Here is a 72,089-nt window from a genome sequence, read left to right on the forward strand (position 1 = left end):
AAAAACTTAAAATGTGTATAATGGTTGCAAATGTTCATGACAAGCATGCGAACTACCCTGTTATTTACAACAGCTGTTTACTTTTTGAATTAGAAACATAACAACGCTTCTGTAGCTAACTAACTACATCATCAACCAACGTCCATGGTTGCTATGGGTTACTAGACGCGGGCGCTGACCCGCTGTCTGCGTGCTTTAACTGTATGTGCTGTAACGTAGTCAGAATGCTGAAATGCATGCTTATGAAATGATTACATTTGTGCACACAGTATAACGACTGCAGTAACAAAAATAAGTAAGCAAGTAGATTAAATCATGATTGAGAAATAACCAACTATTGGCACAAGTTGGATACCAAATTATGCAGCGTTGAGCTCCGCTGCTCCAAATTAAGCACAAGCCTCAGCTTGGGAGCTCATGACAGAGCGACATGCACTCCTGACACAGACAAAGAACTGACTGACTGACTGATTTCAACTAATATTCAAACTTTCAAATGTTTTCTTTCCGGATGGCACAGGCACATTACAGGGCTAAATTTGGTTGCATAGAATTATAAATGCATGACTTTGTGTACACTGCCCTGATGTGGATGACAAAGTACACATCTCTGATTATATACTAAATGTCACAAGGTGCTATTGTTACTTAGCATGAAAAGGAAGTAAAACTGGAAAACAATATTTTGTTGAATAAAAAACATATTTCAATGGGAAAAAATTACACCATATGAAATAACTCAGATGATTTTGTTTATTTAAACCCTAAAATGTGTTAAAATCCCTCATTTACAAATAGAAAGAGTTACAAAAACAGAACATGGCAATAATAACACAAGAAAAGGAAGAAACTGTAATAGGCATCAGAAAATGAGTTGTTGAAACGTTTAAAGATAAAACGTAAAAGATATGTGGGTCACTCCTTGAAAACCACAGCCATATAAATGTATATAATTTTTTGTCAATAAAATTCAATATCGCAGCTAATACTGATTATAAAATAATGATTAATGTAAAGTGTTGCACCTTGTGATATACAGAAGATAATTTTAGTACCATCCTGTTTCTAATTACCAGAAAAGCATTTTCTAAACTCTTTCATCAATTAATGTTGGAAATGGTAACATTCCACATGGTACTTAATAAAATCCTTATTCTTGTTTTAATTTCTATTCCTTCTTCTAATAAGTTTTCTTATTTTATTATAGAGGCTAATTAATAGTTTTTTTTTTGGAGTAACAGTCTGTTTTGGGTGCCAGTCATTGTGGATGTCACCGCAGATGTGTGCATGGGTTACGTTTAAACCATGTTTTGATAAAAACAAGGTTTCCATTAGTAACAACTTTGTTAGCCATTCAGTCAAATAAACACAATTTAATACAACAGTTAGTTCCAACTGAGTAATCTGACTGGATAAAAGTCATCCCAGGAGTAGTGATAATGAACGTTAGCAGCACTGGGACATTAAACTATATAGTATCTACACTGACTGTCGTTCGCAGCATGGGTGAAAGAAATGATTTCATCATTTCCTTAATTCTAATAATAATTTCCATTTCCTTACTTTAGTGTGTATTTCTCAAGAGATCTTATCGCCCTCTTGTAATAAACATTCCAAATGGTAGGCTTTTAACAATGTTTAAGTAAGTTAGCTCATACTGTTACTTGGGTATGTTGAAGTAAATAAGAATTGAGACTCAAGCGTGAAATCAGGAAATTAATAGAAGCGTTCGGGTGACTGGAGACATAAAATCCTGCTTACTTTCAAAAAGTCCTGGTATAAATTAAGTACTGCAAACATATGCAGGGCTAATAAAAAAATTCTACACTGATCAGGAAAAAAAGGCCCATGATGCACACAAGCATGACACACAGCCCAGTCTGGCGATTTCAATTGTTCCCACTGATATGCCTAGTAAGATGAGGGAGAGCTATTTCAATAGACTGTGTTTAGCTTTAGTCACTATTGAAAGGTTTTGGGCTAATTCATGTGTGAAAATGATTCTTCGTACTCCCAGAACTACAATTTGAGTGCTGGAATATCCCATCTGAGAAGAAAGGGAAAAAAAAATCAATTGATACCTGGTTAACCTGGTCATTTAGCATATTTAGCCAGTCATCTGACTTCTGAATTTTATTGCCACATAACCTTGTTGACCCTAAACTCTATCCAATAAACTACAATCTTTATGCTTATGTGTTTTTTTTTTTTTTTTTTAGATTAGCCTCATTAATTAGTGGTTTTCTTATTAACTGTTTATTCCCAAACCTGAGAGTTATCATTGCACTGTATGTGAAAACGCTCTTACTTCACTATTAAACATTTCTGTAATTGCTGTAATGCATCAAATTTCCACTTACAGTACGATCATTCATGATTTTTTAAAGTTCTTAAAACATTTCATTTTCCTTGCATAAAACATTCTTTAAAGGTAGTTGAACCATTTAACAAGGTTGTACATTCAAATAAAAAAAGAAAATAGGTTGGTGTTAAAAACAAAGAAACAAAAAAATCCTTCATGCTTAAAAAGTAGTTAGAATTAATTAGCCCAACAAGCTGTATTATAATTTAAAGCAAGAATATACATTCCTCAGTCGTTAGTCGCAAGATGGCAATATTCTTCTTTACATTTACACAAACACAATACGATAACAAATTTATGTCTCGTCAAGTGAAATAAAAAAAGAGATTTAATGTACAGTAAAACAAGCCAGTGCTAGTGGTTCTTTATGCATTAACCACTTAAATGATTCATGTCCTGTAAAAGATTGCAAACTACTGGCCACACTGCTTTTATGTTGAGGCTGCCTTTGTGGGAATGATCTCATCTATAACCTGAGTGAGAATCTCATCGATGACCTCGCAATCGTAATTCACCTGCTGCAGGTCCAGGGCAGGGATGAAGGTAAGCAGGAGTTGCGCCACTCTTTGTCGGAGTTCTCTTAATCTAGACCTAAAAGGAAGAGAAACGTTGAGTTACTGTATTACATGTCAGTACCATGACTATCAGTACGATAATTTACAGGTTTAGATCAATCGGAATTCCACAAACAAATTACAAAAATACTGAACCTGTTCTACAACAAAGATCTTACTTGTCTGTCTCCAAGTTGTTGTTTTCTTGTCCATTCTCTGGTCTGTCCTGTGTCTCATGCTGCTGTGAATGTGAGTCTCTTCCTCTTCCTGAATTTGGGGCTTCTGCTGAAGTTGCTGTACTTTCTTCATAGGAGGAGGGAAAATCTGTCTGGACCTCTCGATCTTCTACACTAACATTCACCTTTTCAATTTCACTCTTTATCTCCTCCAACTCTTTCCGTAGGCTCTCACAGCAGGTCAACAAAGTGCTCTTCTCATTTTCTAGACTACCTACCTGTGTGTGCAAGCAGAGAACACAATATATTAAATGTTAATTTACTAGTTTATTTTGACATATACAAGTGGACAAAAGAAATGTTGCATATGACATGTCTTGGTATCAAAATTAAAGGAAACATTTTGATTTTTAGATGCAAAGCAAGCAGAGGTCACCAGATGGTTTGGAGTTGCCAGAAATACCATTTACAGATTATGGAACAGATTCGAAGCACTGATTCCACTGCTGATCACCCTACTGGAAGGCTAAGAGTGTCAATTCCAATACAAGACAGAATAATTTGATGTTGTCACTTGTGAAATCGTACAAAGACTCCTGCCACTACTGCCGCTGGTATTCCAAGGTTGCACATGATAAATAGATGGATTATTTAACAACATTAATCTGCAGCTGGACTTGCAGGACATGCAGCATAGTGGGTTGGTTGTCGGTTGGTTTTTGTATTTTAAACGTTGTCAGGTACTTCACTTCCTACAGTGCACCTCCATCACGTGGTCTGATTGTCATCACCTGTAGCTTGTTTAGCCGTGGGCTAAACGTGCGAAACGTTCGTTAGCAATGTTTATTAGTCAAGTCTTTGCTAGTTAAAGTATTTTTTTTTGTCATGTTATAGTTTTTGTTTTGGTTTGTTTGTTGAACCGTGGTTCTTAAAGTGTGGGGCGCGCCCCACTAGTGGGGAATACAAACATGACAGGTGGGGCGCAATGAACAGGAGGAAATTAGTGGAAAATAATAGGAAAGTACCTATTCTAATTCATGCTTTTCTTTATTGACAATGAAGATAGGACACTCGAAACCAAACAATTAAAATAACATCAGAGAAAAAGTGGAACCATAGTGCAGCAAGAACGGTTTAACGTCGGCATGTTAATTGCAGAGGAACAATATATGAGGAAACATTTGGTATTATATATGTAATTTAGTTTATTCCAATGTGTATGCTGATGTTTCTATATTTTTGTTAAAAATACAGTAATGCAGTACTAGTCTGGCATTTCTAGTTTCCAGTGTGGCAACAAAGTTGCTTTTTAATCCTTCAGGCGCTGAACAAAAGGAAAGATCCATATCGTTCTACGCTATTTGTTGCTGTGCGGCATTTTGCGATGATCCCTTAATCATTTGTTGCGCCGTAGAGAATAATGGTGTTTATGCGTTTAAACATGTATAATTTAAGGTGGATGTAGCTGAAAGACAATGTAGAGTGGAAATATACACACACGTAAAGGATCATTAGGAACACCTGTTCAATTTCTCATTAATGCAATTATCTAATCAATCAATCACATGGCAGTTGCATCAATGCATGTAGGGGTGTGGTCCTGGTCAAGACAATCTCCTAAACTACAAACTGAATGTCAGAATGGGAAAGTAAGGTGATTTAAGCAATTTTAAGCGTGGCATGGTTGTTGGTGCCAGACGGGCCGGTCTGAGTATTTCACAATCTGCTCAGTTAGGCCTTGTTCACACGGGCGTTAAGTTTTTGGATAAACGAGCTTGCTCTAAACGTCCTAGACGTTTATGTTGCATTTTGTAGTGACGCTTGATTGACTTCTACACCGGCGTTCGTTTGTCTCTGTCTAACGTCAGCCTGCAGCCCAGATTGTAGTTTATGTGTTAACCTGTGGGGGGCAGTGTGTCGGGAATTGGATATGAAAGCCCGCCGCTACTGGGTTCACTCTCTGACTGCACAACGTCAGATTAAAGGAAGTCTTTTTTGTGGTTTATGAAGAAATGAAAATCTCTGCGTAAGTTTTTCAACAATAAATTTTTTTTATTTTGCCTTTTTTCCGCATTTCCCTCTATATAGCATGTAGGATCAAGGGATATATCCGGTCCTCCGAAGCGTAAAATGAACGCGCAGAAAACGAACTAGAAACGGTTTTCTTGCGTTCGTTGGGTTTTGAACGCCAAGAAAAAGCTGCATGCAACGTTTTTTTAATGCCGTATAAACGTGCAGCCGGACAAACGCACGTCACCAAAGCCCGTGTGAACACTCTCATTGACTCCTATGTGTAGAAAACACTCGCCGCTTGATCCGCGATTACCGGACGCTACAAATGCAAAAAAAACGCTCGATTTTAACGCCCGTGTGAACAAGGCCTTACTGGGATTTTTACGCACAACCATTTCTAGGGTTTACAGTACAAAGAATGGTGTGAAAAGGGAAAAACATCCAGTATGCGGCAGTCCTGTGGGCGAAAATGCCTTGTTGATGCTAGAGGTCAGAGGAGAATGGGCCGACTGATTTAAGCTGATAGAAGAGCAACTTTGACTGAAATAACCACCCAAGGTATGCAGAAAAGCATTTGTGAGGCCACAACATGCACAACCTTGAGGCGGATGGGCTACAACAGCAGAAGTACCACTCATCTCCACATTCAGCTGATTCAGCACTATCAACCTAATCAACCAAAAAGCCAGTCTAAGGAAAACATGATGAAGCCTGTGTTGTGCTTGGATTTATGGTGGGGATGGTGGGGGCAGAGGAGAGACCCGTGTGTGTTTTGTGTCTTAAACCGCTGGCAGCAGACAGCATGAGACCCAACAAAGTAAGAAGACACTTAGAGACAACACACCCCAGTCACGTTAATAAGCCTCTCGACTTCTTTGAAAGAAAGCTCTAGATAAGTGACAATGTAAGCCTGTTATAACAATTGCACGTGTATTTTATCTGTTTTGAACTTGGTGTTATTTGATCTTATTGGTTTAGAAATTGATATTTCAATAAATAGTAAACTTGGTCGATTTCGTCATCATTTTGTTGGGCTTGAAAAGTGGGGAATAAAAGAAAATGTTTGAGAACCACTGGTTTAAAATGAATTAAAGTCTTCACATCTGCAAATATGCCAAGCCATAATCCCTTATACAGCTAAATAAGCTACAGATGAAGACAATCAGGCCATGTGACAGAGATGCACACTGGGAAATTAAGTCACTGACATACTCCCTTGGCACAAAAAGTACTTTCCAGGGGTTTTCCCTGACATAATATCAATACATTTTGATTTTCTGAAGCTGATGGACACACAATTTGTAAGAAATGTATATGTGCAAGGTAACTTGCATTAGTGCATGAGAATATTTGGTTTAATCATGTTGCCAATTCACTGAGCCTAGAATAGAAAACAATTTCTTACTTCTTTTATCCACCCACCTTTTCCTTCAGCTCTTCTTGCTCCTTGTTTCTCTGGTCCAGTTCTCTTAACAGACTGTCAATCTGACAAGCTAACTCATCGTCACACTCTAATGAAGCCTCCTGGCCTTTTCTCTCCCACACTGCTTTCTCCACCTTCAGCTCACTGAGCTGATCTTTGAGCTGTTTTATCTCCTCTTTGGCCTGCAAGTATAGCACTTTGTAGTCTTCTGCCTCCTCGGGGTTGGTCTGTGTGCTGTGGTGGCTGTGCTCCTTTTTCAGTGTGCTTTGTTTAAGCTCCTGCAATTGGCTCCTCAGCTCCTCCACTTGTGAGCTGAGAAGAAGCTGCTGAGAGCGGCTCTCATCTCGCTCCTTTGTTGCCACCTCCAGCAGTTCCAGCAGCCTGTCCTGTTGCTGCTGGGCTTCTAATACATTAAGAACAGAGTCTTCCAGTTTTGCTGAAGACTGATAACCTGGGTTAATTTCATCTGAGATGTCCCAATGGCTTAGCTCTTCTTCTGATTTTAGTGCACTTATAGTCTTGTTTTTGTCTTGGTTTTCGACCTCTGGACTTTGTACATTCTTTTGATGGAGTCTTGTTTCTGCATTAATAGAATTCTGTTCTTTGCGTGTACTGCTATGAATGCTATTGCTTTCTCCATCTTGGCCTGTTTCTGAATACTCCTCTTCCTGTTTCACGATTGGGTTTTGATGGGTCTGGGTTCCGATGCTGCTGTTGGAGGACAAAGCTGCTGCTGTTGTCTCCATGGACACAGCACTATTACTGTCAGCTCGCGCCATTTGTTTTCCCAACTCCTCCTTACTCTCCACACACTCTGACTTTACCTTATTAATGTCAAATATTTCTGTTGCTGACTTAGGTGCGTTGAGGACCTTAACGAACATAATGTCATCATCCTCAATTGGTGCTGGATCACCACCACCCTCAGGCCTGAATATGACTGGTGAGGAACAGACCTCAGGTGAGTTTGTGGATGATGATGGACTGCCTTGTGTGTTGCTTCCAAATATGTCTCTTGTTCTGGCTCGTTTTATCTCTCCATTCTCTTGGATTGGCCCCAGAGATCTCTTCCTGAAATAAGAGAGGAATTTAATTATTCAGGTGCTTTTAATGTCATGTTACTGTAAATAGAGATAGGCAGCTGAAACAGAGAGGACAATTACCCTGTTGAAGTAGTAGCTAGAGATCTGACATGACTAATAACTGGAACATCAGGAGATCTGGAGCCTGTAGAGGTAAGGATAGATTGACACAAGTAACAACAATACCCAATAAATTAAGACACATACTGTATGAACACACGCAGGAAAATAAGTCTCCTACCTGCACGTCTGTGAAGATTGGAATTGTGGGGGGAGCCAGGTGTTCCTTGGGCGGGGCTCTGTTCAGACATTGTGTTAGATTTTATCAGCAGTTTCTATACTTTTAAGCACATACCTTATTGTGGGTGAGGTAATTCAGTTTTAGTATATCTCCTCCCAACATCTAGCATTGTCTCAGACTTTTACTTGTCTCTCTATATACTTGAAACTTTTGGCAACCTAAAGGCTGCCTTCCCACAGCTTTGCATAATGTTTAACTGTAAGTCTCTTAAAATGTTTAGCTGTAAGTCCATAATGTTTGTAAACACATAAACATTGTAAATGCTTTGTAATTTCACTTGGACTCTCCCTTTTAAAGTTATAAGAGTTCTCACTGCATTTTGGTGCAACTACCATGGAGTGTGCTAAAAGGTTTCTAAAATGTGGGTTATTGGGTAATGCAAATGTTCTCTTACACTACACTTGCGCGCTAGGTCCTCTTTCAATTTCGCGTTTTCTTTGGCCAGAGCTAAGATAACCTCCTTCCCTGCCCCTTTCTCCTCCTGCTCCTTCTGAAACAGACACAGCACAACTCAGATTGATGTACAATCACCACAGTCAATATAAAATAAAAAAAAATCAGTAATAATGTGTAGAAAACATATTAATGTACTGACATACAGCATATGATTATTACATAATTTATTATAATGACCAGTAGCAAGCAAGGGAAAAATTCGGTAACATATACATTTTTGTGTGCAATTCTTGGTTCATCACACTAACTTCAAAATCAATTAAAAATTAATTTTAAATGTATATACTGTTTAATTGCATTTCATGTGATAAAATGTTGAAGTTCCTCTATCCAAGATATGCAATGATTTCCTTTAAGCAGTTGATATTGAGATGTGTCTGCTACTTTAAAGTCTTCATAACAACTCTAATCTGAGGTGCTGTTAATAGGTGTTTTTGAGGCTGGTAACTTTAAATGAACTTCTCCTCTGCAGCAGAGGTAAGTTTTGATCTTGCTTTCCTAGAAGGGTCTTCAAAAGACAGTTTCATCATGGTGCTAAAAGAGATTTGCAAATACACTTGACAATACCACTCTTGCAAGAACTATTCCAGAACCGCTGACCTTAATGTCTTAAAATAACTGACTGCTGTTGTTGTTAACATAGAGGTGCTATCAATACGCAGGAGGATCCTGGATCTTCTGTGAGACATGAGATGTACAAAATGCCTTTAAAGCAGACTTCAAGCACAGTACGCTGATAAGACTTTTAGTCAGAGTAAAAAGTAAAAACATTTGAATGGTGCAAACATTTTAAAGAAGGCTGTACGCCTCAAAAGTCAGATACCAATTAAGTGTTTTTCTGGATCTCTACTGGAAGAGAATTAACAATTTAGCCAGAATGGACATTACCTGTCTGTTCCTCTCCATCTGCAACTTCTGATTTCGCTCACTGTTTCAAAACACATATATAAGATTATATATAAAATATCACTTTTTTATCATTTAAAGAAACATTTTGTGTAAATAATGATTTAGTACTCACTGCTGTTTGTAGGTTTTCTGGTATCTGGGTTCTTCATCATCAGAATCCTCAGGCTCTTCCTCAACTAAACAACTCCTGAGAAAATTAAATTCTAACATGAGTCAACTGACACCAGAGTTTGGAGGAGAGCTATGGAGATTTAAGCTCATTCAGCCACAAGAACCCAAAGATGTTTAGTATGATTGGGTCAAGGCTTGCTGCAGGCCAACCATGTCTTTATGGACCTTGATTTGCGCATGGGGGAACAGGTTACATTTACATCTCATCCAGGGCAACTTACATTTTTTTAAATCTCATTATACTTGGTGATTGTGGGATTTGAACCTGGAACCTTCCAAACCGTAGTCCAATGCCTTAATCACTGAGCTAGGTCTAGAATTCTTAGCTCCAGATGAGACAAATCCTAATTCTACAGTATACAAAGACATTTTAGACAACTCTCTAATTCTATCTTTGTGCCAATATTTTGAACAACATCCATGTACAGTTACAATTTTTGGAACAAATTTTTTTTTTTGGCATTTGGGCCCACCACACTGAATCTGAGGTCTATGCAAGTGAGAAAAACCGTCATTAGGCTTAATTAAAATAAATAAATAAATAAATAAATAAATAAATAAATAAACAAACATGAGGGACATAGCATTGGGGGCGTCCAAAACACCAGTTTGAAACATTCTTAAAAAAGAATGAATTAGCTGCAACAGCAAAAGGCCTGGAGGACCATGGAAGAAAACTAAAGTAGATGACAGCAGAATTTTGTACTTGTTGAAAAATAACCCTTTCACAACAGCCAAGGCAAGAACACTCTTGAAGAGGTATGTGTGTCATTGTCAAGGTAAACAGTTAAGAGACAACTTAATGAAGTATATACAGACGCTTCACAACAAACACCTGCAGTACATGCGTGGCAAAGCTTGAGGAAGGAGACGCAGCATTTAGTCATGTCTATGGGTTTCAGACTTCAGACAGTGATTGACTGCAAAGGATTTTCATCCAAATATCAAAGGCAATCCTTGTGTTTGTAATTGTTAGCTTGTTCCGTATTTATGAGCCCCCACAAAATGAGGGGTGTGTGTATGAAAATCTTTGTATGAAAAGGACATTTTTGAATGGTTAATGCTATGCTTTGGTCAAACCCCTTGAATTAAACTAAACATGGTGGTACACAGTAAGCAAACGGCAAAAAACATTAGTTTGTTCCAAAATATATGAGCCTGACTGTGTGACTGTGACAGCCAGGTGTCCAAACAGACACAGACACAAAGGAATACTCTGATTGACACAGAAATCCACAAATACACATACAGACTTAAGCACACCTGAACTGCGGGTCAGGGTTCAAATTGCACTGCCACTTATCCGGAAGCATTGCAGTATCGATGCCATCAGGAAGTTTTCGCCACTTTAGACAATCGTCACACTGCACCCAGTTTTGATCTGGTCGCTTCCTGCAAGAGTGTGCACACACACACACACACACACACACACACACACACACACACACACACACACACACAAATGTTAGGATTTAACTCGCACCTCATCAATGTTTTCTTCAGTCTTTTACTGCCATGTTTAAATGAGACTGTGCTTAAGGTTACAAAGCTGTTACTCGTTGACAGGAGTCGTCCTTATTATGGTCTTTTACTGATGTAATGTACCTCATAGTTTGATACAGTATGTTGTGCATTCTGAGACATTTTCTGTTCAACAAGATTGTAAGAAGTTGTTATTTGAGTTACTGTAGACTATCTGTAAGCTCAGACCTGTTCAGAACATCTTGTTTCTCCTCTCTTACCAGCAAGGTATTTTCACATAGTAGTTATTAGTAATCATATAATAATACAATAATCAGTACAATTAAAGACGACTGAATTGTTTATTTCATTATAGTAGAACTAAACACATGAAACAATGAAATGCTTACACTTGATCAACTAAACAAACCAATAGAAATATTTTGATAATCTGATCATTGATTGAGCATTCTGTAAGTTAAATTTCTTTGGCACAATTAATGACACTTAAGATTATTTAAATATATTCCAAATAATAAAAAATCTTTGACAACAATTTTTTCTATATATATATATATATATATATATATGGAGAGAGAGAGAGAGAGAGAGACAAAAATTTTTTTTTATTAATTATACACACTTCGGGAAAAGAAAACATGTATAAATATTAATGGTTATTGTTATATATTGATATATATGATAATATCCTAATAATATACAAAAACTATTAATACTGCATTAATATGATATACATCATACTAGTTTTCTTTTGTGAATACATTAATTATATATGGGCTACCAAAGTACAATTGTGTTTGTGAATGTCGGTTTTACTCACACAATATCTTCAACAGGTAGACTGCTACTCTTGTTTTTTCTAAAGCGCATTTCCTTCCAATATTCCTCCAGCTTAATACTTACATTTTGTATGGTTTTTCTGCACAAACATACAAAATACACAAACCGTTAATATAAACTTCAACATAGGCAGGTACATCTCAATAAAATAGAATTAGAATAGAAAAAGTTGATTTATTTCAGTAAATCAATTACAAAAGTGAAACTCGTATATTATATACATACATTGCACACAGATTGATACATTTCAAGTATATACAGTATTTCTTTGAATTTTGATGATTATGGCTTACAGATAATGAAAACCCAAAATTTAGTATCTCAGTATGTTGTGAAAAAGTTCACTCTAATTAGCTAATTAACGCTAAACACTTGCAAATGTCTCTTAGACTGGTTTAGTAGGCTGGCTGTTCACAGAGTGCTGAATAGGAGGAAAAATTGTTGTAGAAAAAGGTGCACAAGCAACAGGGTAAACCGCAGCCTTGAGAGGATTGTGAAATGAAGTCCGTTCAAGAATTTGGGGGATATTCACAAGTCAGTGCTTCAAGAGCCACCAGCATAAGGGCTACAACTGTCTAGCCACTCCTGGAAATGAAGGTCAGTGAGCCATCTACCAGGACGTTTTAGAGCACTTTATGCTTCCCTTTGCTAACCAGCTTCATGGAAATGATGATTTCATTTTCCATAAGGATTTGGCACCTGCCAAAAATACTAATACCTGGTTTAAGTACCATAATTTCCCCTTTGCTTGATTGGCCAGCGAACTCGCCCGACCCAAATGCCATACAGAATCGATGGGGTATGGTGAAGAGGAAGGTGCGAGACCAGACCTAACAATGCAGAAGAGTTAAAGGCTGCTATCAGAGCAAGCTGGGCTTCCGTAACACCTCAGCAGTGCCACAGACTGATTGCCTCCATGCCACGCAACACTGCTGAAGTTATTAATGCAAAGTGAGACCCAACCAAATATTGAGTACTGTACATGTTCATACTTTTCAGTAGTCCAACATTTCTGTGTTAAAAATCTTTTTTTTTATTGATCTTAAGTATTATTAAAATTTATCATTAGCTGAAAGGCAATCACCAAAATTAAAAGAAATAAACACTTAAAATATAGTAGTCTGTGTCTAATGAATGTATATATGAGTTTCACATTATTAATCGAATTACTGAAATAAATCAACTTTTAGATGATATTCTAATTTTAATCCATCAGGTCATGTGGCCAATATGCCACCAAAAGATTTGCCTGTGTATTCCAATACCACGAAGAGCCACTGTAGCACAAATTGCTAAAAAAGTTAAGGCTGGCTCTGACAGAAAGGTATTATGGTCCATTACAGCTGCGTACAGGGCTAGATAGCTGCAGACCAGTCACGGTACCCATACTAACCCCTGTATACCACCAAAAGCATATACAATAGGCAGGTGAGCATCATAACTGGACCACAGAGAATTGGAAGAAGGTGGTCTGGTCTGATGGATCACGCTTTCTTTTACATTATTTGGATGGCCGCCTGCGTGTGTGTATATACAGTGTGTGTATATATATATATATATATATATATTTACACACACACATATATATGAAACTTATGTTCATTTTACTTTACCCACATATCACTCCAAACAGGGTAATACACCCTACCACAAAGTAAACATTTCCCAGGTAAGGATTAAGGAGAATGATACAATTCACAATGTTGATGCCCAGATTTCCCTAGATCACAATGTTATTAAGCATCTTTAAGATGTGCTAGACAAAAGAGTCAGATCCAAAAAGGACCCATTTCAAAACGGGTCTCAAAAAAGTTGGGTCGGGGGCAACAAAGGGCTGAAAGTGCAAGACATTTTAAAAAGATTTAGGTGGGAGAACATCTAGCATTGGGTCTGTAACATGATAGTTATAAATGGTCACTCACAAGTAAAGATGGGCAGAGCCTTTGAATCTGTGAAAGTGTGCGGTAAAAGATTGTGGAATACTTTAAAAACAATGTTCTGAATTGGCCTGCTGGCAGTCAGGATCTTTCACCAATGTAGAACATCTGGCGCATCATTAAAAGAAAAATACATCAAAAATGACCACAAACAAGGCTGGAAACATTATTAGGCAAGAATGGGACCAAATTCCAACACCAAAACTCCAGAAACTCATAACCTCAATGCCCAGACCTCTTCAAACTGTTTTAAAAAGAAGAGGACCTGGTACACCATGAGAAAAAAAATAAAAAATCTAAATTTTTTCCATTTAAACATTTGTTATGTTCTTTATGTTTTATTGTGAATAAAATATTGTCTTATGTATAGTTCTTATTTTATTTAAATTGAAATTATGTCCCAACGTTTCCGGAATTCAGGTTGTATTTTAGCAACACGAAATGCAATATGTAGGCAATTAATTGTGGAGAATGACAATGGATGAAAAGGTCAAATCAGTGCACTTTTTTACATGTTCTGATATTTGCACTTTTTCATAATGCTTCATACAATACTGACCATGATACTATTCTATCCACTAACTTTGTAATTCACCTGGCATCACTACAAAAGCAAATGAGATCCATAAATCATCTAAAAAATGCAATCTCATCTCACTAAAACACAGCGTTCCATATTGCTATGATATTGTAAGGTACAAAATAGTTTGCTATGGTTTGACCAAATTAAATTTCAGAGCCTAGAGAATCTTACAAAATCTTTTTATTTTTTTGTGCCTTATGTCTTACTCATGACGAGTAATTTCCCCAAGCACCAACGTGAGTGAGTTTACTTCCATATGTGAAAAGCTGTTAGTTATCGCTTGTATAGAATCTAATTCCGTCTTTTTCCACACTATGGTGGTGTCATATTCTGGAATCTGGAAATTATTAGTCTTTCCTCTGTGTACATAAATAACTGATACATAAATATTGTTGCCCTTTTCACATGGAACAAGATATTCAATTTGATAGTGGTATTATTACGAGACACACCTGTACTCCTCTGTGTTATCAAAGTCCTGCTTGTTGTGCATTGGACTGAGGTAGTTGCATTCTATTACCCCGATAACTCCCACTCCTGTGTCGTTGCCCTGGTAACAGAAAAAAACAATAACTATAACTCTTTTGTGCCTAAGCAAATACAGTAGATTTTGCTTAGTTTTAGTCCAAATTTAAAAGTTTCTTTCATGAAATAACCCTAGAACCTAGACTGACCTATGCATAATGGGCAGCATTGGGTATCATAACAGTGACCCTGGGCTTCTGGCTGGTTCCTTAGCTTGGGAAACTATCATATTTCAATGTTCCGTATTTCATGTCATGACGCATGCCCCTTGCGTCCTTGTTGATGTCTTCCAGGTTCTACAGTTAAATGTGCTAAAACACAGGCTTAAGCAGCAGTCACAAAAACCTATACGAATGGCTGCTAACACAATACGAAAGATTTTTTAAGAATTTCCTACAGTCTTTTTAAGTCGACCTTATAAGAATCCAGTGTTTACAGCCTGGTCGTGGCCAGGTTAATGGTCTTGTCCAAGATTTTCTCAGAACATGGCATGAAATCCAGCCAGCTTAGGAGTGCCTTCTGAACAACCTGACAACAATGTATGATGTTCATGGATCAATTTAATTCAGAAGACATTTCCAGAACCATTTTTCTACTTGTGGCTGTAGGTATGCCGCAAGGACACTTTAAGTTGTTTATATAAGTATCTTACGGCGTTCCTGTGAATATGGTATAAATGGATATTTGTTCGGCATTCATAGGGCATTTTTAAGGAAAAAGTAAGGAGTTCACGAGGCGGCAGTACATCATTTATGTGGTGTTTGTGACGTTCTTAAGAGGTCCCGGACGTTTCCTCATTTTCTGCTAAGAAGTTTTAAAAGATAACAGCTGATTTGTTCATTAATTTTGTATTGTTACATCTAGGGTTCTAATTGCAGTCTTCTCTAGGGTACTACCATCTCAAAATTCATTATTTTCACAAACTTTCTAGCACCAGAGATAGCCGCTACTTTATATACCACAACAAAATTTGCTGACAGACAGGAGATGTTCCTACCAACTACTTACATCTACATTTAGGCATTTGGCAGACGCTCTTATTCAGAGCGACTTACTTTTTTTTTTTTAAATCTCATTATACATCTGAGCAGTTGGGGGTTAAGGGCCTTGCTCAAGGGCCCAACAGTGGCAACTTGGTGGTTGTGGGGTTTGAACCTGGCACCTTCCGAACCATAGTCCAATGCCTTAACCACTGAGCTACCACTGGCCCCTACTTGAGAGTAAGATCGACTTATGTAGGCTGTAGGAAGGTCCTACAGCAACCGTAATGCTGTAAGAACTCTACGGCCACTGCACGATAGAAAAGCCAACTTTTTTTCCCTCAAAAAATGCCTAAAAATTGTTCTTAAGAACTACTGGCAGCCGCACCAACTTCTTAAGGAGACTGTAGAAAACTATGATCTCTGCCACGAATGTCTGAATTCATAGGAACGGAGAGATTCGTGTGAATTTGTCATTTGTAAGGATATTTGTGACTGAGATTTTAGAAAAGTCCCTAAATGTCAATGTGTGTGAATGGTACGTTGCAACTTTTAAACTATACATACAGTGCAACCAATAAGACGTTTTCACCCCAGTTCATGTTCGTTTCTTTAAGAACGTACTACAGATGTTTATTTGAACAAAAGCTTTAATTCTCACCTTGCACTGACAGGCGACACGTTCGTAGGCTTTGATGAGGCGGTTCTTGTGGTACATCATCAATCCATACTGCTCCTGGCTTTTTGTATTGTAGCCAAATATGATTTTAATTGCTTTTTTCTGAGGCAGAGACTTAAGGATCATGGCATAAACAACACTGTGCAGTAATAATCTTACTTACTCAAAAGCCATTGAGTAAAAGCCACAACATGCTATATACTACAGCCATTTTTTTTTTTTTAAAAGGATACGCTAAGAAATGCAGGCTTGTATGAGTCCTTAAAGACGTTTGCCAGGCTTTTGGAGACCAGCTGGGTTTTCACCTTCTGCCCTCGGATAATAATCTGCATTCTAGGTTTCAGGTACAAGATACTGCTGTATGCCTTAAGTTAAACAAAAATAAACACACATGCGATCATGTGCTTTTTAACACCGTTGTTTAGTGAGCAGACATACTATAAAAAATAACGATTTAAATATTTGTTAGTTTATATCTCACCCGCAGCGAATATTTACACTCTGGTTCATGCTCTGGCTTCATGTTTGGATCGCTCGAGCTCTCACTATTGTCGACAGGGATCCGAATGTCATAACGATCTTTTGTGATGTCAAACTCCAATTCATTTGATGACATTCTGCAGCAGAACATAGATTATTATAAAGAGTCCAGTAAAGATATTTGTATTTAATACAAGCACTCTCAGTATTATGCACAAATCAGCCATACCATTAAGACACCAGTCTGATATGGTGTCCCACTTGAGCCATCAAAAAGCTCTGACTTATCAAGGCAGGGAATCCACTACATATGCACTTGTGTCTGGAACCAATATATAAACTGCAGATCTCTGTAAGTCATGAGTTGAGGCCACCATGGATCGGACTTGTTTGTCCAGCACTTCCTACAGATTCCCACTGACTTTTGATTTTACAGTCTTAAACTCTTTGACATGCTTCTGAATTTTTTTATTTTTCCTCTAGTGTGGCAGAGCACAGTATCATGCTGAAATAAGTCATTTCATTAGATATAATTGTTTTAGATACGATTTTTTTAGACACAATTTCTATGAAGAAAATACTTGATCAGCAACACTGTTTAGGTATGTGGTACATGTCAAAGTAATATTCAAATCATTGCCAGGGCTTAATGTTCCCAGCAGAGCATCACACTGAGTCCATCGGCATGCCTTCTTACCATAATGTATCCGAGTAACATCTCTATCCCAGGAAAGCAATGTATGTGCACCTGACCATCCAAATGATGTAAAAGAAAAAAAAAATAATGCTTCAGGACACTTTTTTCCATTTCTCTGAGCTTCAGTTCTGATGGTCACATGCCCATTGTGGGTGTCTTTAGCGGTAAACAGGCAACAGCATGGGCATTCTTACCAGTCTGTGGCTACACAGCTCTATACACAACAAACTGTGATGCACTGTGGGTTCTGACACCTTTCTATTAAGTTTCTATCTAGAACTTTTTTAGCAATTTATGCTACTGTAGCCCTTTTTTGGAATTGGAACAGATATTCTAGTCTTTATTCCCCACAAGCATCATTGAGCCTTGGGCACCCATGACCCTGTCAATAGTTCCTCCAGATGTTCTTTTTTGGACAATTTTTGATAGGTACTAACCACTGCATAAAGGGAACACCCCACTAACAGCTCTGACTTATCAAGGCAGGGAATCCACTATGTAGACACTTGTGTCTGGAAACAAGATATAAACTGCAGATCTCTGTAAGTCATGAGTTGGGGCCACCATGGATCGGACTTGTTTGTCGAGCACTTCCTAAAGATTTCCACTGACTTTTGATTTCACAGTCTTAAACTGTGAGCAGAGTATCATGCTGAAAGAAGTCACTTCATTAGATATAATTGTTTTAGATACAATTTTTTAGGCACAATTTCTATAAAGAAAATACTTGATCAGCAACACTGTTTAGGTATGTGGTACATGTTAAAGTAATATTCAAATCATAAAGGGAAAACCCCACTAACCTGCTGTTCTGGGGTTGCTCTGACCCAGTCATCTAGTCATCATAATTTCTGTGTCAGAATCACTCATTTTTCCTGCTTCCAACACAACTTAACTTTAAGTACCTTCTGTTCACTTGTTGCCTATCATATGCCTCCCCTTCGACAGGTACTATTGTTACAAGATATGTTATTCACCTGTGGAGATTCCAGATGATGATGCGGGTTCCGTTGGAGTTTTTGCCATATGGACCATCAATGGCTTTAAACTCTGATAGCAGTTCCTCCTTTGTGTTAAACAGAGAATATTTCAAGATATCATCAAGACTCTCTTTATGTTCCTGTTCGACACTGAGTGAGCAGCAAAGTTAAGGAACAAACTGCACATAAGAACCTTTAAAATTAAGAAACCTTTAAACTCTCAACTCATTTTGGAATTTTTATCCTTGGGATTTTATCCTTTGGGACCTTGATACCAGTGTACAGAATGATAACTTTGTGTAGGCAGTTGCTGCTTTCAATATCCAACCTTCTTACTTCTGTAGTAGTAAACGTTTCCTGCTCTGTTTCTCTAATTTATAGTATATTTAGTCTCTCTACATAAAGGATATCAAGCTCTCCGGTTTTGGTGAACACGACAATAGGTACTATGACATTCTGTGCTTCAGTCTTCTCAAGGTAAGTCTGAGACAGAAGACCCACACACATGATGTTGTTTTTCTTTGAGAACACGATGGCATCCTTCCCCAAGCGCATGGAACCTGATTTAAAACCATTGCCATAAAGACCCACTGGGACATGGCCTTTTATCGTCTGCTTATCACTGAAGCCAAAACTGAGAAAAAGCAAGAGAGAGAAATAAAAATATAGATATCATACTCAATTATATAAAAATATTATAAATAAAAGAAAGTACTTTATGAATTTGGAGTTTAAGTGAATTTATGATTTGCATGATCTTAGTTGACCTCTGATGCATAATTCTGGCTTCATGAATACACCCCTACCTGAGCATTTTGTGCATCTTGTCATAGTCCATGCCGTTTCCATTGTCTGTGAAGGTAAGGCAGTCCTGCCCTTTGACTGCTGTTTTATCAATCCAAAATTGCTTTGCACTGACATCTGGGTCATAAGCATTATCTGTCAAAAAGAAAATACAGAAAGGATCTGATTATCACTGATACTACTTTCCTATCCCCCATTTCTTTGGATTCCTAGTTACATCTATCTAAATGCAGATAAATGCAAACCCACCCCAAAACAAAATAATCCTGTTACAGTACTTCCTAAGCCATGATTAGATGTTCGCGTACTAAAAGGTGTTGCTTTTAATTTGCATAAGGTTGAATTCAGCTGAACTTTTTTTTTTTTTGGTGCAAATCAGGCTCGTGATGCTCACCATCCCACATCCTTTGCATATTTTTGACTACTAATTAATGGAAAATAAAAATGGATGGCAAATATTGAATGCACAAATTCATATTTAGTGTAGGCTATCTGAACAGGCAATGCTGCAAAAATGTCCAGAATCACAAATTTAAAAAAAGAAAAATAATAATAAAGAAACAGAATTTTCCAAGGGTCCTGATGTTGGCTTTATTTTACTGCCAAATGAGAGTTTCGATTTCAACCAAACTCGAATGTACCCATGCTCTCTTTGTACTTGTTCTTCTGTTGGTAATACTTGTTTGAATAGAGGTGGAAAGAGAAGTGTCTGTTTTAAACAATGGAGACCTCCCTGAACACCAAGCTATAACAAAGTGGTGAGTGTGGAATGTTTGGTTGCTACAAAAACTAGCAAACTAGGATCATATTAATCCAATCTGACTTTCCAGTGTATTGGAAAAGCAGTCAGCTGTGACAGTATTCTTTAAAAACTTCACAAACATTTCGAAGGGTTTCGGATATCATGTCCTGAAAGCCCTGTAGCTGTTATAGATCTGAAGCAGCATATGTTTCCCAGAAACTACAATATTTTTAAAACTTTGTACTCTGAACTCCATCTACAAGCAACCCAAGAAACAATGTGGGCAAATCCACTGCTAAGAACTGTTCTGGGAAAACAACAACACAAAACCACTGATTATGTGTCCTGAGAAAAACGATAGGAAATAAAACATCTGTAGAGATTAAAAAAAAAAATAAATAGGTGCAGTGCAATAAAACAATGAAACTGAAACAATCTTATGAAATGCAATCCCGTCTATAAAATAATAGCATAGCATTTATACCAATACAACTTCTCGGGGGACTCAGGACACAAGGCAGGGGACTGCCAACCCACTGAGTAATTTAGAAATGCCAAATGCCTTTGGAATATGGAATAAACCAAGATATTATCCAGAGGAAACTCAAAAATAATGGGGAGAACATGAACGTTCACATACACCGAAAATGAGATTTGACCCTCCCCCCCTCCCCCAAACCTGGTGGTGTGAGGCAAGCATGTATTTTGGGGTCTACAGAGTATCATCCATAAGCCTCAGCAACACTGGCAGCTCAGCAACACCATAGCCATCAAGCGACCCCCCACCCTCGCCGCTATCTTAATGGCTAATTAAAATACATTTTTGAAAAATTGTAAAAAAACATACCAGCAACATATCTGCTGAAACATTAAAATTACACCTAAAGTAGGAGGTGTATTATTGAAGAAAAACGAAGCAATCTGGAACAAAGTTGGGACTATTGGCTATTAATATTCATATTATCAGCTGGCAATAAAGCAGGCCCTAAATTCCCCTCCTTCAGAAACCACAACTTTTATACTAGTCATTATTATATAGGGCAATAAAGATGTGTAAGAAACCACCGACAAAGGCATATAAGGAGTAATAAAACATGTGGAATTAATGGTGACTCACCAATCAGTTCTGCAATAGCGCTGAATGGCCCAGTGTGGCTTGTAGAGTTTGTATGCAGGAAACGTGGACTAACCTTTAAACAGGAAAATGTCACATGACAACAAATCAGTATAAATTTATGTCTTTAAAATATAATGTTAAATAATGGACAAATAAAAAAAATGAAGGAAACACGTTGAGCCTGGTGCAATGCTTTGATGGTTCGAAAGTAAAATCAACTGTTTAAATGAGATTCCTGTATATTTTGGATGCCTTCAGCATTGTTTTACAAAGTACAAAGTCCACTAAATTAAAAGGTATAGCCAAATCTGTGACTGGTACTGTGTGTTTACACTACCACTCAAAAGCTTGGACGCACCTTCTCCTTCAGTTTTTTTTCATTGCATATTATTACTGAAAACATCCAAACAATGAGCGAAAATATATGGATTTATATAGTAAATAAAAAATATGTTAAACAACCCAGAATATGTTTTATATTTTAGATTATCCAAAGTAGCTACATTTAGCTTTGATGACAGCTTGGCACACTCATGGCATCCTCTCATCAGAGTTACGAGGGAGCCACCTGGACTGGTTTTCAATTCACAGTTGCGCCTCGCCAAGAGTTAAATTGAGTAAACCAAGGGTAACTCAAAAGTAAACTTGCCTTCTTAATGTGGTTTTGACCATTTGTTTTGTGTAAAGAAGAGCGGTCACAGACTCAATAGCCCTATTAGTGCTACTACAACCACTGTCCATATTATGGCAAGAAACACTCAGAGCAAAGAGAACGACAGTTAATCATTCATCAGTCCAAATAATCTCAAAACTTTTGCAGTTGACAAAACTCTATCAAACGCTATGAAACTGGCTCTCACAAGGACCGCCCCAGGAAGGAAGACCAAAAGCTACCTCTGCTGCAGTAAATATTTGCAAGTACAAAGTACAATTTAAAAGCTACCAAAAGGTAAATGACTCTGTAATTGTTACATGATATTTATACTAACATGTCATAGAAATATATTTTTTTATTAAACAGGTAGATGCTTATAAATAAGTAATAAGTAAATGAGTGATAATAATTTATGGTGCTGTTGTTCCTCAAGGTGGAATATGACATGTTTCTTTTAAGATGCTTCGTAATTTTAGTGAGACGTGCATATATAGATCAATACTACCATGGTTTCAAGGGTAAAGCTGTTTAGTTCTCATGAAACATCCTGACAGGGGGCGGTTTCATTACCAACAAAACGAAACTGACATTACTGAAGTTGACTTTCAGATTCAGTGAAATTTTCTGGTCCACCTTAAAACAATGTCGCCATTAGGTGGAGATGTCAAAGCAATAGCTGGATCTGTTGGATATAGGCATTCTTATACCTCATGCTTCTTATTTATTTTAACAGAAATGCTCATATTAGTTTATTAATTAATATAAAAAAATATTATATTAATATTTGTATATTAAGTTGAACACTAACATTTCTTAACAAACACCGCTACACCATTAATATTAAAGACAGAGCAGATTCATTCTTTAAGACCTGATAAACATTCTGTCTCTACATTTTTATGGCTAAAACTGAGAGCAGGCTGAGACTATACTGTGTATAAATTATTACAGAACTAAAATGTGAATAAAAGTAATTAATAATGCAATAATTCCCTAATATTTACACATTTAGTCGGGCACTTTGTAAGGCAGTTTTAAAACAAGAAATGTTCTGTTTTGGTTAATAAAGTCACCTTTGTTCACAAAACATTCTGTTTTATGTATTTTGTAACTATAAACTAACCAGCTTTAAAAAAAGTTTTTGGTAAATTCTGTTTTTCATAAAGAAATCTGGAAAAGCAAGCGGGAACTGAAACATATGTTTTATACACCAATGAAAAGTGATTAGATTGGTAATGACTGAAAAACTGCACATACAATATAGTAGGTCTTATTTTACGTAGAAATTAGTGCAGGGTAAAATCACCTTAAATCAATACAATGATTAATTAAACATTTCACATCGATCATGATTAATGACTGTTTTGTGTTTTTTGTTGTGTACTGTAAATATGCTCAACCCTCTAAAGCTGCGATATTTTTCATTTAATTATAGAGTTTTTCATGTTCCTTCCATGTTGCTGACTAGACGAGGTAGAGTCATGTGACTACACACACAATATATGTGTTTAAGGGGACTAAACATGAACACACACATTGGGGAAAGTATTAACATTTTTTTTTATTATTAGAAAAAAATTTTACTTGGGCAAGATTACATTGCTTAGAGGTTCTGAGTTTCATTAATGTGTTATTTCTTTTTATCAATTGCCTTTGTAGAACTATAGTAATAAATTAATTTTTAATTCTATTCTTGCTTAACAATAAGTGAAGGTTTTTTTAAATACTTTTTGGCAAATAAAATAAATAATAAGCATTCAAAGAAGCTCTCAATTGTGTTAGGTTTTTAGTAAATATACTATAATTTATGTAGCTACTTTATGCATCTTTAGTTAATAACAAAGTATTCATAATCCAATCTACTGCCTCAAGCCAACAAAACTTCAATTGATAGTCGTCTCTTAAAGAAAAATTGGAATTTATTTTGCGGCGTAAACAAATAATGTTCATATGTGTCTTAAACATACTTCTCTGTGCATGTGTGAACCATGCTAAGCCAAATTCCAGTTATGTGTGCTGGCTCCACAAAGACATAAATCTATACAATATTTTATTTATAAACATTTTGAAAGGCAGTAATAAGGAACATAGTGTTCTACACTTTTGTGACAATGCCTTCAAGTAATTTATTGTCTTTTAAAACTAAACAAACCTTTTATTTTATTGTCTATTTTTTGTGGCTACATAATCCATACCCCTTGGCCTTCTGCAACTTTTTTTGCTTCTTCAAGGACAAATGGAACAGAATTTTTCTACCACCCAAAAGCAGACTATTTGTTATACTTGTTCTACAATTTTTATGTAACATTTGTATTTTTATGTCAATAGTTTATTCTAACGTGCTTTTTAAACAGACTATGCACAAATGTAGATGGTTTTGCAAGGTTAGAAGAAAGACTCAGCTCTCCACAATTCTAATTTAGATGACCCAATGTCAAATATTTTCCTAGAATTCAAAATTTATTTACGTGAAGATTTAGCCTAATATGAAAACAGACAAGTAGAAGCATGAAATGAACCATCATGGTAAAAGCAGAATTAAAGTTGTTTAATCTTGAAATGAAAGATGAGAGGAAGTGCTTCTTCCTTTTCTGTTTAACCATGTCTACATGAATTGGTGAGGTCATATCCTCTTATTGGTTTTCATTCAACTGCTAACTAGATGGCGGCACGTTTCATAATGGTTAGCACCGTGGCCTTGGACCTCCAGGGTCGAGGGGCCTTCGGGAGCTTGCATGTTCTTCCCGTGCTTGGTGATTTCCCGCGGGTACTCTAGTTTTCTTTCCACAGTCCAAAGTCATGCAGACTGGGCTAACTGGCATATCCAAATTGCCTGTAGTGTGTGTGTGAGGGAGACTGAGATGGATTGGCACCCTGTCCAGGGTGTAGCCTGCCTCGTGCCTTAAGTCTCCTGGGTAGGCTCCAGGTTTCTGCAACCCTGGGTACAGGATAAAGCGGTATAGAAGATGAGTAAGTGAGTGTGTGGGAGAGTTTGTTTGTGTGTGCTTGTGCCCTGCAATGGATTGGCACACCATTCAGGATGGGCTGTACCCTATGTGTAGTGCACTGCAGCTCAAAGCTTCCTGTTACCCTGTACAGAATAAGCGGTATTGAGAATAAGTGAATAAGTGAGTAAGTGCTACAGTATGTAAATGACACTCAACATGACTGAGTACAGGAGTGTGGTCGACAGCTTTGTGGAGTGGTGTGGACTAAATCACCTGCAGCTCAATGTTTCAAAAACTAAAGATTTTAGGTGGTAGATTTTAGGAAGCAGAAGACTATCCCTAACCCCATAAACATCATGGGCAGTTAGGTGGACATTGTGGACAGCTACAAATACCTGGGTGTTCACATTGACAATAAACTGGACTGGTCAAAGAATACTGATGCTGTGCACTAAAAAGGGCAGAGTCGGTACTTTTTCAGGAGACTTAGGTCCTTTAATGTATGCAGAACCATGCTTCAGATGTTCTACCATTTTCCAAAATTGTATTCTCTGCTGTAGTCTGCTGGGGTAGCAAATTAAAATTTGATTAAAATCAGCTGATACCAACAGATTTAACAAGCTCATCAGAATTGCGGGCTCTGTCATTGAAGTGGAGCTGGAGTCTCTAGTTGAGGTATCCGAGAGGAGGACGCTGAAAAATTCTCAGTATCATGGACAATACTCAGATCTCAGACAGAACTTTTAGCTAACCATGGTCAATTAACTGCATTTCTCCTCTCACATTACTAAACTAAATGCTTACGCATATTTTATCTTTACAACATCTAAAGAATTTGTCAATTTCTATCCACACAGGCCACATAAGTGTTCAGTTGTTATTTTAAGACTGGACTACCGCACTGTACGTCAAGTACTGTACAAAATTTTTCTTAGGCACATGCAAATGAATGCATATATAGTAAAAATACTATATATAATAATTAATAAAGCAATAACAGGTGTGACAGCCTTTGTTTAAAACATAATTTCCTGTACTGTGCAGTTTTATAAGTAAATTTGCTGCAGTTTTACTGACCATCCTGCAGAAACTGCTTCTTTTTTCATTTTGTCTGAAAATGGTTTTTAGGTAATATGCTTCTTTTTTTCTAGCCCACATATATTTTCCTGTAAGATTTTTGTTTATTTATATTTGCTGAAATGCTAATGTTTGGAAATCAGAAATGTTTATAGTACTGACTTAATAATGAAGTTATAAAATAAAAACTTTATTTAAAAATAAGACTTTTGCACAATAATGTATGCCTCTGTATACCATTTAACCTCTGCAATGGATCCAGAAAGTATCTGCATGCCAAGATCTCCCACACCACCCCACTGCTATGGTCCATTCATTAGCTTTGTGTAATTTCAAACACTAATACTTGCGTACACATGGCACAAATATACTTTCTTTAGTAGAGTTAATGTCCTTATGTCTCACACTTCCCCCAGCTTAGCCTCAATCCACACTTTCTTGCTCCCATGTCCTCCCCTACACAGAAAACTTTCACTTCCCTTAATCAATATCTCAGCCTCACAAAAGCTGTACCTCTTCAGCCTGAGCAACACACCTGTGACTTCTATATCTGACAAGGGGGAGATAGTGGACATGGTCTCAGAATACAAATATCTGGGAGTTCATCTTGATAACAAACTTGACTGGTCACTCAACACAACGGCACTCTACAAGAAAGGACAGAGTTGGTTGTACTTTTTTTGAAGGCTCCAGTCTTTTAAGGTCTATAACACCATTCTACAGATGTTTTATAAAACCGTTGTGGCGAGTGTTATTTTTTATGCTGTGGTCTGTTGGGTCTGTAACATGAAGATTTCTGATCGGAACAGACTGGACAAAGCAATTAAAAAGGCCGGATCTGTGCTAGGCATTAAGCTTGACTGCGGATGTAGTAGCAAAGAAGAGCATTCTGTCCAAAGTACAATCTAATTTGAACAATCCTTCTCACTTGCTTTACAGTGTTTTCGCTGACCAGAGAAGCAATTTCAGCCAGAGACTGATTACCATCAAGTGTTCCACAGAGCGCTACAGGAGATCTTTTCTCCCAACGACCATAAAATTATACAACTCTTCTCTGTAACTCATACACTACTATGTGGATATTCATTGACAGTAACACAATAGGACAAAAATCACTCTCACCCACTCACTCATCATCTATACCACTTAATTCTGTATTCAGGGTCACGGGGGACCTGGAGCCTATCCCAGGAGACTTACGACTCAAGGCGGAGTACACCCTAGACAGGGTGCCAATCCATCGCAGGGCACACACATACACGCATTCATTCACGCAAATATGGCCAATTTGGGAACGCCAATTAACCTAACCTACATATCTTTGGACTGTAAAAGGAAACCGGAGTACCCGGAGGAAACCCACCAAGCATGAGGAGAACATGCAAACTCCATGCACACAGAGACAGGAATCGAACCTGGCCGGGAATCGAACCCGGACCCTGGAGGTGCAAGGCAACAGTGCTTACATGTAATAATACAATATTACACACAGTGGAACCCTGGATTACGATAATAATTCGTTCCAGACTTGTATTGCAAAACACTCGTAAACCAAAATAAATTTTCCCATAAGAAATAATAGAAACTCATATTATTTATTCCCCAGCCCAAAGAAAATACATAAAAATAATTAACACAAAATATTAACTAAAAATAAAAAACAAATTAACCTGCACTTTACCTTTAAAAAAAGGAAAAATAAATGCCGACAGATAAGTGTTTCCGTTGTGTGTATGTGTGTGAATCTTAAGTAAGCTCCCCTCTCCCCCTTCCCTACCCTTCCTCCACTCTTTTCCCACATGCCAGCGCACACAACGTTTTATCGAAAAAATTAACAAGAAATCTCTCTAATGACACTCGATTGAGCAAAACACTAACGAAATCACTGCTGTAAGGTAATAATAAAACACATTAACCTGCACTTTACCTTTGAAAGCATCGCAACAAAGCAGTGTTGCCGTGAAGAGCAGAGAGAAAGAGTGCGTGTGTGTCTGTGAGGGCGAAAGTAGAAGGGGTCTGTGTGTGTGTGGCACTGTGTCCAATGATGCGCCCTACATAGACACAAAGAGCAGGCTGAGCCTTGAGCAGAGAGAGAAAATGAATTTTTAACCTCTCTAATGAGACTTTTTGCTTCACACGTGTGCTGTACACACACACATACAAACACAAAATAAAACGTTTTTATTTTTCAGTGTTATAGTAAACAGTACAATTACACAGTGTGCTAGTGATTCGCGGGTCCCGCTTTAATTAAATTATTTGGCCCGCCCCAGCCCGCCCCGCCCCAGCCCGCCCCGCGACCATTAAATAGACATTGAAATTTAGCGGCATGACCTTTTTTTCTTTTAATGATGTCAATTCCCGACCTTAATTTCTCCTGCACCTCGTCTTCCATTGTTCCATTGTTCATTGTGGCATTTGTTCAGTTAATAAGCTATACATAAACACCAGCGTGTTTATATGGCAGCAGCTATTTTATTTATGTCTTAATTAATGAGCCCAAGTTAACTCACCTTCCTTATAGTTTATATTACAATACATACAGACCTCATTAAGTATTATGTAAATATATGATTAAGTAGCAAATGGAAGTTATTTAGTAAAATGTTTAAAGATGTTTTTAAAAATCTTTAAAGTTTTAGATGCATTATTTGCTGATTAAATTGTTCTCCAACATCAATGTAATCTGTGAACACTATATGAGGAATAACTCATTTAATGTCTTTGTCCTTACTTACTCATCGTCTATACCGCTTTACTCTGTATTCAGGGTCACAGGGGGCCTGGAGCCAATCCCCGGAGGCTTTGAGCATGAGGCAGGGTACCCACACTCACAATACGGGCAATTTGGGAATGCCAATTAGCCTAATCAACAGGTCTTTGGACGGTGGAAAGAAACCGGAGAACCCAGAGGAAACCAGCCAAGCACGGAGAGAACATGCAAACTCCATGCACACAGAGACAGGAATCAAACCCGGACCATAGAAGTGCACGGCAAAAGTTCTAACCACTACACCACCAGGCTGCTAGTCTTTATTTCTACCATAATGCTTATTTATATAAATGGTGATAAATATAAAAATGCACATAATATACTGTACCTCCACATTTAATAAACATATGCCGTACAAAAATATCACTTATCGTGTAAAATATTGTTACAAACACAGAGCTGTTTTTTTATTTAAATTCTGAACTGTCTTGGGAAGAATGTGTAATAAATATAGAAAACGGGAATCATTTGGGCAGTGAAAGTGGTCATACATTGATAAGACACAACCAAGCAAAATTCTCCTCTAACAGAGTCAATCCTGTCTGCACAAAAGATCAAAGTAAACGCGAGATTTCTTGTGCTGTGACTACACCCGGAAGGGTCAAGCTCGTGACTCTCAGGAGAGAACATGCAAACTCCATGTACACAGACACGAGGCAGGAATCGCACCCTCGAACCTGGAGGGCGACGGTGCTAAACACTAAACCACCGTGTCGCATCCTCCTGTACTCGAGTATCGATTGGCCATCAGTACATAATACGAAATCGAAACAAAAATTTGGCGCATAGCAAGAAGTTGTTTATGGTGTACACATGCTCACGGCGTCTCCTAAATAATCAGTGTCGTCATCTAGCGGCGACATACTGCAGCTTAGGCAGCGTTTTAAGGTGGACTGGAAATGTTTCCATAATAAACCAGCGAACTTCGTGATAGTTCTGTTATGACCATATATTTTTTTTACAGTCTTTAAATAACTGCATTGTTTTACTTGAATTACTCAGTGTCTGTCGGTTAACAAATAACAACTGTGTACGTAACACTGAACAAACTAGTTATCACACAAACATGTGGGCAGAAATGCGTATATTTATTTTCACAAGGACTGAACATTGATCTGATACGGCTTTAAGCTCTACTGTTCGCTGGTTATAGTTCAATTTATAACATGTAGCTTACTTACTGCGCTTATAGGAATGCCTCGGTCTGTCTGCGCCGCCATGTTTGTAAAGAGTAAAGCGCAGCGTGCAGCAGCAAAGAGTGGGCGGTGCAGCTCTGAATGGGCGTGTCCAGGAGTCACGTACCTACCAGTCACGTAGTGATTACACAGGGAGACCCAGGATGTTGTCTGTTATCATTCAGATGTCAATTATATTGTACCGAGGAGCATTAAGAAGGTTCTTTTATCTAAGATAAGAGTAGAAATTCAGAATTTAAAGTCAGAATTCTGAGAAAAATTTCAGAAATCAAATAAATAGCTTTTAGTGGACCATATGTAGTTCTGTACAATAAGGCATAGGTATACAGTAAGAGCAGTCACTCCCAAACATAAAACTTTAATTAATAAGACTTTTGAGCAGCCATTTATCAACTTAAGAATCTTGTGCGCCAGTTGGAAATCTAAAGATCTTCTGCAGCCCACCCAAATCATTAATCACGACTCTGATCAAGACGATGCAGGCTACATTTTCCCCCTATATACACTTATGGGGAGAAGGGTCACTTACTTTTTCCACTACCATTTTACATGTTAAAAGAGTGTGTTTAAAAACAGACATGAAAGATCAAAATTCTTTTTTTCATTATAATTTTCAAATTATATTTGCCATTATCCTTGATGAAGATCAGGTCACATGACACAACAACTTAATGCAGAAAACCTTGAAATTCCAAAAGGTTCACATATGCCACTGTATACGTTTATCATGTCTGCATTATTTAGTACAAAACTATTTACTATTTCAAAAAAGAACATTAACTGATACAACCTAATAAATAACATTATAGAGGACTATTTGCATGCCAGTGAAGAGAGTAACATATTACATAACTGTGATGGAAATGCTATTTATTATAAACAGTCAGTCATCAGAGTCATCTCTGAGTAAAAACTAAGGTTTTATTTATATGTAACTGTTGCAATAGATCTCCCTAAAGAGCATCGTCTCTTTTTTACTGGTGCATTATATATGGTGAAGCATTGTTTTGTGCTCTCTTTTACCTCTAAGGCAGATAATCTTCATAAACCCTCTTTGTCATGCATAAACACACTCATATACAGTACTTGACCTTGGAACTAAATAACCTCATCATACACAAAGAAAAAATTAAACTTTTTCATCACATAACAGACCAGTTTTCAGATTGGACTCAGCACTCCTGGGTTTTGCATGAAAATTGAAAGAAGCAAGTGTGAAAAAGTTACCAGAAGAACTTACATTCTAGAGCAGAATCAGTAAAACCTAACGGCTGTTTTACTTATGAAACCGAACAAATATCCAAAATTACTAATAATCTCCAAGCAAAGAGTTTTACTGAGATTACTTTTATGTAGAAATGTTTTCAGAAGCATTTTTGCATATGGCTTTTGTATTTTATGTGCATTGTATTGTATTTGCCCAAGTATGAGCATGCTGGAGAATGAGTTCTTCTTGGTAACTTTACTTTAAAATGACATTAAAAACAAAAAAACTTTTTTAAATATTATTGATTAAATGTGGGGTGAAAAACTGTTGTGCTCAAACATTTAAGAGATGAATACTTATGTCCATCAATCTAATCTATAGTATGCTGGAGAGAGGTGGTGAAGAACGTGAGAGAACACTGCTTTGTGTAGTTGACATCAAAGATAAAAAAAAAACTTAAAAACAAACATCAACAACCTCCACCAAAGAGTCTGTATCAATTGCATTGCCTCCAACAATGGGAAAGGTCTGTCAGTTTCCTCTTGTCTCATTCCCGAGGCACAAAACATGGAACAATGCTCTAGACATCTCCATATTTTGCAGATATCATTCTGACCATGTTGGTCCGCACCTGTGGATTACACACCATCACTTAGTATTGCAACACAACTAACATTTACGTCAAGCATTTTTGTTAAGGACATAGCTACAAATGTATTTAATGAAAAACACTTTTTCTCTTGTCAATACATAAAAATACATAATGTGAACATAAATTTAGTGTAAATTTCTGACTTATTTACCTCACTATTTAACATGTGAGAAACAACAGGATACGGCACTCCATCTGGATTTAATACAAAACATTCACCCCTTTTCAAATTCTCAACAAATCCTAGATGAATACGATATTTAAGTGATGAATTTACAACTTACAATAAACATTTCATAAGGCTTGTTTTAAACGATGACGCATTCTCATTTTTTAAATAATTAAAAACAGAATAAAACTAAATATATTTATATAACCCCATATCAAAGCATTTAATTTGAACAATAAAATATGCTTGCTAACATCAATGACATCAAACTTAGTAAAAAAAAAGTAAAAATGTACATTAACTTACCATAAAATACTGAGTGCTCTTAATGATCCAGTCAGAAGTGAAGAATTCAGGATGTTCGACAAAGGATAAACCAACTGCTGGGTGAAAATAACATACAGAAACAAAACATATTGAGACTGTCATTAAACATAATTGCTTTTCCTTGCTTTTTTACTATAAAATATTATAAAATATGCCACACGCAGCTTTAGTAAAGATTTCTAGTAATTTACCTAAAATTACATTTAAGATTACATTTAGTAAATTTTTTTTATTATTATTTGTGTGTGCTACAAACGCACTTTTCCAATAAAATACAATATAGCCAACTATCGGCACAGAATATAAAAACATGAACTCTCCACAGCTCCATATCAAAGTGCGACTAAAAAGGTGGGGAAATTAATAAACATGAAAATGAGCTTGCTCCTACCAAAACATTTAAAATGAAGGTAAAAATCCCCTTGCGGGGATGTCGGTGTGTTCACCATGATGGGGAAAGGTGTTTGGGTTTATGGCAAGCCGTTTTAACATTTAATGGCTAAATTTGACTATCCGGAATGAACATTACAGATATCAACAACATATTTTTGACTAGTTGTAATTACATTCTTACGAGTCAAAATGACAGTTAGAGATATCTGTAATTCAGTTTCGGATAGTCACAATGAAAGTTAGGGATATCTGCAATTAAGTTTTAAAGAGTCAAAACTGAATTACGGATATCAGCAAAGACGTCACTAAAACTGATATTCGACTCGTCGCACATTCTAAATTACAATTACAGATATCTATAACTGAGTTTTGCCTAGGCAGAATTAAAGTTAAAGATATCTTAAACGTCATTTTGACTCGTCAGCATTGTTGTGTCCGACGTTGCTCGTGAAAGGCTTCCCATTGGATATTTGCCCAGCAGACAAATTATTTGAACAGGTATCAGAAGAAATGGCGGTCGCTGTTGTAGATAAAATAATTAGAAAATGTCATGAAATAGAACGCGTACACAACCAAGGCATTTGTGGGGAACGAGAGCTTCGTTCACTCCAGAGTTGTGGGAGAAATTTACGTCGCATTGAACATTTATTGTCTCCAGACACATTTGATGACCTACAACGGAGTCTGGATGGTCTCAGGACACTGATGTCTGAAGTTTTCTTAGCTAAAAATGGAAGGTTTTCAGCCCCTCGAATTCTTTCAGGTGAGTTTATTGTGCTTTGTAAAACACGATTTAATAATTAATATTAATAATTTAGCAATTGATATAAATAATTAGCATAGTAACTACGGAAAAGGAATAACAGACGTTACGGAGCGCTCAGTTCGCGTGTAGTGTCTTTTTTTCTTACTGTGAATGAAGCGTGTATTAAAATTGACCCAAACAAATGAGAATGTGGATGTAAAAGAACTTGATAAAAAAAAAAAACGGACAGCTATGAATTCTGTCGCTAGGAGTACATGAATGCCGTGGCGGAATGATAAATGCAAATAAGCAGTTAAGTATAAGAGGCTGTTGTGGATCAGGGTTACATGTTCTTATGAGTCCAAGTATATGGAAATTCATGTGAAATTCACTTTAATGCTTGCTTCTATTTAAAACAGTGGTTTACAGTGAAAAGTGTAATTTTTGATAAACCATGAATATTTAAAAAAGTCTATTTTGTTTCAGGACGAAAAGGGCGACCAGCCATTCAGGTAACCAGGGACCAAATAGATTTTCTTATGAAGCAAGGTAACACAGTTAAGCGAATTGCAAAAATTTTGGGATGCTCCTCCTCATTTTTATATAAGAGGGCGAAGTTGCTTGGTATACCAGTGAGGAGCAGATTTTCAGCAATAGAAAATGAAGAACTCGAACACCATGTGCGAAGACTTCAAGACCAGCACCCAAATTCCGGATATGAGGTAAGCAAACACTTACTGCATTGGGGTTTATTTTTTACTGCTAAGCAGATTAAATTGTATTATTAGCAACTGACATTATTATTATTATTCTAGATGATGAGAGCATTGCTACATGCGGATGGACACCTGGTTCCGCGACGTAGGGTGCGGGAGATGTTGGCTCAGGTAAACCCAGCAGCTACTGCTAGGAGATGGAGCAGCACTGTGGCAAGACGGGTGTATCATGCACCATACCCCAACAGCCTGTGGCATATAGATGGAAATATGCGCCTCATAAGGTGAATTCATCCTGACAAACAATCCATGACCTCTGTACTGTAATAATATAGTCAAGGCTATACTGTCAGGCTTTCAAGACTTTGCCATGCAGTAGACACTAAATCAGTTCTACTGACAATTATTTGGCAATGCAGTCGGATAAAAATTAACCTATGCAGTGGACGTCTTTATTGGCCATTAACTATTTCATTAGTGTGCTTGAGTGTAAACCTAATGTACAACCTTGGCAGCCTGTTTGGTTTGTCTAGATTATGAATTAGATTATGTAGGTTGCAACTCAAATATTTCTTGTGGTAGAGTACTAAAAAACACAGTGATGACATCTAACACAGTATTGTCATAACACCTTGTAACTGATTGTTGCCTTTATTTATTTGTTGTTTCACACTTTAAATAGTTACTTGTCCAATAACTGCAAGTATGTGTTCTGTCTTTGTATTCACCATTTTAGATGGGGTTTCGTAGTTCATGGAGCCATAGATGGACATTCTCGGCTGATCACTTTTCTGAATTGCAACACTGACAACCGTGCCAACACTGTGCTGTCTCAGTTTCTTAAAGCCACGTGCCTGTATGGACTACCATCCAGAGTCCGATCAGATCATGGTGTTGAGAACTTTCAGGTGGCCTTATTTATGAATCTTCTGCAGGGTATTGAGCACCGCAGTTTTATTACAGGGGAATCAGTCCACAACCAGAGAATCGAACGTCTTTGGAGGGATGTGTTTTTGCATGTGCTGCAATCCTTTTACAGCATGTTCTACTCGCTTGAAGACTCACAGCTTCTGGATCTCAATAATGACATCCACAAACTTTCTCTTCACATAGTTTTTCTTCCAGAGATTCAAAAATGCCTTGACCGCTTTAGGGAGGCCTGGAACAACCATGCTTTGCGTACAGAAAACAACCGGACACCCACTCAAATCTGGACGGAAAGCATGCTCTTAAATATGGCAGTGGACAGTGCAGCAATCAACAATGTGTTTGGGGGAAATCCCTACAGACCACAAAATTTGGAGGCAGTTCTAACACAGCATGGAATTGACTCTTTACCCACTAATAATGATGCTGATCTCCCTGCTTTAATGCTAGGGCAATCTCAAATTAGTCTCAGTCAACACCAACAGGAGTCAATCTCTCATGCTATTGATCACATTTCAGATTTAAAGATAAAGTATCTAACATGCTGTGCAGAAATTTCAAATGTAATTGAAACCTAAAACATACACAATACAGAACAGAATAAACCAATTTAATGTAATATACATTTGACAGAGTTAAAGAGTTAACATCTAAACAAACAGTTCTTTTACTAATATAAATCTTGTTTTTTTTTCCCCAGGAAGTATGAATACATACATTCCATAGAGTTAAACTCTACAGTGCTTGGTGAAACCTACTGCCTTCCTTTGTTTAACACAGCATCATTAAAAATAGCAGATTACCTTGCTTGATTATATATTTTTTGTGTGTATTTACATGTGTATATTTTTTATTGTTTGGAAAATGTGTAATTGCTATCCTTACTTGTGAACAAATGTGTTTAGGAATCATTATTTGTTTAATATGAAGTAAGAGAACTCATGTTACAATCCTACAGTTGTTTTTTTCTTTCATTTTGGGTTTAAAAGGAATGTCTATGCCACCCGGTGACAGATACTCCCTTTCATGGACATATATCCATCGTTTTTGTGGCAGTTACTTCAGGGGTCGGTTGCAAGCTGAAGGCCCAATTATCATTCATAAACTATGGGTAATTTCAGAATGCCAGTTAGCCTAATCTACAAATTTTTGGACTGTCTATCTATACAGGATAGGGACCTTACAAGGGATCTTTGTACCAAAACAATAAGAAATAACTTAATGGGGGAGTACCCGGTCATTTTTGAAATTTTATGTCAAAAACTATTACATACTAATGGGTAATACTGTCCGATGTATGTTGGCAAAAGAAAACTTGACAGTCAAGCAGTAGACTGTTGAGTTAAACAAACTTCAAAGTCAAGGCTGAAACAATCCATTTATTGAATTCTACACACTCCAGATGAGTACCTCATGTAAACAGTGCAGAATTCTGCAAAATTGTTAACATTATAAAAACATTGTCAAACTCAGCAAAGTGCAAAACACTGATTAACAATTTTCTAAATAAAGTGCTCTATTTCACAAACTTTTGAGGTGACAGTAAAAAGCACAGTTGTGTTGAACTATTACAGTTGTAGACTGTTCACGCAACCCCAAAACCAGGAGCCTGAATAATTCCCTCAATCATATATTTCTTGAAGGTGTCATAATCATTATGTATGGGTAGGCGGAGGATTATGTGGCAGGTATTTGCCTCTGGAAAGATTTTATTGACTTCGTGGAGGAACTGAATTTGGGGACGGTGTGGAAATCCCAGGGGAGGCACTGTTGATGCTCCAGATGTAAACTCCAATACCTGTTCAAGGGTAATTGGACTGCATTCTCCTTCTGCAACACAAGGCACAACGTTGTGAGTATACAAAGCCCAGAAAAGTAATTTATGCCTCTTAAACATTTTAATACGTAGTCTTTTTTTTTTTTTTACAGGTATGATAAATGACAAATATCAAAATAAATCTTGAAATTGTTCCACAAGTATTTCAAAATAAATTAAAAATAAAGTCATTCTTAGTAGGCCTTGTTTCATTCTACCTACACAACTAAAAAGCAGTGATGGCCCTCACTCCTCAATGGAGTAGGAGATGGAAGTGAAACAGTCAATGGATTATTAAATTAATTTCCAAATACTTTGATAATTTAATCCATTGGGCATGAAAGTAAAAAAAAATCTTTGATCTCAGCTTCTTAAAATGTTTTTTGATTTCTTTACTTCTTTATTACAGTAAACTAAATATCTTTGAGTAGTGGCAAAATGACTTTCTTTTTGGACTGAACAACAAAATTACCTCAAAATCACTGTATTTAAGTACATGACATTACTAATACAATAAATAGTATACCTTCAATATCAATTAACCAGTCACGCCAAAAACAAATTGTCATGTTCTCCACAACTCTTCTGCTGCTGCCCTGCACAGAGAAGTCAACTTCAAATAAAGTGCATAGGTCCTTCGCCTGAAGTGGCCTCTCCTCATTTACAAACATGTTGTAGAATATTGCTGGATTCCTTCTCAACTCGTCCAGTAAGCTCAAGGTTCTTAACCCCTCAAGAAACCTGTAAAATGCGTTATGTAATGTGTCAGTTGTCCTGTGGTAATGACCGTTTTATTTATCTGACCAAAGACAAGTGGGTGAAATTGCTTACTGGTCCAGGGCAGTCTGCATCCTTCCATTGACAAAGAAGTCTGCAGCAGACTGGACAAGGGAGTCCTTCTCCTCCAGGCTGGAGACATGTCTCAAGGCACCTATAATGCTGAGACTGTCTGCTGCCTCTGCAATGGCACTGTTCGCCTCCTGGGTGGTCATTGCTTCCTTTATCTGAGAAAGAGAATGAGAGATGCACTTTACAACATTGTGAAGTAGAGCCCAGAAGCCCTGGCTTTTAAGAATCTTGTACAGTATATAGATGAACATAGCTCTCCACAATAAATTGAATGGGTAGATTAAGATGAACAAGAAGTTGTCAACTTCTTATTCATATTAATTTACCCTTTAATTAATTGTGGAGAGCTCTGCTTATGTTTATACAAGATTCTTGCAGCTTGAAGGATGTTCACAGAACAGACTATACATTCAATGTGTAACACCTTTAATCTCCCACTTACTTTGATTAATTGTTCCCTGAAGGTATGGTCACCAACTTCATCTACCATGGTAGGAGGTGTTGGTAATCCACAGATCTTCTGAAAAAGCCTTTCGGAGAAAAAGTGTGGACCAACTCCTCCATGAACAACACACACAGCTATCATTTTTCCCACGACTGTGTACAGTTTTGTCTGCAAAGCTAAAATGAAAAATAATGCAGTAAAACATTTTATTTAAGAATTCTTACAACAATGCATGTTTTAAACAATGTAGTGATGAGTGTTAGCAGTACTACGACTGACAAAAGAATAAAAACAGGTTTAGGTTTTTTAGGTTTTTAAAAACAAGTTTCCAAGAACAACTTACAAGGGAATTCTGCAAGTTGAGAGAAAACAGTCAAGAATGTGGGCTTACTTACCTTGAGTATCAAGGCACAACTGCCGGTTCTTCTCATGGCCCTCAAAGACGTTTGACTCATGGATGGCCCTCATCAACAGCCTTAAGTATTCTCTTGTTGGGCCACCTTCATCAACTGCCCCTTCAGCATTGTCGTCTTCATCCACAAACACAACGTCTAACTTTGCTTCAGGGTTAAAGTGCCTACGTTTGAATGCCCGCAAGCTACCCAGGAAAATGTTATTCCTACATACATTTATTTGGTTGCTTGTTGGGCAGGAGCTTCCATCAACTTTGCTGACTAGTTTTTTCAGTATGGTCTGTAGATCAATCCTGTAATTAAAGACGTTTGCATTTAGTCATGTCAAATGTTCCATATAATCATAGCAAATTTAATCACCTGATTAAAGGGTAACAAATGAGCATCACACCAACAGTGTATACTGACTTTGAGGATAGTGGTACAATCATACAAAAATATATACATAAGGCAAGTTTAATGAGAAAAATCATACTCATTCACAGGTCCTTTGAGGTCATGTAGTGATTGGGGAAACAGATTTTGTGAAACTCGCTCCTCTTCTTCATCAAGAATTATGATTGTAAATGTAAATGTAAATGTAAATGATTGGTTCCTGGGCAGGTGAAGCAGTGAGTGGTTTTTCATCTTGAGAAAACAGGGTTTCTGAACCCTGTGACTGGTGACTGGTGACTGGTGGCTGGCTGGAGTGAACAGGAAGTAATGGCTGGGTGGAGGATTCAGGCAGTGGTGGCAGAATAGAAGGCACAGAGAACCTTGGTTCAGTGGAACACAGTGTGAGCAGTGGCTGGCTGGAGGGAACAGCCATTGGTGGCTGGATGGTGGACTCAGGCAGCAATGGCTGACCAGGAGATGCATGTTGAAGGGCATACATGCCATCACTTTCTTGATGTGAGAGAATTTCCTTATTTGACAACAAACATGCACAATATGTGAGCTTACATGAATCAAACATGCATTCTGTTTTCATGTAACACAGAAAATAAAATACAACATACAGTTACATTTACCTGTACATCCTGATGTGATAACCAAAGTACATATAGAGTTGAAGGTGCCTTTATGCCATGATCCAGTATTGACCCTGAGGAGCTGCTCTTAATTGATTTTGATGAAGTAGCTTCTTGGACCTCAAAAATTTCACTCGCCATGTCTTCTTGTCCAACAAAGTCAAACAAATCCTAAAAACAGACATTTTGTTATACCGGCCAACTTTAACAATCCACTGAATCACCATGAAGACCACTGATATTTTGTCAAGCTGAAAAACTCACCTGAATTGACTCAGACAAGTTGAATTTCCTCATGCTGATGTGTCCATCTGGATATTTAAATTTTAACAATGCCCCATCTGACGGTTCATTACACATAGCCATTCGCTGACGTCTTGTCTCAATAGCCTGAAATGCGATTTGGTTCAGTAAAAAAATTCTACTGTTAGTTCAATAAACTTATATAACAAACAAACCTTTTGACGCTTTTCCTCAGAGGCCTGATAAGCCAGTTTCTTCAGCTCCTGTTGACAGAACAGATGTTAAAAAAAAAAAAAAAAGGGAATTTTTGCTTTTTGTAAGTGCATGGAAAACATACATGAAAAACTTCGAGAATATTACCTTTTCCTCATCCACTAACAAACTTTCTTTATACTCCTGGTCTTGCTGGGCACGTATTGCTCGCCATTCTTGAAGAGCCTTGAGAAGTAAATTGTAAAAAAGAGATTTATCACAAATCATGACAAAATAGTACAGTATAGTTTAATTATTTAATTAAACTTTTCTGTACCATGTCAAAATGAGTTACCTGATCTGAAACCATATTTAGAGCTTGAGTATTCTCAGCCAAAACTGTCACATCTTGTACCGAAGCAACTGAGAAATTCTGGAATGAATTCTGGGATATAGCACAAGATGTGGAGGTCACCTGGTAATATACAAATTATTTTTGCTTCAGTTAATTGGGGTTAAATAGAATTTTTCAAAATAATCTCTTTTGGTGGTAAAAGGACTGTCTACCTTTTTACAGCAGCCAAAACTTACCTGAAAAATGATGCTTACCACTTATCAACATAAAATGCACAATGGACATGTCTAAAATGGGTAGATAGCAATCATTTTAATATTGTTTACCTCAATGGTTCTCAGCTCTGATACTGGAGGACCACTGCACATTTTGGTGCCTTCTCAGCTACCAGCACACCTGATTTAACTAATCAACTAACTAACAGCATTTTCTTAATTGATGCAGGTGTGGTACAGAAGGGAAAACACTAAAATAGCCGAGGCAATCCTCCAGGAATAAGGCTGAGAACCACTGGTTTACCTGATCTGAAACTTCATTTTCCTCAGTCACTTGTGAGATCTCCTCTATAGCTGCAACTGTGGAGAGTGGTGGAAATGAATTCTGCGGTTTGGCAGAGGGTGGTGATGTTATCTGATGGTAAACAGGGACACTTTTTAACTTTAAAAGACATGTGACACAGAGAACAATAACATTAATAAAAATTATATAAATCCCTATGTATATATTTCCATACCTGTAAGACAGTAGCTCGTGGCACAATGTAAAGTCTGCTTTTGCCAACTGATGTTTTTAGCTCTTTTACAGAACTAACTTGTAATTTCTGTAGTTTGCGTCCTTTGCCTGCCCTTGCCAATTCAAAGCCTACCAAATTTAAACTGATATGAGGATAACTTTGGCAAACAAAGTTGTTTAATTCAGATAAACTCCATTTTATGTCAATCTTTGACTTTGTATGTCCAGGCTTCATAGACTCATGCACAGGTTTTCCTAAAAATAGAAATGGAACGCATCAGTATGATGAGTTTCAAATGGCAGAGTAACACATTCCTAGCTTCCAATTATATAGAGACCCACAGAATAGTTGACAAGCCATAAAATAAGTTTATTTTCTTAATAAACTTTCCTCACAATTACCTAATCCATGTTTGGCGAGTTCAGCAAGTCCTGATGTAGCAGGCAGAATCTCACTATCAGGCCCTGGAAGAAGGAAGAGGTTTGCATGCCAAATAGGTTCTTCCCTGCGGCCACCAGACCCGCCTGCAAACAAACGCAAAGCTGTTAATTAGCTAAAATGTTTCCAGCATAAAAAGTATTTGCATTACGTTCGCGTTACTATACCCACCCCTGCAACGAACATAACTTAGTTCATCTTTGCTTAATATCTTTTTTATTTGGTTAAAGCAAGAATATGTACATTAGGCCAGGTCATTAGCCTATTACTTACAAGGATGCAACAACCGTTAAAACAATGGAACTAACCCCGAAGTCGTTGAACTTGACGGCGAAATAGTCGTCTTGTTGAAGTCAGTAAATTCTCATCGTTTCTTGCTGACAGCTCCTGTCTTGCACGGGCTGCAGCGTTAAAAATCCGGTCAAAAACTACACGTTGTTCCTCCTGCTGTTCCGACATGCTTAATGTACAAAAACAAAGTTAGTCTATCTCTGGGTTGAACAGTAGCCGCTCCCGCCAATATCAAACCCGTCCTCCTATTTGCCGTAACTTCTGACACAATTACAGATATCTGCAACGTTATTTTGCCTAGTCAAAACTCTATATTCAAGATATCTGTAATTACAATTTGACTAGGAGGAATGAAAGTTAAAGATATCTCTCATTTGAGATATCTCTAATCAAAATTCATTTAAAGATATCTATAATTTGATAACAGATATCTGATTCTAAATTATGTCTATTCACAATTCCTGTTAGAGATATCTACAATTTCATTCTGACTAGTGACCATACCAGTTCAAGATATCTATAATCCAGTTTTGACTAGTTAAAATAGAATTTAAGATATCTAAAAAGGATATTATAGATATCTTTAATTGAGGGGAGTTGATGATATCTTGAATTGGAATTGTGACTAGTCAGAATTAAATTGTAGATATCTCTAACAGGAATTATGGATAGTCATAATTTACTTGTAGATATCCACATTGTGAAATGTGGATGTCTACAACTGAGTTAAAGATATCTGTAAAGGAAAGCTAGATAGATATGAATGGGAAAAGTGACGTCATTCGTCCTAGGAAGAACGACGTTGTGGATATCTGGAATGGTCGTTGTTGATAGGAGGAATGCCATTGTGGATATCTGAAATTTTCATTTTGCCTAGGAAGAACTGAATTACGGATATCTGTAATACATATCCAGACTTGCCATTAAATGTTAAAACGGCTTGCCATATGGGTTAGTGACTTCTGTTGTGTGTGTGTTGAGGTGTGTGACGTGTGAAATGTGCTCTGGTTCAGGCTGACGCTGAACGGGATGTAGGCTTCTGAGTGAAGATGCTGCTCATGCCATACCTGCTGTGTGCTTAATAAAGTACTCCCAGCCATTGCATTGGGCAGCAAATAAGCTCACTCGTCTCTCCAGCATTCTTTCCGGCGTAAAAACACTACAGTGTCTCTCCCTTCAGAAGTGGGATGGAGAATAACGGGTTCGAGCGCACAACGGAGGACCTTCTGAAAATCCAAGCGGGCCGCCGAGTAGCGGAGCGACTACTTGCGCAGAAGAAGCGCTTTCCTGACGGAGCTAGCGCGAGCACACCACGTCAACCAACGCGGAGCGGGAAGAAGAAAATCCCGCAAGCGCCGGAGCAAGATACAGCTCCGTGCGCCGTTAGCCGGCAAAACGACCTGCCGCTGCGCGAGGCCGAGCGCGCTGAGCCCATACCGGCGGTACATCGCGGCGGAAGAGCCGAGCGACCGCCTGCAGCTCAGTGGCGTTCCGTTCGTGAACCTAGCCGGGGACAGGGCTACCCGTCGCGGCTAGGCAACGAGCAACTCTCCGACGTTTCGCGGCGAGGCTGAGGCACGGGACAGCGTACACCAGCAGCCGCTAGACTAGCGCTGGGAGGACGCGTGGTAAGCCGCGCTGGGCTTTACATCGACTGTGTGCTGGACGGCGTCTTACTGCGAGCGCTCGTGGACACCGGCCCACTGTTTCGCTGCTGCGCTCTGGAGTACTGGGGCAAAGCAAGCGTGTTCGCCGACGGCCTGACCCTGCCTTCAGCATCCGCACCGTTGCTGGGGGCTACGTCAAGGTACGGGCGTGTCGCACAGCGCGAGTCCAGGTGGGTGGCCGAACTTATTCCCACGGGTTTGTTGTGGGGGATGTCGAGGAGGACTGCGTTTTGGGGTTGGACATTTTGGGTAGATGGGGTGCGGTGCTGAACTTGTCCAGCGGAACTCTGCGTGGTAACTTCGGGGTAGCCAGGTTGCTCGGACCCAAACCACAGCCGGACAGGGGTGCGTTTCCCAAAAGCATCGTTAGCCAACTATGGTCGCAAGTTCCGTTGTTACCAACATAGTTCAACAATTCGGTGTTTCTCGAAACCATAGTTCAAACGAACATTCGCAAACAGCGTTGCAAACTTACGTGGTTGGAACTACAGCCTTCGACCTGTGGTTAGAAGCATAGTTCCCTGCCGCGGCTGGGTGTGTTCTATTCACAGTTCATGACCCTACGCACTATAAGTTTCTAAATATTTTCCCAACCACTTTGAGCGATTTGGAAAACTTAATGTTTTGGTGCTTAGATATTAGGCTATTCATTTTCAGTAATTTTTTGAATTACAAATTCACTTTGAAACGATATAACAGCGATAACATCGCAATTATTCTCCCTTCGAAGTGCCCTACGAAAGCATTATTTATGTTCCGGTTGGAACACAGCCTTGGTTTCGTTTGTGCGAAGAAAAGGTGAGTTTTTAAGTGAGTTTTTTTGTTGTGCTCTCAAAAGTAGAAGTAGAATATGGACTATTCATAGGTTAAAAAAAAAAAAAAAAATATATATATATATATATATATATATATATATATATATCTTCCTCATTCACAGCAGCTCCAGAAAGACCCCCTCTTCCTCATCAAAAAGCGGGACATTTTCCTTGACTGCAATGTTGTGGAGAATTGCAGTAACTACAATTACATAGCAGCTTTTGGAGGGGTTCAGTTTCAGGCCACCACTTGACTTGCATGTTTGGTCACACTTGCAAAGTCCCTCCACTTGTTTCTGACTTCCTCTGGGCTTCTCTCATACTCATTTCCAGAAGCATTGATTTTTTTGTGCGATTTCATTCCATGTTTTTTTTTTTTTTTTCAGAATTTGTAACTGTGTTTTTTAATTTGGAGAAAAGCAAGATTTGATTGTTTCCCACCTCCTCCAAAAGAACTGCAAGCTCTTTTGTAGTAAATGTTGGTTTCCGTGTCATTTTTTCACATCAACTCTCATTAAAACATGGCTTTATGTAAAGGGACTTATATAGGAAATGATCTTGAGCAAAATAGGTAACAGGTGTTCACAACACAATCCCAGCATTTTCAAAACCCATAATTTCTTTTTATTTTAATTGTACTTATGTATCAATACCAAATAAAAATGAGTTCAAATGAAATATAACTAAAAGTGATAGACTTTGTTATCTGAAAAGAGCACATTTAAACTGTGTATGCCTATGTATGTTTTATTGTACAAATAATGAATGTTGCGTTCGTGACATTATTACACCACTTCTACGTTACGTCACTGCGAAAGCGCATTGAATGGGAGCCGAAGAGAGAGAAAAAACACTTAACAGTAGGGGGCGATATGTGCCTATGGCACTATTTCGCCATAGTATCGAAGAAGAAGAAGATTAAAGAAGACAGATTAAACCAACATGGTTTTAACGATGGAAGTGCGATACAGATACTATGGTGTTGGGAAACAGTCGTGACTAGTTAGTTATTTTCTTCAACGTTGCATCGTACAACGGTGGTTAAGCAAAGAGCTACATCGTTGTACGGGAAACGCACCCCAGGTTAGCAGCCCACACCCGGGGGGCGGAACTTCCGGTAGCAGACCGAGCGGGAAATCTGCGCGCTAACACCGGCGCTTTACCTCGCCGGCCGGGCAGCAAAGCGCGTGGCCGGTACTGCGAGCAGGTGGAGCGCCGTGTCGACGTAGACCCCTCGACGCAGGACGTACCCCCCGTGCAGTCCTCCAGGCCCTCCGGTGGTGAACAGCCGTCCGAGCCAGCGTGCAGCCGTGTTACTGCGTCACCCAGAGCGTCACCCGCAGTCGCTCCGCCGGTCTCACAGCTGAACTGTGAACCGCTCATCGCCAGGCAGAAGGGCCCCACCCAGCGCTCGCGGGCACCGCTGCAAGACTTTCAGGTAGGGGCACCTATGGGGCGAATGGGCGTGGACACTCACAGCCAGGGGCGAGATTTTGCTGCTGGCGAGCAGGTGTGGGTGTGTTCCTCCGGAAGGAGGAGGAGGGGACTCTCGGCCGGGCGTGTGTCTCACTGGGTGGGCCCCTGTACGGTAATAGCTCGGCTCTCCGATGTCATCAACCGGGTGCCGTTGGCGGGGCGGGTACGAGTTTTGCTCCACCGGGACCGTCTTGCGCCTTACCAGCCGCACGCCGATGAAACATCGAACTCTGTGAAGGCCGGACCGCCTCAGGACTATGTTCGCGTTTATCCCTCACCTGCCAAAGGACGCCGGCGTTCCCACCGCCAGCGCCGACCGCCTCCACGCCTCCGAAACAAAGTTCGTCGTGGTGACCGGGGACGGTCACAGCTCGGGGGGGCAGTGTGGCGTGGGCGGGGCGGCGGCTGACGACCAGCATGCCTTGCGGGGATGTCGGTGTGTTCACCATGATGGGGAAAGGTGTTTGGGTTAGTGACTTCGGCCCTGTTGTGTGTGTGTTGAGGTGTGTGACATGTGAAATGTGCTCTGGTTCAGGCTGACGCTGAACGGGATGTAGGCTCCTGAGTGAAGATGCTGCTCATGCCATACCTGCTGTGTGCCTAATAAAGTACTCCCAGCCATTGCATTGGGCAGAAAATAAGCTCACTCGTCTCTCCAGCATTCTTTCCGGCGTAAAAACGCTACAATATTATACCATAACCGTATTATACTGTTATCTCTCCTCTTTTGCTCTCCCCTCTCTCTTTCCCTCTCTCTGTCGAGCTACACTGTACATGTCGTTCCTAAGCTGCCAGTGACTTCCTTTGCCCTCTGGACCTGCCTGACTCATCTTGGAGCACTGCTTCTGGTTGGAGACATGGGTGTCTCTTTGGGCTGCGTCCGGTGTTTAGGGATGGTTTCACTTTACCATGAAGACAGTTCTGGCCTCAACTGATGTTGACAGCTGTTTCTCTGAGGACTTGACTTGGCTGCAGTTGCTCGATAGTTCAGGACTGAAATTTTCTATGGGTCTACCTGAGCCTCCAATAACTACCTGGAATCCATATTAACATCAATTAACATCAACTGTGATGCTGAACTGCCTGCCACCTAACACACAGTATGAATGCAGATCAACTCCTGCTCTCCGTTTCACCCAAATGAGGATGGGTTCCCTGTTGAGTCTGGTTCTTCTCAAGGTTTTTTCCTATTGCCACTGTCGCCCTCGCCTTGATCATCAGGGACTATCTGACCATGTTGATTCATATACATTCACATTCCATACAAACGTAAGTAATTATTTTATTGTGTAAAGCTGCTTTGCGACAATGACAATTGTTAAAAACTCTATACAAATAAAAATTGAATAGAATTATACCAAAGATTGGCTTTTAGAAATACACACAATGAGATAAATCCACTGTTTTAACCACTGCAGAGACATCACAGCCAGCGGTAGTTTTCAGAAGTTGTTTCCGAGGTGAAGCAGTGTTGGGTGGCTACATGAGCGCAGGGCACCTGTCTTTCCTGCCTAGAGCACAAATCTCCAAAATTGTTGGGGAAATTTTTTAAATATAAGCCATATTTAATAACCGATTGATGGTTTGAGCTGTAAACACATACATTCTCGCTTAAACTACTCTTAAATCTACACTTTGTGACACAATAACAGTAATATTTCGAACATTTTTAAGCTGCCATTTGGAAACCCCAGAGAATAAAGAATAAACCCAACCAGGTATTCATTTGTAAACGACCCACTAAATTTTATTTGACCCAACATAGAGCAACCCAACAATGTGTTTAAAGTACCCGAAATAACCCAGAATTTTGACCCAGCATAAACAACCCAACAGTGTATTTACAGGAACAACCCAGCATTTTTTAAGAGTGTATAACTGAATTTTATAGAAAGGTAAAGTAATAAGACTGTCCCAGCCTGGAGATTGACTGATGTAAACTAGACCAAGGTCAAAAGACAATGGGTTAGAAAAAGTTCAGGTCTAATAAAAATTTATTACTTTCCCCAGAAGGCAAAAGGGTGATGGAGAAGCAGAAACCCATGCAAGAAGTCTGTATGAAAGATGAACAGAAGGTCTGTATATTACATAATATTTTGCCTATAGTAACTGAGAATCTTGATAATCAATATTATATTCTCATACTACACATTATATTTACTAGCTGTTAATAACATATAGTATACAACAATATCAAGGAACAATATCATAATAGAATAAGGCATGTATGATTCACTCACTCATTCATTGTCTATACCGCTTTATCCTGTACACAGGGTTGCGGGGGCCCTGGAGCATATCCCATGAGACTTTGGGCATAAGGCAGGGTACACCCTGAACAGCAAACACAGGGCAAACATGTGTGGCCAAAAGTGTTGGCACCCCTGAAAAGTTTTTAAAAAATCAAGTATTTCTCACAGAAAAGTATTGCATTAACACGTTTTGCTATACACAGGATTATTCTCTTTGTGTGTATTGGAACAAAACAAAAGGGGGAGGGGAAAAAAAGCTAATTTGACATAATGTCACACAAAACTTCAAAAATGGGCTGGACAAAATTATTGGCACCCTTAACTTAAAATTTGGTTGCACACCTTTTGGAAAAAATAACTGAAATCAGTCACTTCCTATAAAATCAATGAGCTTCTTACACCTCTCATCCGGAATTTTGGACCACTTTTCCTTTGCAAACTGCTCTACAGTAGGTCTCTCATATTGAAAGGGCACTTTTTTCCAACAGCAGTTTTAAGATCTCTCCACAGGTGTTCAATGGGATTTGGATCTGGAATCATTGCTGGTCACTTCAGAACTCTCCAGCGCCTTGTTCATCCATTTCATCAATTCCTGGGTGCTTTTCGAAGTATGTTTGGGGTCATTGGCCTGCTGGAAGACCCAAGATCTTGGACACTAACCCAGCTTTCTAACACTATAAATTTTTATTTTCTGTCCACGCCCAGGGAGATTAGCTAAAATGCCATGGGTTGCATCCTTCTTTATAATGTTGCGCACTGTGGACAAAGGCAAATCTTGATCTCTGGAGATGGACTTGTAACCTTGAGATTGTTGATATTTCTCCACAATTTTGGTCCTCACACAGTTCTCTTTTCCTCTTTCTGGTGTTCATGCGAAGTGTGGCACACACAGACAAACAATGCAAGAACTAAGTGAACTTCTCTTCTTTTTATCTACTTTCAGGTGTGATCTTTAGATCAGGTGAGTTTAAAGGAGCATCACAACTTGAATCTTATTTATCCACAATTTTGAAAGGGTGCCAATAATTTTGTTCAGCCCATTTTTGCAGTTTTGTGTGACTTTATGTCAAATTTTATTTTTCCTCCCTTTTTTGTTTTAATACACACGGGTGTAATAACATGGGTTAATGCAATACTTTTCTGTGAGAAATACTTGATTTTCTGAAAAAACTTCAGGGGTGCCAACAATTTGGCCATGGCTGTATACACTTACTCACTCACTCACTCACTTATTTACACACTACAGTCAATTTGGAAATGCCAAATTGTGTTTGGACTGTGAGAGGAAACTGGAGAACCTGGAGGAAATCCACCAAGCACAGGGAGAACATGCAAACCCGCCATGTTTGCATGTTCTCCCTGTGCTTGGTGACAGTGCTATCAAGTAAGCCACCGTGCCGTCGAGCATGCAATAACAAAGCAATAATCATACTTATTTAGGTCGAGTTTATATAGGTCAATATAAAAGCAAAGAACAACTTAATGGCTGATAAAATGTAATATTTAATTTTGTATTTGGTACATGGTTGGTATGTAATTATTACAGCCCTTACTGTTTTAAATACCCAGTAATGTCTGCCATATTTATATACAGGTTCTAGTGTATTCCAGTGTATTCATGTACATATGGGTATTAGATCAGACTTTTTTATACAGTACCAGCCAAAAGTTATAATATTGTCAAGTACATTTGCCCATCAAGCACGGCAATTAAACTGGCTAAATCTGCAAGACCAAAACTTACCTCTGCTGCAGAGGAAAAGTTCATTTAGACTTACCAGCCTCAAAAATCACCAATTAACTGCACTTCAAATTAGAGCCATCATGAAAGCTCTACAGAGCATCAGTAGCAGACACATCTCAATATCAACTGTTTAAAGAAGGTTATTGCATATTTTGGATGCAGCATTGATTTACAATGTGAAAAAATTAAAATTCAGGAAAGAACATGGAATTAGAAAGTGTGTCCGAACTTTTGACTGGTAGTGTATAAGCACCGTAATATTTCCCATGTTAAATTATAGCCACAAATAAAAATAAAAAAAATCAATGTCTAAGGAATGTCATAAAGAATGTTATAAACAATATATGTATTTGAAAATAAACAGCTCACCCTAGTTCAACACTCAGATCACATTTAAGCTTAACAGGTTTTTAGAGGGAAAGCCAGTTTACAAGAAAAGCACAACAAACAACTCATGTGTCATGTAGACAGTATATTTGTATACAGTATGTAAAAAAACAAACTTGAAATACGATGTACTTAACACTGAGCCAATAGCTATAACCTTCTTCCAGACACTTCAACATATACATCGGAAATGTGTCCCAAAAACATGGAAATTTACTGTTAGAATGAAACAGTTATTTAAATGGATCATATTTATTTTAATATTATTTTATGACTCTTTTGTAATCTTGAGGTGCAATAAAAAAAATGGTAACAAAGTTGTAATAGACCCATTTAACCTAAATTGTGCCCTTGTGTTTAATTCATTTACCAAAGCAATACATACACTAAGAAAAGTTTCATTCTAACCACAATCATGTGTGTGCAGACTCACGTATGTGTATGATCCTTAAATAAAATAAAAGCTTATCAATAAAGTGAGAGAGTTGTTGAGAAGACCCAAAGGACAAAAAAATGTGTTGCTTCAATCCTGAATGCAATAAAGGATGAGGGTTTGTTAGTTTTTTTCCGTTCTTTATAACAATTACAATGATCGTTTAAATGATGTATGGCATAGTATACAGAAGATGATGTATCTCAAGGTGACCTGTAAGATTTTTCTAGGGAAAAGTCATATATCTAATCTGAACAAGCCATAAAAGGAAAAAAAAATTACATTCGTACATTGTAACTTTGAAAGATACAGTAGCAACTTGATTTAGCCAAGTGGGACAACAGAACCTTTATATGAGTCTCAACTGAACTTGGAATGTATTTTGTACATACAAAGTGTTGTGGAATTTGGCCCTGATTACTTACACTCTACTTGCAGTTCAGGTGATAAACTTCATGCTCGCTGTACAGAGCAGGAAAATTTAGAATGACCAAGACTTATGGCATTGTACTTATATGCACCTCAATGTGTTAATTTTCAATTTTAAAGACTTACAGTAACCGACTTTTAATGCCTTTTAAGCCAAATATCCCTTTAAGTATCAAAAAAGCATTGTATTATGTGGTTAAACCGATTAATTAGTCAATCATCAACTGGTTTATTTGCACAGATGGTTGATTACGAAATGGTTACAGACTCCCATTACTATTTACAGGTTTGATCAAGTATGTTAAGGAAATGTCCAAACCAATATGTCCAGCTGCTCAACCTTACTGATTCACCACCACCAAACAAAGTGGACAAAGCATAAAGGCTGGGTAATGATAAAACTAAAAGAATGGTCTTTTAAAAGGTGTCCAAGGACAAAGATGAATAAATAAATAACTAGATATTTTTTTTTTTACAGACATAGTTCTCAGGAACGAACCAAATAGATTATAATAAGTTATCAAGCAACACAGCTCCTTATTCATGATTATGATATAGCAGCACCCACAATATTCCGTTTGTCATCAATACTCGTTAAACCACAAGCGTCGCCTAAATATTGCACATTATGAAATCCTTTAAATGCCAAAACTGAGCTTCATGTGTTGTTTTACTAGATTACATGCATAGCTCTATTTAAAACCACAGGGGAAAAACAAACGTCTCATGAAATAAATGTCACAAAGATTTAGTTTGTGCATTCAATATATTTGTGCATGTCATCACAAAAGCTATATGCATTTGCTGCAGTATAAAACCTTAAACCATGTTTAAGGCTTGACAATTAATCTATTGTAAAAATTTTGACTTAGATTTGAGCAGTCCTTTGGTTAGACAAATTTGTTGGACAAATCTTTTATTGTTCATAATGTCAAATACCCAGTCTTTTCAGCCTTATAACATAAAATGTTAACATAAAAGTAATTAACTGATATAATGAACTTAAATCCTTAAGGCTTTACTTTAAATTGCAATATTACAAAAGAAAACAAATTTCAATCACAAGAGACAAAACAAAATCACATTTCACATTACAAGGTCTTTGACTTCTTCATGCTCTCTAAGCAGTTAAGATGGACTAGCAGGGTAAGATAAAAACAGAGCATCGAGTTTAAAATTAAACGCTTAGCTAAAAGCCTGAGTCTTATGAATCCATACCGTCTAAAAACTCTTCCTCTGTGATGTGCTCTAAGCGTTGCAGCACTCTGTCTGCACTCGATGGCGGGTATTCAGCGGGAGGATGAGGAAAGGGTGTCGAGCTGCAGAAGGAGCAGCACAGGGTTTGGAGGAATGGCACAAGCTGTGTGATGGATGAAAGTGAGTGGAAATTGAGAAGCGGGAACTCCATGCACTCAGATGCGGACTCTCCCACCGTTCCATTCAGCTCCTAAAACATAAAGGTCAAGCTCAGGGGTTTAATGAGCACTTTAAATGAGTAACTGTTCCAAAACTAATTTTAAAACAAATAATTTTATTTCCTCATCTATTTTAAACATGCATGGATAAGTTGCACATAGTTACCATCTTCAAAGTTAAAAGTGTTTGTACATGTGCTCAAAGAAATGCCAATTTGGCCACATTTACCCCATAACGATTGTGAAGGCCTTCCAGTACCCTGACCACATGAGGTTTACATTCCTGTTCGCCCTCCAGCAAAGTGGTACCTGGCCCATCATAACTGTCTACATCTACTTCAGGCACAAAGGCCCAGCGATACCTGTATCAAATGTTCATACACACCCAAATAAACCAACAAAATGCATGTCTTTTAGCAGTAATTATACAAAGACAGACATTTAACTTTTTTTTCTTTTAACCAAACGTTATGCATCTCTCTCTTGCTCTCTCTCTCACACACACACACACACACACACACACACACACACAGAAAATAATAATTGCCATGTAATTCTTTACATTTGGAACAGAGGCATGTGCTCTGGAGGGAATGACAAAGCAGTGTCCAGGAACTTGCAGGCTGAAAGATACATGTCCAGTTCTGCTCGTGGAAATGTCCTCTGGCTGTTCTTCTCTTGACCACCTCGCTTATTCCTAACACACACACACAAACATATACACATATATGCGTATAATTGGGTGCGTAAGAGATAGAAGGGATAAATTATAGTAACACGTTTGTTCTTGTCTGTAATAAATAAAATAATGTTCTGAGTATGATACGTAAATACATTATTTAAAACATTCAATACTTTTTAATTATAATATTAAATAAAATTTCAAATCAACTTTTCTAGACGATGAAATTAAACAGTTAATGTTGAGATGTGCTACTTATGCACTTTAAAGCCATCATAACAGCTTTAATCTGTGATTTCTGAGGCTGGTAACTCTAAACTACCTCTACAGCAGAGTTGTGGTCTTTCCTACAGTAGGTCTTCATGAAAGCCAGTATCATCACGGTGCTTGATGTGTTTTGCAAATGCACTTGACAATACTATACTATACTAGATTACTAGATTACTGTGCAATACTTACATGTGGTCTTGAGTCATATTCTGAGGGATTTTTTTTTTTTAAGATTATTATTATTATTATTATTATTTATCACCTTTATTCTTTATTACCTTTTCTTAGTTAACAACATTGAGCACCTGTAACCGAGCATAAGCAATTTCCCTCTGGGATTAATAAAGTTATTTGAATCTTGAATACTGTTCTTGCAAGAACTATTCCAGAACAGCTGACCTCCGGTCTTAAAACAATAACTGACTGTTGCTGTTGTTACTTAGTTAGTTAATGTCATGTGTGTTATTTTAATGTTTTGAAAAAAATCCAGTACTGTAAGAAACCCATGTTTAAACTTTTGACGGTAGAAGCAATCATCTGCATCGATTCAGCAAGTACAATAAATGTTTAAACCAAAAATCATAAATATTGATTTATAAACTTGATTAAGTATGCTTTTACCCTTATTTTTACTCCAAAACAACCTAACAATATCTCAGGGTGTTTACCCTATGCATTAATAGATGATGCAATTCTCTTGTCTGGGACTCACTTTGAAACATCTTTTTCCTCTAGCAGAGCCTTTTCGAGCCTTGCAAAGATGCGAATCTACAGAAAAAAAAAAAAACAACAGAACAAAACTCAACAATGACCACTAGCTTCTGTATAGCATGCTGCAACCTAGTAATCGATAAACACATTACCATTAGGAACATCGGAACAATGCTATACTGTATCTGAAGTGAGTCTTATTAACAATAACACTAATGAAGGTTAATCCCTCACCAGTTCAGTAACCATGATGGGCCAGAGGGAGGTGAGGTGCTGTGGTGAGATTCTCAACAACAGAACACGGAACATCAGGAACATCTGAGCGGACAATGCTGGTGTCTGTCCCATCCGCAGGTTCTCTGTTAAACGCTCTGTGTACAGAATAGGGTGTACAGAACACAGCACTTGGATTTAACTAAAACGCAACTTAAATAAATAATGGAACAGTAATGAATTAACACAACAACTGTCTGAATAGTCTTCTTCTTTAACTCACAATTTATGATTCATACTGCAGTACCTTGTATTAGAGGCAGGTAGAGGTGGTACTGGTCCATCTCTCCACTAAACATGGCAAATGCTTGCCGTTTTAGTAACATGGGCTTTTGCTCAGCACTGTTAAACAGCTTCAAAGAACTGCTCTGCATACCTGTACAAACATGCAGAAATACAGTATACTGGACAAATGCACTACATTGAATAAATTATAACGTATACATAAAGTATATTATGTATAAACAGTACATATTAGAGACATGTGTAAAAAATCATTTCAGTTACATACTGCAATCATTTTGTGAGGCAAATTGTGGGGTCAGAGCAAATTATTTGTTATTGTAAGCTTGTTTAGAATTGTAATCTGGGGTAAAAAATCTGATTGGGATATATATAAAATAGAATCAAAGTATAAAAGATTTAAAATATAAATCAAATCTCTACATAAGTACTATGATAATATCATATTGGGTGATTTCTCAATATGAGTGTGTCTCATCCCTTGTACATATACACCATATACACTGTACATATACTCTGCATACACACTATATAACAAAAAGGATGTGGACACTGACCTTTCCTGAACTAACTACCCTAACACTGAACTAATATTAACCAAGCTTATCCTCATGGACCTCCCTGACTCTCATGCTGAAAGAGGTTTGAAATCCTAGTTGCAGTAAAGGGTAATTTTAAATGCTACTGCAAACAAAGTCCTTATGAACTGCATGCGGCAACAGCTTAGGGAAGGCCCAGGTATACATGTTAAAGTACATAGAGTACACATATGTACTTTTGGTCACACATACTGTATACTATATCAAAATCTAGCTATACACTCACCTAAAGGATTATTAGGAACACCATACTAATATGGTGTTTGACCCCTTTTCGCCTTTAGAACTGCCTTAATTCTACAGTATGTGGCATTGATTCAACAAGGTGCTAAAAGCATTCTTTAGAAATGTTGGCCCATATTGATAGGATAGCATCTTGCAGTTGATGGAGATTTGTGGGATGCACATCCAGGGCACAAAGCTCCTGTTCCACCACATCCCAAAGATGCTCTATTGGGTTGAGATCTGGTGACTGTGGGGGCCATTTTAGTACAGTGAACTCATTGTCATGTTCAAGAAACCAATTTAAAATGATTTGAGCTTTGTGACATGATGCATTATCCTGCTGGAAGTAGCCATCAGAGGATGGGTACATGGTGGTCATAAAGGGATGGACATGGTCAGAAACAATGCTCAGGTAGCCTGTAGCATTTTTTTAACGATGCCCAATTGGCACTAAGGGGCCTAAAGTGTGCCAAGAAAACAACCCCACACCATTACACCACCACCACCAGCCTGCACAGTGGTAACAAGGCATGATGGATCCATGTTCTCATTGTTTACGCATAAATTCATTTGAATGTCTCAACAGAAATCGAGACTCATCAGACCAGACAACATTTTTCCAGTCTTCAACTGTCCAATTTTGGTGAGCTCGTGCAAATTGTAGCCTCTTTTTCCTATTTGTGGAGATGAGTGGTACCGGTGGGGTCTTCTGCTGTTGTAGCCCATCCGTCTTAAGGTTGTGCGTGTTGTGGTTTCACAAATGCTTTGCTGCATACCTCGGTTGTAACGAGTGGTCATTTCAATCAATGTTGCCCTTCTATCAGCTAAAATCAGTCGGCCCATTCTCCTCTGACCTCTAGCATCAACAAGGCATTTTCGCCGACAGGACTGACGCATACTGGATGTTTTGTCCCTTTTCACACCATTCTTTGTAAACCCTAGAAATGGTTGTGCGTAAAAAATCCCAGTAACTGAGCAGATTGTGAAATACTCAGACCGGCCCTTCTGGTAGCAAAAACCATGCCACGCTCAAAATTGCTTAAATCACCTTACTTTACCATTCTGATATTCAGTTTGGAGTTCAGGAGATTGTCTTGACCAGGACCATACCCCTAAATGCATTGAAGCAACTGCCATGTGATTGGTTGATTAGATAATTGCATTAATAAGAAATTGAACAGGTGTTCCTAATAATCCTTTAGGTGAGTGTATATCTAATAGCACTAATGAGCACTATGTAAAACTCACTCATCAAGTCCTTGAACATGGTCTTCTCGTGTGTGAGCAGATGGTCTGTGATGGATTTCCAACTGAAAATAGAAATATACAAATAAATGAATTGCATGCAATTGAAGTTCATTGAGAACCATGTGCACAAGGAATAAAAAAAATTCCACACCTAAGATTCTGAAATGTTTGTCCCACCAAACTTTTGAGTTTATATACAGTACAACTCAAAGGCTTGGATGCACTTTCTAATTTAATGCTTTTGGTTTAGTAATTTATTTTCTACACTCTAGGATAATACTGAAGATTTCAAAACTATGAACCAACCTCTCTTGAAGTTCACTTTATTTTTACAGATCATAAGTAGCCATAAGACACATTTTAAAACTGACTGTTCGAATAAGATTATTGCATATTTTGGATGCCTTTAGAATTGTTTTAAAAAAGACATAAAAAAGAATCTAGGGACTGTGGAGGCCAATGGTGACCATATTTATTCTTCATATTTATTTAATCTTGTTCGACCATGGTAGGACCTCAAGTCAACATTCACACGCACATTTACACACTCTGGGGAAACGCCAATTAGCCTAATTTGCATGTCTTTGGACTATGGGAGGAAACCAGAAAACTTGAAGGAAACCCACCAAGCACAGGGAGAACATGAAAACTAAATGCACACAGACCAGAAGCAGGAATCGAACCTAGGACCTGAAGGTGCAACGCGACATTACTAACTTAAAAGCCACCGTGCCACCTTGACTGGTATTGTATATTCTATACACCCTATAAACTGCCTCTATTCTCAATGGAGGAGAAGATTGGAAAAAATTGAGAGTCCTACTGGCAGACACAAGACATCTCCATAGTGAAGAAAAGAGGATCCATGAAGAGTTCCAGCACCTCCTTTTTCCAGGCACGCTTAGTGTATGCATAACCACTCAGGCTGCTCAACAGCTGAGCTCCTGCACTGAAACTGGGCATATTATAGGCACTGCAGAAAAGAGAAGAAAAAGGACAAAGAGGAACAATGAAATTGAGAGTGTAAAAGAATGTACATAAAATATATACATCCAAAAAAATTTGAAAATGACTGCTTACCTGTGATTTTTCAGGTAAGGGAAAACATAGTACATGAGACGGGAGATTAGGGGGACAGCTTTCTCCTTCTCATCACTTCGATACACCATATCCAGAAGAGGGGCAAGAATCTAAAAGAGAGCAAATATGCAGATGATGTGTTTTTTGCATATTTTCCTGTGATATTAGTGGGTGATGTCCTGTGTGTGATGTCCTACGTCAGCCAGCAGAGCCAAAGCTTGGACACTAAACACCGATGGAGCCGACGATGACACCATAGCACTGCCTTGGCCACCAGACTCTAAGTGGATGTGAGATGAAAGCAGATGAGATTATACATATTATACATACAGTGGGGCAAAAAAGTTTTTGGTCAGCCACCAATTGTGCAAGTTCTCCCACTTAAAAAGATGAGCGAGGCCTATAATTTTAATCATAGGTATACCTTAACTATGAGAGACAAAATAAAAAAATAAATAATCCAGAAAATCACATTGTAGGATTTTTAACTAATTAATTGGTAAATTCCTCAGTAAAATAAGTATTTGGTCACCAACAAACAATCAAGATTTCTGGCTCTCATAGACCTGTAACTTCTTCGTTAAGCGGCTCCTCTGTCCTCCACTCATTACCTGTATTAGTAGCATATGTTTGAACTTAAGTTATCAGTATAAAAGACACCTGTCCACAACCTCAAACAGTCACATGGCCAAAATAGAAGACGTATACAGTGGTGTGAAAAACTATTTAGCCTCCGAGTGGCGCAGTGGTAAAGTGCTCGCCGAGCTCTTTGGCCGAGCTCTCTCAGGGGGGAGGGATGAGAGGTACTTGCGCTCCCACATTAATCACGGCTCTACAGCCAATCAGGGGCGTCTGTGAGCTCGCGCACGCGGAAGGAGCGGCTAGCGCTTTCCTCCGAGTGTGTTACACCGCCCCTAACGGTGCGTGAGCGAGCAGTTCGAAAAGATGCGGTCGGCTGACGTCACGTGGTTCGGAGGAAACCTGTAATGGTCTTCACCCTCCTGGCTGAATGGTAGTAGTAGCCTTAATGTGGGAGCCCCCTAGTGACGGGGAGGAATTGGCCATGACTAAATTAGGGAGAAAATTGGAAAAAACCCAAAAAAATATTACAACAAAAAAAAACTATTTGCCCCCTTCCTGATTTCTTATTCTTTTGCATGTTTGTCACACTTGAATGTTTCTGCTCATCAAAAACCGTCAACTATTAGTCAAAGATAACATAATTGAACACAAAAAGCAGTTTTTAAATGACGGTTTACGTTATTAAGGGAGAAAAAAAACTCCAAATCTACATGGCCCTGTGCGAAAAAGTGATTGCCCCCCTTGTTAAAAAATAACTGTGGTTTATCACACCTGAGTTCAATTTTTGTAGTCACCCCCAGGCCTGATTACTGCCACACCTGTTTCAAACAAGAAATCACTTAAATAGGAGCTACCTGACACAGAGAAGTAGACCAAAAGCACCTCAAAAGCTAGACATCATGCCAAGATCCAAAGAAATTCAGGAACAAATGAGAACAAAAGTAATTGAGATCTATCAGTCTGGTAAAGGTTATAAAGCCATTTCTAAAGCTTTGGGACTCCAGCGAACCACAGTGAGAGCCATTATCCACAAATGGCAAAAACATGGAACAGTTGTGAACCTTCCCAGGAGTGGCCGGCTGACCAAAATTACCCCAAGAGCGCAGAGACAACTCATCCGAGAGGCCACAAAAGACCCCAGGACAACATCTAAAGAACTGCAGGCCTCACTTGCCTCAATTAAGGTCAGTGTTCACGACTCCACCATAAGAAAGAGACTGGGCAAAAACGGCCTGCATGGCAGATTTCCAAGGCGCAAACCACTTTTAAGCAAAAAGAAGATTAAGCCTCGTCTCAATTTTGCTAAAAAACATCTCAATGATTGCCAAGACTTTTGGGAAAATACCTTGTGGACCAACGAGACAAAAGTTGAACTTTTTGGAAGGTGCGTGTCCCGTTACATCTGGCGTAAAAGTAACACAGCATTTCAGAAAAAGAACATCATACCAACAGTAAAATATGGTGGTGGTAGTGTGATGGTCTGGGGTTGTTTTGCTGCTTCAGGACCTGGAAGGCTTGCTGTGATAGATGGAACCATGAATTCTACTGTCTACCAAAAAATCCTGAAGGAGAATGTCCGGCCATCTGTTCGTCAACTCAAGCTGAAGCGATCTTGGGTGCTGCAGCAGGACAATGAACCAAAACACACCAGCAAATCCACCCCTGAATGGCTGAAGAAAAACAAAATGAAGACTTTGGAGTGGCCTAGTCCTGACCTGAATCCTATTGAGATGTTGTGGCATGAACAACATGCTAGAAAACCCTCAAATAAAGCTGAATTACAACAATTCTGCAAAGATGAGTGGGCCAAAATTCCTCCAGAGTGCTGTAAAAGACTCGTTGCAAGTTATCGAAAACGCTTGATTGCAGTTATTGCTGCTAAGGGTGGCCCAACCAGTTATTAGGTTCAGGGGGCAATTACTTTTTCACACAGGGCCATGTAGGTTTGGATTTTTTTTCTCCCTAAATAATAAAAACCATCATTTAAAAACTGCATTTTGTGTTTACTTGTGTTATCTTTGACTAATAGTTAAATGTGTTTGATGATCAGAAACATTTTTAAAAAAATCAGGAAGGGGGCAAATAGTTTTTTACACCACTGTATAAGACCACTGATAATCTCCCTTGATCTGGGGCAAGAACTGTGAGCAAAAATCCCAGAACCACACGGGGGGACCTAGTGAATGACCTGCAGAGAGTTGGGACCAAAGTAACAAAGGCTACCATCAGTAACACACTGCACCACTAGGGACTCAAATCCTGCAGTGCCAGACGTGTCCCCCTGCTTAATCCAATACATGTGCAGGCCTGTCTGTAGTTTTACTAGAGCATTTGGATAACTCAGAAGAGGATTGGGAAAATGTCATATGGTTAGATGAAACCAAAATAGAACTTCGTGTTTGGAGGAGAAAGAATGCTGAGTTGCATCCAAAGAACACCATTTCCATTATGATGCATGGGGGTGGAAACATCATGCTTTGGGGCTGTTTTTCTGCAAAGGGACCAGGACGACTGATCCGTGTAAAGGAAATGAACGGGGCTTTGAATAATTTTGAGTAAAAACCTCCTTCCATCAGCAAGGGCATTGAGGATAAAACGTGGCTGTGTCTTTCAGCATGACAATGATCCCAAACACACCACCCGGGAAACGAAGGAGTGGCTTCGTAAGATGGATTTTTTTTATTATTATTTTGTCTCTCATAGTTGAGGTATACCTATGATGCAAATCATGGGCCTCTGTCATCTTTTTAAGTGGGAGAACTTGCACAGTTGGTGGCTGACTAACAACTTTTTTGCTCCACTGTATGATACATATCATTTATTCTTATTAATATTATGTGGTTTAAAGCAAGATTTGTACAATGTATGCAATGTTTGCATGCATGCCAACTGCACATTTAATGAATAAATAAAAAGCCAAATAATATCTGTTGTAGAAGTCATACTATAGCCGAATTATACATGCTTATACTTTAATCTTATTTGAAAAAGATCCGATTTGTTGCCTTACTAAATAATTCAATGTGATCCATTGCACCTATAATATACAGTAATCTCTATATCGCTGTATCTAATTATAGTTATACTGAACATATCTACTGTACACATAATTACATATACATGACGGTCTAACCATATAATTCACTGCCTTCAGGCTCATCTTCATCCTCTTGCAGACAGATCTGAGGCTGTGCCTTCACCTCCAGGTTACGGCTTAGCCAGCTAGTCTGTTCCAGAGATGAGCCAGCCACAGCGCCTACCGCCTCCAGGATTTTCTGGGTCACTTCCTGTTCACAGATACTCAAACATGTTAAAAAACAAGATACAGGAATCTTGGTATTACTCAAATACAGCTTCAAAATCAGATATAATCAGGAACAAATAATTTTAGACACAGTATAAAAAGTATTAGCAACATCCAACACTGTACAAAAAGTGTACATTATTGTAAGCATACTGTCAATCTGCCATAGTGTATCTCATACCTGAAGATCTTTGGAATCTCTCTTGTTGTCCATGTTGGGGAGTCTGTTTACAAAGTCATTCAGGATGCTGTATAGAGCAAAATGTAACACCTTGCATGACCTTTGAGGAGTAATCATCAGAAATGCTCTGCTCTGCCAACCTGTCAGATACTGTCCCCAAAATGTGTTACATATGAGGCAGTAGATTCTCTTTCCAGGCTGAATCTCATCTCATTGTTGTTTTTTTAAGATGTTCATAAAGCCTGGGGCATATTTTTTCATGCGTATAAATTCACTAGCCATTCATCAGGTGCACCTGTTCATCTGCTTGTTAACGCAACTATCAGCCAATCACATGGCAGCAACTTAATGCATTTTGGCATGGTCAAGACGATCAGCATCAGAATGGAGAAGACAGGTGATTTAATCGAATCTGATTTTGGCATAAACAATATGGAAGCATGGATTCAACCTGCCTTGCATCGATGTTTCATCCAAGTGTTAATAGTGTGGGGAATATTTTCTTGGCACACTTCAGGCCCCATAGTACTCGAGGATTTTTGCTGACCATGTCCAGCCCTTTATGACCACAGTGTATCTACATTCTAATGTCTAATTCCAGCTGCTCCATAATGCTCTATGTCACAAAGCTAAAATCACCTCAAAATGTTTTTAACATGACAGTGAGTTCACTGGATTCAAATAGCCTCCACAGTCACTAGATAACAATCCAATAAAACAATTTAGGAATGTGGTTCGCATGATTCCATCATGTCAATATGGAACAAAATCTCTAAGGAATGTTTCCAGCATCTTGTTGAATCTTCTCCACAAAGAATTAGGGTAGATGTGACCACCTTCCAACCTAGTACTAGCAAGCTGTAGTAATGAAGTGGCCAGTGAGTGTAGTATAAGTATTAGTATTATATCTGAGCTGATGTCTAATATATACAAATATCACTCTCACCATCATTAAAACATCATTAAACATTGCAATAAATAATGGATAATGATGTGCGTGATCTCACCCAAGAAGGAGGAAATGGCCAGGTGGGGCAAGATTAAGCTGCACAGAATCTTTAAGTAGAGAAATGATGGGCATGATGTTTTCCTGAAGATCCTGAGCAGGAAGACTAGAAACACAACAAAGAATAGTCTGAGCAGAAGATTTAGCATTGTATTAGAACACTTGAATGCTGTAACATCAGTCACTATAAGAGTGTTAATCAGAATGATAGATATTATTGAATAGATCACTGATAGGCTGATGGACAAAGTGGACTGCATTAAAAGATACCTCTGTATGTAGGCATAGCAAAACTGCAGCATGGGTACATCAACTAGAGTTGGCTTTTGCTGAAGAGGGAGAAAATACAAATATTAATATATGATAAACTTGAATATTGATATGTGTTTGTGTTTTTTCTACCTGGTCTCCTTTGATTTGTTGGGGTTTCTTCACGACCTCCTTAATGAGCTGCAAAATGGTGTCGGTGCGGACCGTGGTCACTGACTTTACTAAGTCTACAATTGTCATCTGGGAATCACTGGCTACTGGCAAAATCTGCACACACGCACGCACACCAAATCATTTTCATGCAACACATATCAACATACGGTCTTAATTAATTTTAGTCTAGTCACTACATTGTACCTTGTTTTTTAAGCGTCTCTTTCGGCTCCTCCTACTGTTCCATACAGCAGCCACTGAGGCCATGACTTGCACTCCATACTGCTGAGTCAATGGTGTCAGCAGCCCCAAAACTTTCTGTTTCAGGATCTACACAACAGAAATGTGCTACGGGTAAATTACAGCCCAAACATTCAAAAGTATTGTACGATAATATAAGTATAAGTACGATTTACAGAGCCTACACAGTACACAGACACTACCTAAGTACATTAGGCATATGTATATATCATGTACATACCTTTGTGCTTTTGAAATAGACAGAGGTGGAGGAAGATCTGCTGCTGTAGGCCAAGTCAGCACCCTTGATCACACCCCAAAGCAAGGCCATAGTGCTCACCATATTAGGAAACTCCTCCAAAATGGCATTACAAGCATTCCGCATGTCTGTTGCATCACAACCTGCAGACTACACAGAAAATTAATGACAGACTGTGATCAGAGAGAAAGTACGGTATTCGATGAAGCCAAAGTACTCAATATGATAAGAATATATAAGTCTTAACCTGTAAGTGCATACAGTACTGTACACGCATGCTTTACCTTCTTGTGTTCCAGGAGGCAGTAGTGCGTGAGAGTAGTAAGCCCCTCCAGCAGAGTGAGTGGATAATCAGGTGCAATGTTCTCCTTCTTTAGGTTACTGCTACAGTCACAAACACACAATCAGTTATAAATAAAAAGGTTTTACTTTTAACAAAAAACAGTATCTTTTACACTGAAGATAAGTATATAGGACATTTTGATACCTATGAGTAGCCTTAAAACCATCATGCTCATGCTGTTTAACAAGCTCATCAAGGTTTCTGCAAATCTGTGTGATAATGGGTGCCACAATGATGGCCAGAGACCGGCCAAGGAAAGGTAGAATCTGACAGAGCGTTGTCACCCAAGCTGGATGCATGGCATAGCCATACTGTGGACACAGCGCTTGGGATGCTGCCGACACAAACATGCCCTGTGCTGTAATGGGTTGGGTGGCCACATAGCGAACAGCCTTAATGGACTGCTGAAACATTAACGCAGAATGCCACTCTCTTGCTAGGGCAGAAGAAGGGATATCCTCCAGGGACTGCTGGAACTGGTTATCTCCTTGTAAAAGCTTCTTAGTGTGTGTTGGGCATACACAATGTTCTAGTATGATAAGAACCTTGAGCAGCTTCAGAAGGGCAATCTGAATTGGATGTTCAGCCCAGCTCTCATCTCGTCCACAATAAACCAGCCTCTCCCCAGAGATTTCGCCCGCATCATCACCCTGCTCATCCTTGGTCATTTGGTATTGGACATCTCCACGCTGACTGACATACATAGAGGTGGAGAGCATAAGGAGGACATACTGCTGTAACTTGCTGCCCCATAGAAGATTACATATGGCTTCTAGGCTTCCACTGGCACCAGTGTCACCAGTCTGGGCCTGCTGGGCCATGGTCACTAGCTGTTCCACCAGTGCTGTCAAGACTTCCACACTCTTAACCTGCACCTCCCGGTTTGCCTGCACATGACAGGCATTTACACAAGCATAAGAAGGGAAGTGGGAGCGCAGGAATCGCAAGCAGAGGCATATCAGAATCTCCAGAAGTAAAGTGGGAGGAGATAAGGAGTTAGAAGGAGAAGAAAGAGGAGAGGAGGGTGGCTGCTCTGGGGTGCCAGCTTTAGGTGGGGTGGAATTCTGGAGAGGACCATAAAAGCTACCACCCTCCTGGGCTTGCCGATGTCTCTGTAGTAGGTTCTGGATGAGGTTTAGGTGCGCAGTGGAGCTGCAGTCCAATGCTGTGCTACTTAGTGCCTCCACAAATGGACCTGCGCTGCTCTTCAGCAACGTTTCCACCACTGCAAAGGCATACAGAATTCGTTCGCTCTCGTATGTCTGTTGGTAAAGAAGGATATGTCGAAATAGTGAATCCACTGCTTCCTGTCTCTCACGTTGCTGCTTCAAGAGATGGGATTTGGCCAGGGCCTCTAGCTGTCCATCATCCTCATCACTTGACATCGAATCAGAAGCTTGTGTACGCTCCGAATCCCCTCGTCGCAGGCCATTGACCATAATGCCTTCCCCATGAGCAGGTCTCTGCGGGTAAGGTGTGTAGCCTGAGCTTGAAGTCTCTGTGGAATTCTGGGCTCCACTTGAGTCAGCCGACTCAGTGTGCTCACTCTCGTCTTCTTCTTCGTCTTCTTTGCAGTCATTGTCATCTCCTTCAGTTTCCTCGCTTTCACTGCGAGACATTACAAGGAAATCTGATGGCGTTCCATGAAGCTCTGGATCACGCTGCAGGTCAAGCCATACAGCTTCACGGTCTACTATAGCAATGTGATTCAACAAGCTATCCCCTATTTGATTTATAGTACCATCTCCAGCACTCTTATGGTTGGTCCTGTCTTTGTAACCTAATGCACTCCAATTACCTGTGAAAAAAAAAGAAAAATATGCTAGGATTTGCTGTGATGTATATTTCAAGTCAAATCTGATGATACACTTTATTTGTAATAATATCTTTGTTAAGCAAAGTTATCCAAGCTCACTTTTTGTAAATAAAAGTTCCTGGCAGTAAAAGATATTCTAGAACATTAGCAAATTCAAATGGCTACTATAAAACATTCACAATAATCATAAACTATGAGGTTTTTTTTATTATTGTGCAAAATAACAGAATACAGTTATGACAGTAAAAATTCTTGTTTTTCTATATAATCTCCTGCTACACTAATGCACTCATCCTAGCGTTTCAATAGTGCCTGGATACCATAAGTTCGAAAGTTTTATCAGTAAACAAGACACAGAATAAGTCTGTCTGCTTCAGGACTGTATGAGAGATGTGGCAAAAACTTTCACTTAAGTTACTTTAATGTTCAAGTGGTGTTCATGAATGACTGTATAGCTCCCACAGACGAGGTTCTTGTGCAAGTTATCCGTCAATTTTTAAGGATTAGGGCATTCCACTTGTTAAATGTTCACAGGAGCGATTGCATGTTTTACTGCAGCTAAGAGTCTAATCATCATTTTCTGTAAATACCAATCAGTTTTACGCCTTTGTTCACAAGAAGTTTTATTGTACGTTCTGGGTTGTCCCATCGTATTTTCAGAAAGAATGTCTACAAACAACAAAAACTGACCAGCTGAAAAATTTCGCTTGACGTTCTGAATGGCTGTTCTTCTTGTCTTTGGATCCAGCAGTAGAAGTAAAACTGGCTCCAAGATACGGACAACATCGCCGAGAGACAGAGCTCTCACCAGCCAACTCTGCCCGATGGTACTGACACTACCATCTTGACTATTTAGACTGTCCAACACCACAAACAGAGACCTGACACAGAAAGAGAAAAATGTATGGAAAAGTTATTTGGGTTAATGACCCAGCTGTGGAACTTGCCTCTATTCTGAAGGAATACGTCTTACCGGTCAAAAGAGCGGTTCAGAGAAGTGCTGCGATTCATCTGGACCTCACGCATGAGGTGCCACAAAACAGAGAATCTGTGAAGAGCCTCCAAACGCACAACCTGTAGATAATTTTCCTTTAATCATATGTACTACTTAGCAAGCCACAATACTGTATGAGAACTAAACATTGTACCCATCAGTAATTCTCTATTACTCTTATTGATTTTTTGTATTACACTGTTGAGCCTAATACACATATTCTTTGAATAACAAACAGATTCATCACTTTTTAAATGAAGTCTTTTAAGTAATTTACATTTACCTTTTAGTTATTCTATGCACATATTGACTATACGATACTGTAATTGGACTAGCAAGATAAAGAAATAAGGGGAATCAAGGACAGCTTGATGGTACTGGGATTTGAAATTGCAACCTCTCTTTCAATCAGACACCCAGAGCCACTGCCACCACTTAAAGCGGTCTTTACTCTTGCTTTGCCTCTTCCAAGAGCAAGCATGTTAAACCATAAACTGAAATGTGCTTTCCTCTTCTTCATTGCAACAGAAAGTACAAAACCCAGAAGTAATTTAAAATTGGATTTATGCCCAGTCTATTCATTCATACAGTGGAACCTCGGATTATGAGTAACGTGGTTTACGAGTGTTCCGCAAGACGAGCAAAGATTTTTAATAAATTTTGACTTGAAAAAAATGAGCATTGTCTTGGTTTACAAGCACCGAGTATCATGTATCACGCATGCACTTCTTGTTTTGACGCTGAGCGTCACGTGATCACAACCAAAGACATTTTGAAAAAATATTTATTGAGAAAGAAACACTAAATCAGGCGCATACACCCACTATTGTTGTTTTCTAATGTGCCTTCCCACTCAATGATGATGATTTGTAATAGGAAAGACAGTAAATAGATATGGCAGTGTATAAATAAGTCTCAATGCACACCAATGTAAGAGGTTTTTCACTCTGCAGAAACACTCTGTCTCAACGCTAGGTTGTGTGCATCTACACGCTGGCCTTAAAAAAAAATAGCTCACCTGGTGCAAGACATTTTTCCACAGCACTGGTGGAACATTTATGTACTTTGTACATGGTACAGTGTTACATTTGAGGGCTTAGCTATGTTAAAACCATTTATATCATCTGCCCTTGTGAGTGGTACTGCACCTTGTCTCTGCTCAGCAAGGCCATGCAGATAATATCCTCACAGATGGCTGTGGATGGTGCCAGACAGTGCAGTCGATAGAAAAGCTCCACACAGGAAATATGCTGCTCTTTGCGTTCTGTGTCAAGCTGAGCCCAGAGCACCTGAGCAGCCCGCTGAGAGAGAGTGTGAGAGAGAGAGAGACTGATAATTATAAGATTCTAAGATATAATAATAAGATACACACAGTAAACAAATTCCCTAAAACTTTTTAAAGTTTAATTTCTTCATTGTTTCTGCTAGGCATGCTAAACTAGAAAGCAGTTCCCTGAGCATTTTGCTTTTAAATGGGGAAATCTAAAGGGAGGTCCACGAGCCAATCTGCAAGTTGCTGCTGCAACCCATCTATTTCTCCAAGCTTGGGACGGGCAGAGAAGATATCCTGCATTTTATATGGGTATAGGGTTAAGGGCGTTGCATTAGGGCCCAACAGTGGCAACCCTGCAGTGGCAATACTCAAACCCCTGACCCTTTTCTATCAACAAACAAGAGCTTCAACCTCCTGAACCCAAGGGGTTTGCAACCTATTATTAAGTGTTATTAATTATACACTTGCCCACATTAAAATTGGATGGCATATTCATTAAATGGTCTCGCGCCACAGTATCTGCGTGAACTGCTAGTGTCTTATGATCCGCCACGCCTACTTCGATCAAAGGATGCAGGCTGCTTGTCAGTACCACATATTATGAAAACTACAGCTGGGGGCAGAGCTTTTTTTTTTTTTTTTTTTTTTACAAAGCCCCAAAGTTGTGGAATAGTCTTCCAAATAGTGTTCGGGACTCAAACACAGTCTCAGTGTTTAAGTCCAGGCTAAAAACCTATTTATTGAATCGAGCATTTTTATAAATAGATTTACCTTTGGTAAAGAAACAAATCTGGGGGACTTATGGATGTAGAGTATTATAGTGAACTGGTATGTTTCCTTCCCCACTCTCATTGATCACTTAGGTTTGTTGACAGTGCGGTGATAGTTTGCTTTACATCCCACGGAGCCCCTATGTTTGTGTTTCCTTATGGCTCTCCCTTTTAGTTATGCTGTCATAGTTAGTCCTGCCGGAGTCTCTGCCTGCACTCTACAGTAAATATACATTCACATTATACATTATGTGACTGTGACCAGACCTAACTGTTATCTCTCCTCTTCTGCTCTCTCCCCCCCTCTCTCTTTCCCTCCCTCTGTCGAGCTACACATGTCGCTCCTGAGCTGCCAGTGATCCAGACCTGCGGACCTGTCTGACCCATTCTGGTGCCCCGCTTCTGGTTGGAGATCTCGTCACATGGATGCCCCGTGTGTCTCTTTGGGATGCGTCTGATGTCTGGGGATGGTTCTCTTTACTTAGAAGACGGTTCTGGCCTCGACTGGTGTTGGCAGCTGTTTCTCTGAGGACTTAACAGTTCGATAGTTCAGGATTGGAACTTCCTACAATTCTACTCGAGTTTTCAATAACTACCTGGACTCTATACTGTATTAACATCAACTGTAATGCTGAACTGCCTGCCAACTAACACACAGTTTGAATGCAGATCAATTCCTGCTCTCTGTTTCACCCAAATGAGGATGGGTTCCCTGTTGAGTCTGGTTCCTCTCAAGGTTTCTTCTTATAACCATCTCAGGGAGTTTTTCCGTGCCACTGTCGCCCTCGGCTTGCTCACCAGGGACTGTGTGACCATTTTGATTCATACTCATTTACATTCCATACAAACTTGAATAATTATTTTGATTGTGTAAAGCTGCTTCGCAACAATGACAATTGTTAAAAGCGCTATACAAATAAAATAAAATTTAATTGAATATTCTAAGCTATATAACACATCAAGATAAAGATTTTAAGAAAGTTAAGTTGTAATTCTATCATCTCATCTTCATCTTTTGGTGTGTTCACCAAAGGTCTCTAATGTATAGAAAAAAATAAATAAATCAATAAATAAAGGATCCAAGCGTGACCCTTGTTGTGCTTTCTCTTTTTTTTCCACTTTCAGGTATATTAATCTAAAACAACTGAAAGCCTAGCTAAAATAAAGGCTTGTTATATACTTAACATACTGTACTCACATTAAATATTCTTTGACTCACCTGGTAAAAGTCTGTACGTAGCTCCATCGTTTTAAGCACTGCTGGGTAGATGGGAGGCAGTGTAACCATCTGCAGCTGTCCACTGAGAGGGTTTGCCTCTGATTTTTTATAGCGTTGGTTCTTGTCCTGGATGACCAGAGCTAATGACTGAGAGTGGTTTATTAGCTCGAGGAGAGAAGAAATCGCCACATGTTGAACCTATAAACACCAAGCATGAAAGAATTAATTAAAATAGCATAGAAACTCCCAGTAAAACCATAGTGTACATTCCACATATTCCTACAGTATGTGGAAAAAAAAAAAAACTTCATCACTCTCATTTCTTGTGCGATTATATAACTATACCTGGTAATCCTTTGAAATGCAACATAGAATCATCAAGGACCTCAGCCATTCAGGGAGGCTGCCATCTTTATTACCTTCATAACAAAAATAAAAATACCTCATTCTCATTATAATCCAGATTCAGCATTCTGTGTGGCGTACGTGTTTCTAAAGTACCTGTGGTGTTCTCGAACATGTTGCTGTGAAGCTCTTGGCTCTCCTTCTCTGTGTAGTAAACAGGGAAAGTTGTGCTCTCCAGCAGGAGGTGGCATGCAGCAGTAAAGGCATGTCGACAGTGTTCGCTGATCTCTCCTTTCCCTCTTGGCTGAAATCCCACTGTCCACTGAAGGAGTGCAGGTCCAGAGCCTTTCTCCTGATTTTCATTAACTGCCTCCTGAGATTGCTCTCGCAACTTACCAGGGATGAAGAGCCCAGCCAGTTTGTCTTTGATCAGCTCCAGGTCTCGGCTGCTCTCCCGCCTATTTGAAGACCTTGTCCTTCCATGCCGTGGAGAACGGTGCTCTGCCAGATTCACCTCCTCTTGACCCTTCTGCTTTTCTGGATCTACAGCCAGCAACAAGTGCCTAAGGAAGAGTGTGGAGATTATACGACAATTAATAATATAAACAATAAACCATGTCAGTTTCCTGTAAGAGGACTAATTTTTGTGCACTTTTACAGGAAATCTTAGAAGTTAATATAAAATATTCCGTCTTTTTCCACAAGGCTGTAAATTGCTGATTCTGATTTATAGAAATCAACTGGAAAATATCTATTACACAACTCTAACAATAGTCTCAAGGGTTATATTAATGTTTTCATTTTAATGAGAGGTTTTTGAAGGAAGTCACCAGTGTCCATGCTTTGTAAGAGTCCTCGTTTCGGCTGCTACACTTAGGGGTCACCACAGCGGAACATCTAACCTTCATATTCGATTTGGCTGTTTTTAAACCTATGTTATGTAACCATGTGACCAGCACTGAGAGTGCACTTACTTGAGAAAGTCAGAGATACTCTCAAAGTAATAATAGGTTGATGTACTTATGTACAGTGTTTCCTATTAGGTGGTGTTGCTTTCTTTTATAAATCAAGGGTAAGGACCAACATTAGAGATGCCACCCAGTGGCTGGGTATGGGGCAGTGGCTGGAAAAGCCTGGTTAAAAGCCTACCCCTTAGCCTCCAATGTGATTGATTTTTATTCTGTAATTTATCAAATTAATGAGCTAGATAAATTTTGTTTGACTACTTATCATATAAACGGTTTAAAACATATGATATGATTCTTAAAAAAAAAATCTTTTGGCCAAACTGTAAAATGTACAAGAAGAATAAAACACAATAAGGCATGCTGCTATGGGAAATCAATCAACTTTTTTTTGGTACAACACTTATTGTTGTATTCCTTGGTTGTTTTTATGGGAAATACATAATCTGTATCCATCTTCCAGCCTTGGATTAACAGTTAAGGCTGATGGTGGTGGTGGTGCAATAGAGTGTGGGATATTTTCTTGGCACACTTAGGATCCCTTAGTACCCAAATAT

The 72,089-nt window shown here is 38.7% G+C and overlaps 3 protein-coding genes across 7 annotated transcripts in view; all 3 read right to left on the reverse strand.

Moving 5' to 3' along the window:
* Positions 1–735: 735 nt before the first annotated feature.
* Positions 736–29,996, reverse strand: LOC128524005 (MORC family CW-type zinc finger protein 3-like). Of its 4 annotated transcripts, none has more exons than XM_053496268.1 (20): positions 29,928–29,996; positions 21,294–21,366; positions 19,437–19,569; positions 19,041–19,264; positions 18,628–18,784; positions 16,955–17,090; positions 16,707–16,838; positions 16,456–16,575; positions 14,742–14,839; positions 11,750–11,848; positions 10,711–10,839; positions 9,389–9,463; positions 9,256–9,295; positions 8,306–8,398; positions 7,852–7,909; positions 7,692–7,755; positions 6,528–7,599; positions 3,096–3,370; positions 2,878–2,953; positions 736–2,047 (listed from the first exon to the last, which is right to left on the reverse strand). In XM_053496268.1, the coding sequence occupies exons 1-20, from the start codon at positions 29,964–29,966 to the stop codon at positions 1,931–1,933; spliced, it is 3,210 nt and encodes a 1,069-aa protein (XP_053352243.1). In that variant the 5' UTR covers positions 29,967–29,996; the 3' UTR covers positions 736–1,930. The 4 variants fall into 4 exon arrangements, with proteins under 4 accessions (XP_053352243.1, XP_053352242.1, XP_053352244.1 ...); XM_053496267.1 differs by having other exon boundaries at positions 8,306–8,401; XM_053496269.1 differs by lacking the exons at positions 14,742–14,839; positions 16,456–16,575; positions 16,707–16,838; positions 16,955–17,090 and having other exon boundaries at positions 8,306–8,401.
* Positions 29,997–36,644: 6,648 nt separating this feature from the next.
* LOC128524017 (G2/M phase-specific E3 ubiquitin-protein ligase-like) lies at positions 36,645–41,256 on the reverse strand. The gene is made up of 13 exons (XM_053496284.1): positions 41,135–41,256; positions 40,402–41,031; positions 40,215–40,292; positions 40,070–40,117; positions 39,876–40,001; positions 39,612–39,782; positions 39,253–39,505; positions 39,077–39,143; positions 38,584–38,894; positions 38,186–38,364; positions 37,726–37,898; positions 37,421–37,635; positions 36,645–36,908 (listed from the first exon to the last, which is right to left on the reverse strand). The coding sequence occupies exons 2-13, from the start codon at positions 40,414–40,416 to the stop codon at positions 36,664–36,666; spliced, it is 1,881 nt and encodes a 626-aa protein (XP_053352259.1). The 5' UTR covers positions 40,417–41,031; positions 41,135–41,256; the 3' UTR covers positions 36,645–36,663.
* An 8,300-nt stretch (positions 41,257–49,556) lies between these two features.
* The window catches only part of dop1b (DOP1 leucine zipper like protein B), a 38,650-nt gene continuing 16,117 nt past the window's right edge, over positions 49,557–72,089 (reverse strand). The window contains exons 15-39 of one of the 2 annotated variants that reach the window (XM_053496022.1): positions 70,724–71,130; positions 70,568–70,641; positions 70,223–70,420; positions 68,109–68,261; positions 66,940–67,040; positions 66,657–66,847; positions 64,295–65,948; positions 64,092–64,188; positions 63,790–63,957; positions 63,513–63,638; positions 63,288–63,422; positions 63,156–63,214; positions 62,887–62,991; positions 61,880–61,946; positions 61,528–61,681; positions 58,010–58,092; positions 57,813–57,922; positions 57,556–57,705; positions 56,733–56,794; positions 54,665–54,793; positions 54,379–54,515; positions 54,146–54,201; positions 53,044–53,178; positions 52,711–52,843; positions 49,557–52,513 (exon numbers count right to left, since the gene is read on the reverse strand). In XM_053496022.1, the coding sequence (XP_053351997.1) occupies positions 52,271–52,513; positions 52,711–52,843; positions 53,044–53,178; positions 54,146–54,201; positions 54,379–54,515; positions 54,665–54,793; positions 56,733–56,794; positions 57,556–57,705; positions 57,813–57,922; positions 58,010–58,092; positions 61,528–61,681; positions 61,880–61,946; positions 62,887–62,991; positions 63,156–63,214; positions 63,288–63,422; positions 63,513–63,638; positions 63,790–63,957; positions 64,092–64,188; positions 64,295–65,948; positions 66,657–66,847; positions 66,940–67,040; positions 68,109–68,261; positions 70,223–70,420; positions 70,568–70,641; positions 70,724–71,130 (4,927 nt within the window). In that variant the 3' untranslated portion in view covers positions 49,557–52,270. Of the gene's footprint in view, positions 52,514–52,710; positions 52,844–53,043; positions 53,179–54,145; positions 54,202–54,378; positions 54,516–54,664; positions 54,794–56,732; positions 56,795–57,555; positions 57,706–57,812; positions 57,923–58,009; positions 58,093–61,527; positions 61,682–61,879; positions 61,947–62,886; positions 62,992–63,155; positions 63,215–63,287; positions 63,423–63,512; positions 63,639–63,789; positions 63,958–64,091; positions 64,192–64,294; positions 65,949–66,656; positions 66,848–66,939; positions 67,041–68,108; positions 68,262–70,222; positions 70,421–70,567; positions 70,642–70,723; positions 71,131–72,089 lie in introns of both variants that reach the window. The other variant, XM_053496020.1, reaches the window with a different exon arrangement.

Source organism: Clarias gariepinus, chromosome 5 (genome assembly GCF_024256425.1).
Source record: "Clarias gariepinus isolate MV-2021 ecotype Netherlands chromosome 5, CGAR_prim_01v2, whole genome shotgun sequence".
Classification (NCBI taxonomy): Eukaryota; Metazoa; Chordata; class Actinopteri; order Siluriformes; family Clariidae; genus Clarias; species Clarias gariepinus.

What these genes read in the sequence shown, in the direction of transcription:
- LOC128524005 (XM_053496267.1), bottom strand. Translation starts at nt 29,966, where the DNA reads ATGGCGGCGCAGACAGACCGAGGCATTCCTATAAGCGCA. An exon ending in CGCTATTGCAGAACTGATTG is followed by an intron (nt 19,570 to 21,293) that starts GTGAGTCACCAT and finishes TCTTTTTGACAG; the next exon opens with ATAATGCTTATGACCCAGAT. An exon ending in ACCTAGCGCGCAAGTGTAGT is followed by an intron (nt 7,910 to 8,305) that starts GTAAGAGAACAT and finishes ATGTCTGAACAG; the next exon opens with AGCCCCGCCCAAGGAACACC.
- LOC128524017 (XM_053496284.1), bottom strand. An exon ending in CACCAGTCACCAGTCACAGG is followed by an intron (nt 39,144 to 39,252) that starts GTTCAGAAACCC and finishes TTCTTGATGAAG; the next exon opens with AAGAGGAGCGAGTTTCACAA. An exon ending in CTCAAAGGACCTGTGAATGA is followed by an intron (nt 38,895 to 39,076) that starts GTATGATTTTTC and finishes CTTTAATTACAG; the next exon opens with GATTGATCTACAGACCATAC.